The 68,666-nt window shown below is 55.4% G+C and overlaps 4 protein-coding genes and 1 non-coding gene across 5 annotated transcripts in view; 1 reads left to right on the top strand and 4 right to left on the bottom strand.

The window, feature by feature from the left end:
* LOC134562229 (serine/threonine-protein kinase pim-1-like) overlaps nucleotides 1-1,693 on the bottom strand; it is a 5,702-nt gene extending 4,009 nt beyond the window's left edge. The window contains exons 1-2 of the mRNA XM_063419651.1: nucleotides 1,677-1,693; nucleotides 1,078-1,195 (exon numbers count right to left, since the gene is read on the bottom strand). Of these exons, the coding sequence (XP_063275721.1) occupies nucleotides 1,078-1,195; nucleotides 1,677-1,693 (135 nt within the window). The remainder of the gene's footprint in view (nucleotides 1-1,077; nucleotides 1,196-1,676) is intronic.
* A 31,822-nt stretch (nucleotides 1,694-33,515) lies between these two features.
* On the bottom strand, nucleotides 33,516-33,599 carry LOC134562261 (small nucleolar RNA SNORD45). The gene has a single exon (XR_010083130.1). It is a non-coding gene; the product is annotated as a small nucleolar RNA SNORD45 (small nucleolar RNA).
* A 5,568-nt stretch (nucleotides 33,600-39,167) lies between these two features.
* Nucleotides 39,168-43,711, bottom strand: LOC134562096 (zinc finger protein 3 homolog). Its single transcript, XM_063419554.1, has 3 exons — nucleotides 43,592-43,711; nucleotides 42,918-42,999; nucleotides 39,168-42,732 (listed from the first exon to the last, which is right to left on the bottom strand). The coding sequence occupies exons 2-3, from the start codon at nucleotides 42,970-42,972 to the stop codon at nucleotides 42,062-42,064; spliced, it is 726 nt and encodes a 241-aa protein (XP_063275624.1). The 5' UTR covers nucleotides 42,973-42,999; nucleotides 43,592-43,711; the 3' UTR covers nucleotides 39,168-42,061.
* A 517-nt stretch (nucleotides 43,712-44,228) lies between these two features.
* LOC134562228 (zinc finger protein 239-like) lies at nucleotides 44,229-47,150 on the top strand. The gene is made up of 3 exons (XM_063419650.1): nucleotides 44,229-44,438; nucleotides 45,184-45,262; nucleotides 45,448-47,150. The coding sequence occupies exons 1-3, from the start codon at nucleotides 44,229-44,231 to the stop codon at nucleotides 46,278-46,280; spliced, it is 1,122 nt and encodes a 373-aa protein (XP_063275720.1). The 3' UTR covers nucleotides 46,281-47,150.
* A 125-nt stretch (nucleotides 47,151-47,275) lies between these two features.
* LOC134562227 (cytochrome P450 4F3-like) lies at nucleotides 47,276-51,515 on the bottom strand. Its single transcript, XM_063419649.1, has 12 exons — nucleotides 51,450-51,515; nucleotides 51,106-51,250; nucleotides 50,666-50,719; nucleotides 50,108-50,235; nucleotides 49,682-49,816; nucleotides 48,940-49,203; nucleotides 48,537-48,603; nucleotides 48,333-48,462; nucleotides 48,129-48,262; nucleotides 47,983-48,047; nucleotides 47,812-47,898; nucleotides 47,276-47,733 (listed from the first exon to the last, which is right to left on the bottom strand). The coding sequence occupies exons 1-12, from the start codon at nucleotides 51,513-51,515 to the stop codon at nucleotides 47,536-47,538; spliced, it is 1,473 nt and encodes a 490-aa protein (XP_063275719.1). The 3' UTR covers nucleotides 47,276-47,535.
* Between the last annotated feature and the right edge of the window lie 17,151 nt (nucleotides 51,516-68,666).

The following is a 68,666-nucleotide window of genomic DNA, read 5'->3' as shown; positions in this document are numbered from 1 at the left end:
TGGATGGGCAAGGAGATTTCAGAGGAACTTAGGAACAAAAAGAGGATGTATCATTTTTGGAAGGAGGGTCAGGTGTCTCAGGAAGTATTTAAAGGATCATGTGGGAAAAAAATATTAGGGAGGCCAAAGCTCAGTTTGAAGTCATTTTGGCAACTTTTGTAAAGGATAATAAAATATGTTTTTACAAATATATTAATGGCAAAAGGAAGGGAAATACAAATCTTTTTTCTTTATTGGATGTGGGAGGGAACTTAGGAACTGCAGATGAGGAGAAGACAGAAGTGCTTAATGCCTTCTTTGGCTCAGTCTTTAGTGGGAAGACGGCTTGTCCTCAGGACATGTGATGACATCAGCTCCTTTTCCTGTGAGGAGGAATCTAACACAGCCCTGCTTCCAGCGCCGCCCTGAGATCTGCCTCCTTGCTGCATCACTTGCACCCTCCCTGCTCCGCCTTCAGCCCCGCCTGCCTTCTCGTCTATTGCCATGCCCCTTGGGTCTGGCAGCTGAGGCACTTCCTGGTTGCTTTCATTCTGCTTGGGAGCTGGAGAAGGCATTTCCTGCCCTCTGCCCGCACGGCCGGCCAGGGACGAACAAAGGGAAGCTGTGTTCTCACTCTTGGAATGCGCGGAATGCAGACCAAAGAACCACATTATTTTAGACAGCCTTTTTATCTCTTTTGGCTCGGAGAGGGACGATTTTGAAACAGAAAGACAGAGAGATGTCTTTTCTGTGGCTAAAATTGCAGTTTTACAGTTCGCAGTGAATGTTTGCAAGGTATTTATCGCTTTTTTCCAAATTACACCTAATTCTGAACGATTCTTTGCTCTTTTTCCTTGTAAAACTACAGTGTCTCATATTAATCTTCCTTTTTCCTTCCATCCTGCTTCACTAAATAAAAGTGAGGGCTGATGTAATTTCCCTTTCTTCTGAGCCCATTGGGTCGACTGATTTATATCAGAGTCTTTAAGTTTTTCGCCTCTTTTCGAGACAATGGACGCCAAGAGCTGCACGGCAGCTATAAAATCTCGGTCCATTTGTTTGTAAACTTGTGTATCCATCCGCGTCCGCCGCTCTTACCTTCTCTCCGCTGACAGTGGGTGGCACTGTATCCTTTCTGAACAGTCCAATTGGCAGACGCTCCCCGGCCTGCCCCGCGAATTTCAGGATAGGGGCCCGCAAGCGACGCACTCGCCTCCTAAAACCAAAACGGGGGCTTCTCTCATTTAAGCTAGTCGCATTCAAGCTAATCGCATTCAATCTAATCGCATTTAAGCTGATCACATTCAAGATAATAAACCAGGCTCAGTCCCTGTTCGGGCACCATTTATAAGCTGAGGCCTTGTAGACCAGGGGCTAGAGCAACGTGAGTCCGACCACTATGGTTATAAGCACGTACTCCGGTTTATTTCCCGAGATGGCGGGTTACATACAGAGACAGTCGTTTACAGTTAGCAGGTGCATTCTGATAGGCAGTGAGAGTACAGAAGTATGTAAGCTATTGCAGTTTAAGGCAGCCACTGTGTCTTCTCAGTAACTGTTCTATGCTATTAGCACTCCTACCTTAACACATTCCCAATACCAGATAACCTTATCTGGTACTACGTATGTTGGACATACGAGGCCTACTAGGCCCAGGCCTGAGGCCTGGTCTTAGGCCCAGTTGTGGATAGCTCTACCTTATGATATAAGCCATCCTGCTACACTGCTGAGCCACTTGGATGTTCAAAATCCATGGGCCCAGATGGGATCCAGCCCAGGGTGTTGAGGGAGCTGGCAGATGAGCTTGTGAAGCCACTCTCCATCATTTCCCAACAGTCCTGGCTCACTGGTGAGGTTCCAGAGGACTGGAGGTTGGCCAATGTGTTGTGTGACCCCTACACCCTAAGGGTAGAAAAGAGGATCCTGATAATTATAGGCCAGTTTGATATGGGAAACATATCTAAAATTCAGAATTTTAGAAGCATTTAATGTGCTTAATCAGATGGAGGGGAAGCAGAAATATACAGCTTATTTAGCAATCCTGTAAAAGCAGAAAAACAACTTGTAACAGAACACATGAGGTTTTAGTTGCTAGGTAAAGGCCACAGAGATAAGATGTATATTGTGTATATTGTGAAAACTCAGTAAAGCAAGACTTAGGTATAGTGAAAACCCCATAAAGCAGAACCTGTGGCTTAAGAAATCAGAAAGAACAAGACTCGTGGTTTTGGCCAGGACAAAGTGACCTGGGAGTTAGCCAAATCTTCACTGCACCTGCCCAGAGGAAGAGGTCAAACAGTGAACAACTGAGGAAGACCTCTTACTTCATCAGAAGACCCCAGCCTGCAACCACCAGGAGATGTGGCACCAGAGAAGACTAATTATAATAGGAAGTGCAAGGAGGCGGAGAGTGGGCAGAGAATGGGCGGGGAGGGAGGGGTTGTTTTGTGGGATCTGAGTGTATTTAAACCTTAAACCTGTCTCAACCAGGTGCGCAGTATGGTAGAAAATCCCCCTTGTGTCCCAGATGGAAATAAAACATACCTGCTTTACAGTTTGAATTGTCAAATCCTTATCCCACAACTCAAGTCAGCCTGAACTCAGTACCCAGTAGGGCACTGCAGCAGCTTATACTGAGTGTCATCACACAGCACCTACAGGATGGCCAGGCTATCAGACCCGGCCAGCACGGGTTTAAGAACAGAAGGTCGTGTTTGACCAACCTGGTCTCCGTTTATGACCAGGTGACCCGCCGGGTGGGTGCGGGAAAGGCAGTGGATGTTGTGTACCTGGATTTCAGCAAGGCCTTGGACACTGTCTCCCACAGCACCCTCCTGGAAAAGCTGGCAGCCCACAGCTTGGACAGGAGCACTCTGTGCTGGGTTAAGAACTGCCTGCATGGCTGGGCCCAGAGAGTGGTGGTGAAGGTTCTGCATCCAGCTGCTGGCACCAGTGGTTCTTCCTCCAGGGTCTGTGCAGGGGCCAGTTCTGTTCAATATTTTTATTGACGACATGGATGAGGGGATTGAGTCTTTCATTAGTAAATTTGCAGCTGACACTAAGCTTGGACCGTGTGTCCATCTGTTGGAGGGTAGGAGGGCTCTGCAGAGAGACCTGGAATGACTGGATGGATGGGCAGTCCAATAGGATGAAGTTTAATAAGTGCAAGTGCTGAGTCCTGCATTTTGGCCACAAAAACTTCCTGCAGCACTCTAGGCTGGCAAGAGAGTGGCTGGACAGCAGCCAGGGAAGGGGACCTGGGGCACTGCTGGACAGCAGGCTGGACATGAGGCAGCAGTGTGGGCAGGTGGGCAAGAAGGCCAATGGCTCCTGGCCTGGATCAGGAATGGTGTGGCCAGCAGGAGCAGGGCAGTGTTTCTTCTCCTGTATTTGGCACTGGTGAGGCTGCACCTCGAGTGCCGTGTCCAGTTCTGGGCCCCCAATTTAGGAAGGCCATTGAGACGCTTGAGCACGTCCAGGAGAGGGCAACAAGGCTGGTGAGGGGCTTGGAACAAAAACCCTGTTAAGAACAGCTGAGGGAGCTGTGGTTGTTTCGCCTGGAGAAAAGGAGACTCAGAGGTGACCGCTCTCTACAATTCCCTGAAGGGTAGCTGTAGTCAGGTGGGGTTTGGTCTCTTTCTCCAGACAGCAGCTGACACAACAAAAGGACACAGTCTTCAGCTGCCCCAAGGGAAATACAGGATGGATATTAGGAAGAAGTTTTTCACAGAGAGAGTGATAAAGTACTGGAATGGTCTGCCTGGAGAGGTGGTGAAGTCACCTTCCCTGGATGTGTTTAAAAAAAGATTGGATGAGGCACTCAGAGCCATGGTTTAGTTGAGGTGTTGGAGCATGGATTTGATGCTCTTGAAGGTCTCATCCTACCCAGTCATTCTGTGAATTCGGTAAGAAATTTAGGCTCAGCTCTGGTGGCTCATTCCATCCTGGCCCAGGGCACAGCATCAGGAAGGTCTTTGCATTCCAAGGCTTTGCTGCAGCCAAAGAAATCTCCTGGCTCAGGGTCACCTTTCCTGCTCAGCCAGACCCAAGAGCGCCCCAGCAACAGCAGAGAATGGCAGCATTGCCATGGGCTGGCACAGCAGGGGGAGATTTCCCCCTTGAGAGTGGCTCATATTGCAGTTTTTGCATTCAGGCAGCTGCAGATCCCTCAGCTTTGGTTGCACAGCAGCTGGAAATGCAAGTGCAGGAGCTCTGTTCATGCCCAGCCACAGCAGGTGACAGCAAGGACAGGCTCCTGGCAGCGTGACATTGGTAGGCAGCTCCTTCAACAAAAGCTGGGGGCTGGAACTCTGTGCAGAAAATGCCCTGATGGTCTCTGCACCCAGGCAAAAGGAACAAAGTTTCAGTTTTGGCCTTTCTAGAGAGCACCAAAATGATTCCTTTACAGAACAAGGTTGCATTGCCGGCTGTTCCCCAACCCCCAGAGGAGAGCCCAGGGGCCCAAGGAACTGCGAGCAGAGACTCTGCAGGAGCCGGGACAGCAAGAGAGCCCGGGCTGAAGGTCAGCCCCGGGGAGGGCAGGGCCTGGGAGGGGGCACAGCCCGGGGGTCCCGCAGAGCCTCCCTGCTGCAAAGGCCCGGCTGGGACAGCGGGGCAGCTGCCGGGAGCCGTGTGCCAGGGCCGGGCCGCGGGTGGGTGTTCAAAGCGCCTCCAGGGGAGCAGCTTTTTGTCCCGGCCCGCGGTCATTCCCGCGGGGTCGGGGTCCCTGCGAAGGCGCCGGAGGGCAGGGTGGAAGGAGTTAGTTTGTGGGTTTGTTTGTGGATTATTTTTTGTGGGGGTTGATGGCTGGTTGGGATTTTATTGTTTTGGGAGGGGATACGGGCAATGTTTTTTTGTGAGATGCCCCCGGCAGTTTGAACCCCCTTGGGTGCGGGGAGCGCTGGCGCAGCCCCGGCACGGGCGGGGCGGCCCCGGGCGGGCTGTGGGAGCCGGGAGCGGCCGCCCGGGCCCGGAGCCGCCGCCTTGGGCCGGGAGCCCCCCGGGCAGAGCTCTGTGCTCGGGGCCCAGGCCCGGGCGGCCCGGGGAGCTCTCGGTGGCCCGTGGGCCCCGGCGCAGGTGGGTCCGTGTGGCCGGGCTCGCAGGGGAGCGGAGCGGCCCGGCCGTGGCCGTGCGGGGCCTGTTGGGGCTTGGGGGGCCGGGCTGGGCCGGGCAAAGGCTGAGGGAGAGCGGGGGAAGCGTTGGCACAGAGGCCCCGGGCTCCCCGTGCCCCCCTGGCCACGCAGCCGGGCTCGGGGGCCGCCTCGCTCAGACCCGGCCCCGGCTGCGGGGGTCCCCGGGGGCCCTGGGGAGGGGGCGGCCCGGGCTGGCGGAGCTCTGTGCCCGGGGCTGGGCGCGGCTGCCCAGGGAGCGGGGGATGCAGGGTCCCCCCGTGGTGGGGCTTGCTCTACCCGGCTCAGGGGCTGCACTGTGAGCCCAGAGACACGTGGGGATCGCCCGGTACCAGCAGCGCTGGGAGGGAAACCCGGGAATGGGGGGAGCAGAAACGGGCAGTGCGAGAGCTGGGGCTGTTCCAGAAGCCTGGACAGGTTGGGAGCAAGGACAAGGGGGACCCATGGATACCCCAGGACTCTGAAAGAGGGACCCTGGATAGTGCTGAGCCCAGGGACACCTGTGATCCCCAAGTGGTGAGCCCGGAGAAGGGGAACCTCGTGGATTCTCAGGAGCCACAGCAGCCCAGAGAGGGCCAACACCAATAAAAACTTGACCTGGGGCAACACTGACACTGACTGGGGTCTCCAGGACCCCAAAGTGGAGAGATGAGAGAGGGGAAACTCATGGTTGGGTGTTTTTGCTGAATCTTGGTCACTTGGTAATTTTGGAGAAATGAATCTTTGTGTTTTGGAGGTTTATATGGGCACCAGATGGCCGGTGACTTCTAGAGATGGACTTGGGCAGGAGGAACCCCCCAATCCAATGTGCTCATACATTGTATTTTTCCCCAAAGCAGCATTTCCCATTCCCAAACCTTGACCAGATGGAGAAGGCAGCTGCAAGGAAGAGGAAGATGGCCAGGGACAGCCAGGCAGGTGAGGAGGAAGTCAGTGCCCCTTTGCCCCTCTCTCCTGCTCCATCTCCCAGCCCAGCCTGGCCCCGGCTGCAGGACAACCCCGCTGCCGACGCCGTCCTGCCGGGGATGCACTGGGGGGATCTCCTTGCCCTTCCCTCTGGCACGGAGGCAAATCCCATCCACTCCTTGTGCTTCCTCCCCTAGACAAAGAGCTGAGGACAGAGACCAGGGAGGACAAATCCCCACGGCAGAACCTCATGGAAGAGGCTGTTTTCAGCGGCTCCATGGTGCAGGATTCCAATGGGGAAGAAAAGTCACAGAGATCCCGCAGGAGGAGGGGCTCCAAACCCATCTCAGAGTACTCAGAGGAGGAAAGACCCACCCAGTGCCAGGAAGGTGGACAGAGCTTCAGCCAGGGCTCTGAGCTGGTGGTGCATGAGCAGCTTCATGATGGGGAGAAGCCCCACAAGTGCTTGGAGTGTGGGAAGAGCTTCAGCTGGAGCAACACCCTGATCCAGTACCAGATGATCCACACCAGGGAGAGGCCCTGTGAGTGTCCTGAGTGTGGGAAGAGGTTTCAGACCAGCTCACATCTCCTCAAGAACCAGTGGATTCACACAGAGGAGAAGTACTTCTGCTGTCCTGTCTGCAGGAAGGGCTTCAAGAACAACTCCCACCTTGTCACCCACCAGCGCATCCACACCAGGGAGAGGCCCTGTGAGTGTCCCCAGTGCAGGAGGAGCTTCACCCACAGCTCTCCCTTGACCAGGCACCGACAGAGGCACTGGTAAGGGAAGCCCTGTGAGTGACCTGACTGTGGGGAGAGCTTTGTGTGCTGCTCCAACTCTATCCTGCATCAGGGGACCCACGTTGGGCAGAGCCCTGATGACCCACATTCCCTGTGATCTGCACTGGGGAGACACTGGGCTGGTGGTCCTTTTGTTTGGTGGTCCCTAATATTCTTTTGATTCCTCTTCATCCCTTTAAAACAGACAAAATTGGGATAAAAATGAACAAATTCATCAAAGGCATCTAAAGCCTCACTTTTTGCTAGTCTTTCGAGAGGATCTGGGATTCAGGGAGATACTTGAAAGGATTTAGGGATTTGGGGGTATTTGGTGTCATTTTCTCCATTTCTTGGCACTCACAGAGATGAGAAGGTTTGATCTGTTACCTCAAAACCACTCAATGCCACTGAAAACTATTCAATCGTCCTTCTCTTCCAGGGACCCATGGCAAAAAATGGGATTTGGCCTCGAAAATTCTGTTTATCCAAAGAATACTTCCAGCCAAAAGCTTCCAGGAGAGAAAAGTCTGTCTGGCTTGGCCTCCTGGGGGCCACATCTGGCCACCAGCTCACCTCTGGTGATCTACCACCAAACCACTGGGGCTCTGTGCTTTTCTTCCTATGGAAAAGGACTGTCGTTCTTGTCCACGAGCCTATGGTCAAAATCGGGATTTTAGCCCCCAAATTCTATCCAAGGATTGCTCCCAGGGAAGAGCTGCAAGGACAGACAAGTCTTGCTGGCCTTGGCCTCCTGGGGGCCACCTGTGATCTGCCTTCAAAACATTGGGGCTCCACCCTTTCCTTGCCATGGAAAAGAACCGTCATTCCAGGTGTCCATGATCAAAATCCAGAAGATTCCACTTCCAAATTTCAGTATATCCAAGGATTGTTATCAGATCAAACCTTCTGGAAAAGACAGATCTGCCTGGCTTGGCCTCCCAGGGGCCGCCTCTCATCTGCCTTCAAAACACTGGGGCTTTGTGCTTTTCCTCCTATGGAATTAAACATCTTCCATGTCCAAGTTCCCATGGCCAATATTGAGAATCCATCTCCCAAATTCCATATATCCAAGGATTGTTCCAAGACAGAAGTTGCCATGACAGACAGGTGTGGCTGCCCTCACTTACTGTGGCCACCTCTCATCTTCCAAACCTCTTGGACTTTGTGCTTTTCTTTCCTATGGAAAAAACCCATCCTTCTTGACAGGGCACCCATGGCCAAAATTGGGATTCCACCTCCCAAATTCCATCTATCCAGGGATTGCTCTCAGACAAAAGCCACCAGTACTGTCAGGTCTGGCTGGTCTGGCCTCCTGAGGGCCAGTTCTCACCTGCCTTCCAAACACTGGAGCTCCATGCTTTCCTTTTCATGGAAAAGACTCATCCAGCTCGTCCAGGCACAAATGGCTGAAAGTGGGATTCCACATTCCAAATCCCCAATATCCAAGGGCTGCTCCCAGACAAACCTGCCTGGACAGATGGATGTGGCTGGCCTTGGCCTCTGGTGGCTGTGTCTCATCTGTCTCTGAAACACTGGGACTCGGTGCTTTCCTTCCTCTGGAGACCACTGTGACCCTGCGTGGGCTGGTGGAACCCAGGGCCATGGGGACACTGCAGGGCTTGTGTGACCAAGGGGCCACAGTGATCCTGTGGTGTTCCATGGGACCAAGGGGCCACAGTGATCCTGGGGTGTTCCATGGATCCAAGGGGCCACAGTGGTCCTGTGGTGTTCCATGGATCCAAGGGGGTCACAGTGATCCTGTGGTGTTCCGTGGAGCCAAGGGGGCCACAGTGATCCTGTGGTGTTCCATGGGACCAAGGGGTCACAGTGATCCTGTGGTGTTCCATGGAGCCAAGGGGGTCACAGTGATCCTGTGGTGTTCCATGGGACCAAGGGGTCACAGTGATCCTGTGGTGTTCCATGGAGCCAAGGGGGCCACAGTGATCCTGTGGTGTTCCATGGAATCAAGGGGGCCACAGTGATCCTGGGGTATTCCATGGAACCAAGGGGGCCACAGTGATCCTGTGGTGTTCCATGGAGCCAAGGGGGCCACAGTGATCCTGTGGTGTTCAATGGATCCAAGGGGCCACAGTGATCCTGTGGTGTTCCATGGAGCCAAGGGGGCCACTGTGGCACTGAGGAGCCCCAAAGAACCACGGGGCCTTTGTGACACTGCAGGGCCCCATGGAACCAAGGGAACAGGAAACAGCTCTGGCTGGCTTCGGCTCCTGGGGCTGCCTGAGGGGTCCAGCTGATCTTGGAACGGTGAGAGCTGCTTCTCCTCTGCCCTTGGAGCACTGGGGCTCTGTGCTTTCCTTCCTATGGAACAGAACTGTCCTCCTTGTCCAGGCTCTTGGCCTCAACCTCTTGACCACAATACAGGGACAAAGGAGCTCTGTGCTCAGTGGAGTGGAGAATGACGACAGGGGATGAGAGCTCTGGGAGGGACTGAAAAGTGGTTTCAGAGATGATGGATCCTATTAACATAGTAGAAAACAGCCAGAGAAAGAAATTATTGCTGCAAAGGGCAGCAGGGGAGGCACAGAGTAGACATGAGGAGAAAGGAATTTCCCTGCCAGGGCAGGGCTGTGGTGCAACACATCCCCCAGAAGGAGTCTGGAGCAGCCCAAGGCTCTGTGTGCCCAGGCAGAGGCAGGCAGGACGCAGAGCTGTCAGCAAAGGAAGGGGCCAGCCAGGTGGGGCAGCCGGGGGATGAGGACAGCCTGCAGGGACAGAGGCGCAGGGCATGGACACCGTAGGACAGCCTGGGCTGCACAGGGCACAGGCATGGGCAGCAGCTGAAAGGCCCTGACACAGCCAACTCCTGCAGCACTTGGGCCATGGCTGCTGGCCCTGGGCCTGAGGCATCAGAGGAGACAAGTGACCCTTGCAGGCCTGGGGCCTCATTGCCTCCTTGTCCCTGCTCAGCAGCCTGGCAGGGGCCGCCCCATGGTGCTGCCCTTGGCATTGCACATCCCCACATCCCAGTGGCCCGGGAAGAGCCCTGAGCTGTGAGGGAGGGACAGGATCTGCCTTGGCAGGGGCTGGGGCTCAGGCTTTGTCCCTGTGCATTCCTGAAACCCATCCAGGTTTGCTCAGCATCAGAGGCACCTTTGCCTTGTTTGTCCCCACCTTTCATCACTGCCTGCAGTGTTCTGCTCTGACTGGAACCTGGGGACACTTTCTCAGTCGTGTCTCTCAGTGGGATCCATTAAAACTTCAAAAAACTTTGGAACTTAAATTTAACTTTGAGTTCTTCAAAAGTTTCCTGAACATCCTCTCAGGGACTGAGTCTCATGTAATTAACACCAAAGCCCCAAGAGACTCATTAAAGTCCTTGTGCTGTATCTGTACTGCTGAGCTGAGCCGGGCTCCTGGCACAGAGGCAGCTCTTGGCAACCAATAAAAGCTTCAAAAAGCCATTTCTCCTGAGGAGCAGCTTCTCTCCCAGCCCAGCAGGGCTGAGGGTACTGCCTGCAGCTACCTGAGAGCAGTGAAGCAAACAGAGGCTCAAAGCAGCTGGAAGGACAATTCTGAGGCCATTCATGGATAAATCTCCACCACTTCTGACACAGTGAGTCTCTGGCTGCAGGGATCTCCTCAAGCTGACCCAGGACAGCACTGAGGTGACTGTAAGGATGGCTCTGCTGCCCTTGCTGCTTTGGGGGAGGATGTGCTCCAGAGCGGGGCTGCCCTGGGCACCGTCAGAGGGACAGGGCAGGATGGCTCCTGCTGCCAGGGACGGCTGCAGGGGCTGGAGCTGGGGCTGCAGCCAGGGCTGCCCAGGGCTGTGGTGCAGAGCAGCTCCTGCAGCCCTGAGGGCTCTTGGCCAGGTCAGGGGATCTGCCACCTGCCAGGGGCAGCTCTCAGCCTGCCTGGGAGCTTCCATGGACTGTGGGGAGAAGTTGGAGGTGGAAGGAGCCACCCCCATCAGGGCAGATTCCTGCTGCTGTGGAGATGATGCTGCATGGCCAGGGCTGCTCTCAGCTTTCTCATAAAGGAAAGGGACAGGGGCTGTCAGGGTTGTCTGTGCCACTTACACTCCTGCACTGTCACCCTGGGGATCAGCAGATCTGCCTCAGATTTCCCTCAGAAAGTGCCTTCTCACCTTGCTCTAGCTACAGACAGCAATAGCAGCACCTTGGCTTGCAGCATCTCTGTTTGTCTGAGCAGCCCTTAAGGCCCTGGTGCCAGGGAGATGCCCCTGGGCAGTGCCCTGTGCTGGGAGGGGTGTGCAGGGCAGAGCTGAGCCCCCAGGGCAGGGCTGGGCTCTGGGAGCACTGGCAGGGACAAGGCTTGGATAGAGAGGTCTCTCAGTTCCTAGCAGGTGCAATTCCAGGCAGCATAGAGGTGGACCAACCCTGGATAGCCTTTCCTGTGTAGCAACACAAAAACAACAACGACCACAACAACAACAACAACCACAACAACAACCACAAAGAGGAAAAAAAAAGGAAGGAAGAGTTTAGGGAAATTTTTTTTGACTTTGGAGCTTTCAGAAATTCCACTTTTTTTCAAGCACATTTTAAGTATTATCACTCTGAAATAGAGAGAGGTGTAATGAATAAAGGGCACCTGTGTGTGACCAGCAGTTATGGCTGCACTGAGGCACAGGGAGCCCTGTTTTCCCTCTGGGCTCCCCAGTGTTCAGGCTGAATGTGGTGCTGAAGATGAGGCAGGAACTCAGGAGAACAAACCCGAACACAAAAAAAGATAGAAAAATTCCCTTGTGATAAGTAATTTTGAGGGGATTACAAATACAATATATAGGATTGACAGAAGGAATATAATACTGCTTTGTCAGTGTCTTCTTTCAACAGTCCACAATGCCCCGAGTGAAGAAATGTCCAACAGCAGCTCCATCAGCCACTTCCTCCTGCTGCCATTGGCAGACACGCAGCAGCTGCAGCTCCTGCACTTCTGCCTCTTCCTGGCCATCTCCCTGGCTGCCCTCCTGGCCAACGGCCTCATCATCAGCGCCGCAGCCTGCGGCCACCTCCTGCACAGCCCCATGTTCTTCTTCCTGCTCAACCTGGCCCTCAGCGACCTGGGCTCCATCTGCACCACTGTCCCCAAAGCCATGCACAATTCCCTCTGGGACACCAGGACTATCTCCTACTCAGGATGTGCTGCACAGCTATTTCTGTTTGTATTTCTCATTTCAGCAGAATACTCCCTTCTCACCATCATGTGCTATGACCGCTGCGTGTCCATCTGCAAACCCCTGCACTACGGGACCCTCCTGGGCAGCAGAGCTTGTGCCCACATGGCAGCAGCTGCCTGGGCCAGTGCCTTTCTCACGTCTCTTCTGCACATGGCCAATACATTTTCCCTGCCCCTGTGCCAGAGCAATGCCCTGGGCCAGTTCTTCTGTGAAATCCCACAGATCCTCAAGGTCTCCTGCTCACACTCCAACCTCAGGGAATTTGGGCTCACTGTGCCAAGTGCTTTTCCTATATTTTGGTTGTTTAGTGTTCATTGTTTTCTCCTATGTGCAGATCTTCAGGGCCGTGCTGAGGATCCCCTCTAAGCAGGGATGGCACAAAGCCTTTTCCACCTGCCTCCTCACCTGGCCGTGGGCTCCCTGTTTGTCAGCACCTCATTTTTTGCCTACCTGAAGCCCCCCTGCATCTCCTCCCCATCCCTGGATCTGGCCCTGTCAGGTCTGTACTTGGTGGTGCCTCCGGCCCTGAATCCCCTCATCTACAGCCTGAGGAACCAGGAGCTTCAGGCTGCAGTATGGAGACTGATGACTAGACGATTTCAGAAACACTTAACTGCTGGCCAATTTCTTGCAAATCACTTGTAATAGAACTGATATTTCATACTACTTCTTGGTTTCATTTTTGAGGTTCTTTTTATTTGTTTTACTTTTTAAATCTTATCCAGAAATTAAAGTCATTGTTTCTGCCACTTCTCATTTTTTTTCTCTCCACCTCTGTTGCCATGAGATTTTCCTAGTTTGCTGAGCGTTCATATTAAAGTAGAAGGTTTGCACCTTCATGCTCCTTTCATGTAAACACCAGTTGTATTCTATAAACATTGCCACTGTTTTCACATTCCTTGCTGGAACAGACAAGACTGTGTGACTGTCCCTTTGACCAATGTGGTGAGAGGTGGGAATGCCACTCTCCAATCCATGGGCATCTTGCTAGAAGTATATAATAGGAAGTAATAAACAAAGCAGGTGATTCTCCCTGCTGCTCTGATCTCCCCAAATTCGTGGCTCCATGTGTCTTTTCAGGTGAGGCTCACAGCGACATCTGGAGCCCACGTGGTCAACTTGCAAGCTGTGAGACGAGAAAAAAGAAAAAAGAAGAAAAAACCCTGTCTTCCATGGCTGCAATTAGAAACTCACGATGTTCTCGGAAGATCAACTCCTAATAGAACTTCTCTGATCATTTTTGGTGTCCCGTGAAGCCGAGCTACCCAATGGACACGTAAGAGAACTGTACACTTGGGGCAAGACGTGGAATTTTTTATAGTGCTGAAAAGCACTTTCAATCACCCCATGAAAAACCCTAGGGAAAAGCCTTTTTCCATCCGTCCTTGATGGAGATTCCAATGCGGGCATGCTCTTGGGGTCTTGGGGCACAGTCTTTCTGTTTCTAAGACAGACTGTTCGAGATTGGGATTCGGATTCGGGTATTGAGATAGACAGCAGATCGGTTCCCCTGCCAGCAGCTCTGTCCCTTTCGACGATGAATGCTCTGAAGCAGGGTTCGAGCCACCACGGGAGGTTCTGACCCCCATGTCAGGGGTTGAGTGTAGCCAGCGCAAATTTTGGGAGGGGTGCAAAGTTTTTTCAAGTCCTTTTGCTGGGTCAGCCTGTGCTGGGGCGGCCGGTGGGCCGTGGGAGCAAGGAATCTTGGCCCCTGGATCGGTGGTGCCTTCTGCAAGGGTGCTGGGTGCAGAGGCATCCCTCCCCCTCGGCCCTGGAGTGGGGACGGAGGCGCTCCCTGCTCCTGCACCATTGGCGGCCGTGCTGGAGGGGGCCCCTGCGGAGGCAAACCCGCCCCGCCCTGCCCCGTTCGTGAGGCGCTGGGACACCCCCATGGCCCGGCCCTCCCCAGCCTGGCCCGCCCGGGGCCACCCGGTGGCCGAGCGCGGTCCCGGGCTCCCCGCGGCGCTGCCGCCGCCACCCCCCACCTTGGCCCTGGAGTGGGGACAGGGGCGCCGCCTGCGCCATTGGCGGCCGTGCCTGCGAGGAGCGACCCTGCGGAGGCAAATCCCTCACGCCCTGCCCTTCCCGTGCGGTGCCAGCCCGGCCCTGCAGCCCGCCCCCTCCCCACACAACCCACCGAAAGCGGGCTGGGTGCCGCGGTGGCCATGCCACTGCCACCCCCCCAGGCCAGGACCTGCCCTACCGGTCCCAGCCCCCCCCAAACCAGCAGGGGGCTGAGCACTGTGGCAGATCTGCCGCCCCTCCCTGCCCCGTGTGGCGAATTCCTCCCCGCACAGAGCTGGGGGGCTGAGCAACCATGCCACTGCCACCCCGCTCCCCCGGCCAGCACTTGCAGGCTGAGCGGGGAGCAGGGGCGGCAGCCGTGCCGCTGCCATCGCCCCCCAGCCAGGACTTGTCTGCCTGGTCCCGGGCCCCCCCGAACTGGCAGGGGCAGAGCGCTGTGGCAGACCTGCTACACCCCCTGCCCAGTGCAATGTACACGCCCCTGCACTGAGTGGAGGCTGAGTGAGGCGTCTCTGCACCACCCCTGCTCCCCTGGCCGGCCCAAGCCAGCTGTGAGAGGGGCGAGCGAGGCTGAAGCATTGTCAGATGTGCACGCTCGCCCTGCCCTGAACTGGGATGCAATTTTTGGTCCTGCACTGCAGCCGAGCCCGGTTGCTGAGCTGATGGAGCCGCTGTCTGAATGTGCAGCTGTGCTCGAGCCCATCCCGAGAGCTGTGGACGTGGTTTGGTTTCACAGCCTCACAGCCACGCTGTCCTGTCCTGGGCAGATCTGCCTCCCTTCCAAGGGGAGGTAGTCAAGTGTGATCTCAGTTTTTCTGATGTCATACAGCTGATCAGTGTAAAATTTGTGGATTTGACCTTTCCATATGAAATTAGACGCCTGGCTTTGGCGTTATTTGGACCTGTTCAGGTTTCTAGCTTTGAAGACAATTGGGAACGACTGGCCACAGAAGTGGCTGTCCAAAATAGTCAATTGTCTCAAGAAGATCCTTGGTTTGGGGTCAGAGCTGATTTGCTTACCAGGAGAAGCGAATATGCTCACCCTGATGTGCAGTTGGCTTTTCTCAGACTGTTCTGAATCTGTGCAGACACATAGGTATATCTGCACTGGTAAAAACTATGTTATCCTCCTCTCTAAAGCAAGAGTTCTTGGGTATAGTCCAGAAGCCAGACGAGACCTTTGTTCAATTTGTAAGGCGTCTGATGCATTCTTTCGAGAAGCAAGTTGAGGATAGCACTTTGAAAGTAATTTTGCTAGAACAATTTGCAAGGAGCAATGCTACCGCGGCTTGCCAGAGGCTCCTTGGAAGCCTTCCTGAAACTTCTGATGTCCTGGAAATGATCCAGGTCTGTGCGGTTTTGGACACCTCTGACCTTAAGGTGTCTGCCCCGGCTGCTGCCCCACAGCCGTCCCATAAGGGGCTGAAGAGTGAGCAGCAGACCCAGGTAAATGTTCAGGCCAGTGGAAAACAGGGAAAGGAGGCACAGAAAGTGACTCCCTTGTTTTTCTGTGCACGGTGTGGCAGGCCAGACCATACTGCAGACATATGTAAAGCAGTGGTTCATGTTGACGGCCAGCCCTTGCCAAGCCTGAAAAGTCGGAAGCGGAGAAAGCACCAAAGACGTCTGGGGAACAAAACAGTTTCCTAAGCCCTGGAGCAAGAGCAAATTTGTTTGGCTGGCTTGCACCCAACACCTGCAGTTCAGGATGTGTTGATGTCACCACAGTAGCAATGGTCATTTTTGGACTCTTGAGAAGTGCACACTTGTGCAGTGGTTCCCACACCCACCTCCCATGTCGCATTCTTTGAGAAAATTCAATTGCTCAATTTGTGTTTTTTAAGTTTTCTGTCCTCAGGTTCGGGGATCGGTGTCATGAAGGCGGCCGCTCAAGTCTGCTGAGCTGCCTCAGGTGCACTGGACTGATCCTGTCTGATCCTGAAACCTTGTGTACTCTGTGCCACCCTGATGCCACCCATCAGAGATGGCTCTTCGAGATCTGATTGACATGGACACGGATTTGGCCATCCTCTCCTTTCCCGTATGGCCTCCATAGTGGTTTTGGATCCTGTGGAGCTGCCTGTTGCAGGATGGGGTGGAACAGCGTGATGCTGTGGGAGCCAGCAGGCTGTGTTAATCGAGGACTCAGAGGAACTGTTTGCAATGGTTCAGTTTTATGTACTGTAGCCATCGTGCCCTTTGTGGGGAATGTGCACGAGGTTTGGGGGTGCGGTTTGGGCACAACCCCTGGGCACAACCTGCTGCCCTCTGTGCCCCAAAGCCTGCGCGCTCCAGAGGCTGCTCTGGGTGCCCCTGAGCCCTGCCAGCTGTGGGGGGACATTCCAGGCTGTCCCAACCTGCCCTGCCCAGGGCACCAGGCAGGGGGGAAGGGACAGAGAGCCCTGGCAGCCCCCAGAGTCGCTCTGCTCATGGTGGGGGAGGAAGCGGAGCCGGGCAGGGCTGAGAGAGGGACAAGGAACACACAGGGACAGGGAACGTGGAACACACACAGGGACATGAGAACAAGGCCACACGGAGAGCCAGAGCTGCTTTGCTGAAGCCATTTATTGATTCTTGCAGGGACATTCCCAGGGCTCCCAGGGGATCAGGGCCTTCTCCAGGGATGATCATCTGTTCATGCTGCTGCAGGGGGACAGGACACGAGTGTCACCACCAATTCCAGACCTGAAAGGCAGAACCCAAATTAGGACCCTTCTGTCCACTGGGACATGAGAGGGCCCTTGTCCCCAGCCCTCTCTGCAGGGCCCTGCAGCAGGAGAAGGGATTTGGAGCCCTGCATACACCTGGCACTGCACTTGGCTCTTGAGCTCCATGTGGCTCCCAGAGCCCCTCAGCCTGGAATATGCCAAAAGCTCCCACAGCCCTCCCTGCTCCCACAGGGACACTGGGTGTCCCCAGAGCCCCCCAGTGCAAGGAAAGCCTTGGGGACAGCTCTGTCCACCTCAGCCCAGCACATGGATCAGGGACAGTCCCCTGCATGTCCCTCTGCCAGCGCCAAGGTCTGCACAGCCCAGAGGGCTCAGGGATGTGCCCTGGCCCCTGAGGATCTTTGGTGGGGCTGGAGAGCCCTGAGGATTTCTCACCAGGGCATCCAGAGGGGCAGCTGGGCATCACTCCTGCAGAAGCTTCACCTGTTCAGCCACAGGGGACTGAGGGAGAAAGCAAGGGTTAGAACCACACTGGAGGATACTGGGGCATGTTGGGAGATAGTGGGGTATGCTGGGGTATACTGGGGTGTACTGGGGTACCCTGGAGGGTCATGACCAGGACAGGGGAAGCTCTGGGCCCAGCAGAACTCCAGGTACCCACCTGAAAGCTCTTAACTTATGGGAAGCCAATCGTTTTTTTCAGAGACATGGGCAGATGTCACTGGTCGCTGGGGTGTCCCCAGTCCCAGCAAGGCACAGGGGGACCCAAATGGCTCCAGTTCCCACACTGGTGCCCCAGTTCCAGGACTTACCTTAACGCATATACCCCAACCTGCTACTGCACCTCCCTGTGGAAGCAGAGGAAAGGATTAGTATGGAATGGCCCTTGTGGGGCTCAGAGGATCACAGGCGTCCCCAAGCCCCGTGGCTGGCGCCAGTCTGAGAGAGAAAATCCCTTCTCCCCCCAGTCTCACTCCAGACAGTTTCCCCTGATCCCTGTTCCTGCAGGGACCATGGTGGGGATGGAGACAAGGAGAGCGAGGGGAATTTGGGGCCTCCAAGGAGGAGGGGAAGGAGTGAGGTGTGGGGACCCCAAAGACAGTGAATTCGGGGGAGCTGGGGGTCCCAAGGGATGGGGCTGGTGGTGTTGAAGGGATGGGAATTGGGGAATGTGGGTGGGGAGGCAGGAATTCCAGTGGGGGGCCATGGGGGCTGAAGTGGGGGGGTAGGTGGGGGCAGGGGAAATCCTGAGCAGAGGAGCAAAATTGCTGGGTTTGGGAGGGGCTTTGGGAGTTGCAGTCAAGGAGGGGGATTGGGGGACACCACTGCCATGGGCAATGAGAAAGGGAAAGGACTGGAGGGCAAGAGGAGAGGGAATGGAGTGGCCTTAATGCTCTTTGGGGGTGACTGGGGTGCACTGGGCTGGGTGGGAATGCAATGGGGAGCCTGGGGAAGGGGCAGCCTTGGGAAGCTCTGGGGTACACTGGCATGCACTGGGGTGCACTAGGATGCCCTGGAGGGTGATGGCCACGAGAGGGGAGGGTCTGGGCGCAGCAGAAGAACTCGGGGTACCCACCTTATCATTCCCAATGCCACCAGCTTCCTGTGGAGAGAGCATGAGGTGTCAGTGTTCACTGGGGTGTCCCCAGTCCTGGGAAAGGTTGGGGGTGACCAAAGTGCCCCCCAGTTCCCACACTGGTGCCCCCAGCTCCACGACTTACCCCAGCACACACAGTTTCACCACTGCCATCCATGTCGGCCTGGGGAAGGAGAGCAAAAGGTTGGTGAGGATTGGCCCTTGTGGGGCTGGGGGCACACAGGTGTCCTCAGCCCCCCGGCCCAGGGCTGTTCCCTGCTCTGGGCAGGGCTGCCGGGCAGAGCCCAGCAGAGCCCCTGCCTTGGGAAGAGCCCCCAGTGCCGAGCCCAGCCCGTGGCCCTGCAGCCTCACCTGGCTCTGTGCTGGGAGGCACAGCAGCATGGAGAAGAGCAGGGCCACGCCGAGCACAGCCACCTTCATCTTCCTCTGGCACTGGGCAGCGCTGCCTGAGGCTGCAGCAGGGCACCGGCACCTTTATCCCTGCCGGGACTCCTCCCTGCCCCCTCCCCGACAGCCCCCAGGCCAAAGCCCGGCTTGGCACAGCCCCCAGCCCTGGCCACAAGCCCAGCCCTGCCCAGAGTCCATCCCAGCTGCGGCAGGGATCCAGTCCCCCTGCCCGCATCCCTGCAGCTTCCCGCACGGGGCAGCTGCCCCTGCAACGGCTCGGGCACCCGGGGGGGCCAAGGGGGGCAGGCGGGGATCCAAAGGCAGCTGGGGACCCTGTGGGGACAAGCCCCGCTCCAACACCATCCATCCTCCACCAGCCCCCAGTGCCACAGCCCCCATCTCCCGCCGGCCCTGCCCTGCCAGAGCGTTCCTGGCAGGACAGCCTGGAGCTGAGGCCAGCCCCAGACTTGGTGTGTCACAGCAGAATTGTCCCTGTTGCCACTGCAGCCTCTGGCCTGAACGGGGAGCTGCCCTGAGCCCTCTTCTCGGGGCCCCAGGAGCCCGGGATCAGGGAGAACGGGGAGCTGGGAGCACAGCGGGGTCCTGGGCCATGGCAACAGCTGGGAGACTGGGATCTGCAGGCTCTGCAGGCACTGGGGAGCGCTGGGCAATGCTGGCACTGGCACACAGCTCCCGCAGCGCCCCTGGCCCCAGGGATGGCCCTGCGCTGCCCTGCTGCCAGCGCTGGCCCTGAGCAGGGCTCACCTCCCCAGCCGAGGCTCCCGTGCTCCTGGCCCAGCTCAGAGCCCCTGGCAGGGGGAGCCCCGAGGGCACAGATCAATGACAGCCCCTGCCCAGGGCTCCCACCAGCTGCCAGCGCCTCCATTCTCCACTGACAGGCCCTGACATTTCCAGCAGATGTTCCCTCCTCACGGCACACTGACCACACAGAAGGCACCTCTTGTGGCACAGGTGGCAAAACCCTGCAGACACCTGACTTGACTGTTTGCCTTGGATTTTCCCCAGGAGCCAGCAGGGAGATTTTCCTTTGGCCTCTTGGTGCTTTGTGCCTCCTTTGTTGGAGGATTGAGGAGCGCTGACCCAGGAGGGGCCCAGGGACATTTCCAGCCCCTGCACACCTGAGGGGCCATTGCGGGTGAGCCCAGCTGGGGCTTCATGGGCTCTGCACAGACGTGCTCCTGTTTGCACATCAGCAGCTCAGTGGAACATGGAACTGTTCCCACTTTGGTGCCTGATGCAGAGAGGGATTAGAGAATTGACCAGGGGGATCTGAGGTGCAGCTGATCTGTCCTGGGCTGTGTCCCTTCCTCTCCCTGAGCAGGACTCTGAGCAACTTGGGACATTTCTGATTTTCCCATCATACTCTCTGTGGGATGTTTTCCACACTCGGGTTCCAAATCAATTCCCCATTTTCCTTCTTGCCTTTTGTCCTCCCAGGTGCTTTCAGCAGAGGTCACACAGAATGGCACCTGCCGCACCTGGGCCAACATCGTGGCTCTGTTCTCTCTGATTCCAGCCCCTCTCTAGCAGAGCAATCCCTCAGCTGGGTACTCCAGTGCCAGATACCAGGGCCAAGGGTAAAGGAATTTGAGGATACAGAACTGTCGTGGCTGCGGGGGGTGGTCAATTTTTCCAGGGGGATGTGGGCAGGCTAATCAGTGATCAGCTTTTCTGCTGGCACCTGGATTGGTCACTCAGAAGTTTGGACACGCCTCTGAGGACACAAAGAGTTAAAAGCAGGACTCCAAGGGGGTACAGCCTCTTTTGGGTTCCGGTTTCAGCAGAGACACATCTCAGGCCTCTTTCCCCTGCCCAGCCACGAGGCTGGGTTGGGGAGGGGAAACACGTGGTCTGGCTCAGGTAAGCCGGAGCCCCGGGGCGGGAGAAGAGAGTGGACAGGACTCTGGAACTGAGCTACCCCGTCCAGGATGGAGGGGTGGAAAACTGTGGAAGTGCCTTCTGTGTGTGCTCACCCCCCTTCCCCCCCCCAAACTCCGGGAGAAGGTGCCCAGCCACGTGGGAGTTGCTGAGCCTGGGAGTGCCTGAGCCTGCAGCCCTGCCGAGAGCTAGAAACTGTTAACCCTTGCTTAGCAGAAAGAAACTTTTCTTAGACATTGATTCTCATGACTGGTGGTTTCGGAGGAGAGAGGGAAGCGGCCTGGGACCGAGATGATAAAGCACGATTGGAAGGAACCCGATGGGCAGAGATTGAAGAGGACTGGCTTTTGAGCTGGACTTTTCTTGCATAGTGTCAGCCATGGACTGAACTTAAGTCTCTTTTGAACATAAACTGCATTTTGGGTGGATACAGCTGCCCCTGCTTTTGCTACAGTGACTGGCACTTGAAGAGTGGAGCGAGCAGAGAAGAGAGGGGGAGGGTGTGGTGGCGCCCTCTGCCCTCGGGGCAGACCTGCTCTCGGAACCCCGGCCCCTGGGGAAAAAGGGGAGAGCTCAGCATGCAAGTATCCTTAAAAGAGCCCTGTATGCAGTTTCAGCCTATGGACAGCGGTGAGAGCGCTGGACATAGGAAAAAGAGAGTGTCACCCTGGCAGACTTCTCCGGGCAGTGCCACGGGTGACATGGAAACACATAAGGGGTGGACCCGTGTTTTCTGAGGAACAGTCTGTGGTGCGAGAGAGACTCCTCTCTCCCTTGCTGAATTGAAGATTGTTTTTTTTGAGTGGTGATTGTTTGATCTAAAACCCAAAGGTTTGGTCTGTGAAGAGTAATGTGTGGGGGGTGGAAACTGGGAGAAGAGAAGACATGTTCTGAGAAGTTTTTATTTCTGTCTCTATGTGTGTTTAAGAGGTTTTTTTCTGTCTCTGTTCTTATGTAATGTAATAAAGTTTTGGTGGTTTTTTTTGTTTTCAAGATTTAAGCCTGCTCTGCTCTGTTCCTGATCACATCCCACAGTAGTTGTTAGGGAAAAAACATATATTCATGGATGCATTAACATCTGGCCAGTGCCAACCCATGACAAGAACCCAGCTGGGCATTCCCTGATGGAGATATGGGCGCTGCCAGTGGCATTGGGAATAGGGCTGCAGTCCTCAGCCTGTGGAAGCTGCTCCTGCTCACTGGGAAGGACAGGAATCCCTTGGAGCAAGATCTTGGGAGCTCTTGCTTAGGGATCTACCCAGGATCTGAGGGAATCACCTCTGGGGGAGGCAGTTCACAGCACCCTGGAGAACAAGCAGCCATCCCAATCCCTGGATGGAATCCAGAACACGTTGTCCATGCAGAGAGAGTTTGTGCAAAGTGCACTGATGTTCACCAAGAGCGGGGGGATAATGAGCTGGACAGGCCACCGAGCTCCAGGAACTGGGAATGTCCCTGCCTCCCTCGGGAATGTGTCTCAGCTGTGCAGAAACTGGCCCCACACTTACCCCAGCTTTCAAGGAAGGATGTTTTTCCTGCTCCTACTGACCACAGTCTCAGCCATGCAGAATTTCTGCTCTAGGGAGGGGCACTGGTGCCACAGCCCATGTGTCACCCCATGGTTCTGTCTGTGGGACAGGGGCTTGCACAGGAGGAAGTGGGATGGGGAACCTCCCTGGAGACTAGAAGCTCGAGTCCAGAACTTGGAAGGGTGAAAAAAAGACAAAAAGTACTTCTCCAGGACAATCCCAGAATCCTGGGATCACTGAGGTTGGGAAAGCCCTCCAGGACCATCAAGGCCACCCTGTGACCGATCCCCACCTTGTCACCAGAGCAGAGCCCTGAGTGCCACATCCAGGCGTTCCTTGGACACCTCTGGGATGGGGACTCCATCATCTGACTGAGCAGCCACTTCCAAGGCCTGACAACCCTTTCCAGGAAAGGGAAAAAAATCATCCAGATGTCCAAGCTAAAACTCCCCTGGCACAGCCTGAAGCTGTTCCCTCTCATCCTGTCCTTGTTCCCTGGCAGCAGAGCCCAACCCCACCGGGCTGCCCCTCCTGTCAGGGAGTTGTGCAGAGTGAGAAGGTTCCCAGCCTCCTTTTCTCCAGGCTGAGCCCCCCTGGCTCCATCAGACACTCCTGGTGCTCCAGCACCTTGCACAGCTCTGTTCCCTTCCCTGGACATGCTCCAGCCTCTCAGGGTCTCTCTGGCCATGCGGAGCCAGAACTGGACACAGCCCTCCAGGGGCCTCAACAGCCCCAGCACAGGGACTGTCACTGCCCTGCTCCTGCTGCCACCCCATGGCTGGCACAGCGCAGCAGCCCTTGGCCTCTGACACACCTGGGCACACCTGTGCTCATCTTCAGACACTGGCACCAGCACCCCCAGGACCTTTCCCAGTTCTCCAGACAGTCTCCTCCAGCCTGGACCATTCCATGGAGATCTTGTGAGTCCAGGCTGGGACCCAGCTCTTGGCCTTATTGACCCCCACACCTTTGGCCTCAGCCCATCGATCCAGCCTGCCCAGATCCCTCTGCAGAGCCTTGATGCCCAGCAGCAGATCCACAGGCCCACCAAGCTTGGTGTTTTCCCTGAATTTGGTGCTGGTAGACTCAATCAGCCCTGAGCCCTGTTCAGTGAAGTGCTGATCTGCAAAAGGAGCCCATCAACTGCCAGCTGGGGGCACCTGGAATGGCCCCTCAGGTGTGCAGGGGCTGGAAATTCCTCTGCTGAGCAGCTTCACCTCCCCTGGGCCCCTCCTGGGTCAGCGCTCCTCAATCCTCCAACAAAGGAGGCACAAAGCACCAAGAGGCCAAAGGAAAATCTTCCTGCTGGCTCCTGGGGAAAATCCAAGGCCAACAGTCAAGTCAGGTGTCTGCAGGGTTTTGCCACCTGTGCCACAAGAGGTGCCTTCTGTGTGGTCAGTGTGCTGTGAGGAGGGAAGATCTGCTGGAAATGTCAGGGCCTGTCAGTGGAGAATGGAGGCGCTGGCAGCTGGTGGGAGCCCTGGGCAGGGGCTGTCATTGATCTGTGCCCTCGGGGCTCCCCGGGCCAGTGGCTCTGAGCTGGGCCAGGAGCACGGGAGCCTCGGCTGGGGAGGTGAGCCCTGCTCAGGGCCAGCGCTGGCAGCAGGGCAGCGCAGGGCCATCCCTGGGGCCAGGGGCGCTGCGGGAGCTGTGTGCCAGTGCCAGCATTGCCCAGCGCTCCCCAGTGCCTGCAGAGCCTGCAGATCCCAGTCTCCCAGCTGTTGCCATGGCCCAGGACCCCGCTGTGCTCCCAGCTCCCCGTTCTCCCTGATCCCGGGCTCCTGGGGCCCCGAGAAGAGGGCTCAGGGCAGCTCCCCGTTCAGGCCAGAGGCTGCAGTGGCAACAGGGACAATTCTGCTGTGACACACCAGGGTTGGGGCTGGCCTCAGCTCCAGGCTGTCCTGCCAGGAACGCTCTGGCAGGGCAGGGCCGGCGGGAGATGGGGGCTGTGGCACTGGGGGCTGGTGGAGGATGGATGGTGTTGGAGCGGGGCTTGTCCCCACAGGGTCCCACGCTGCCCTTGGATCCCCGCCTGCCCCCCTTGGCCCCCCCGGGTGCCCGAGCCGTTGCAGGGGCAGCTGCCCCGTGCGGGAAGCTGCAGGGATGCGGGCAGGGGGACTGGATCCCTGCCGCAGCTGGGATGGACTCTGGGCAGGGCTGGGCTTGTGGCCAGGGCTGGGGGCTGTGCCAAGCCGGGCTTTGGCCTGGGGGCTGTCGGGGAGGGGGCAGGGAGGAGTCCCGGCAGGGATAAAGGTGCCGGTGCCCTGCTGCAGCCTCAGGCAGTGCTGCCCAGTGCCAGAGGAAGATGAAGGTGGCTGTGCTCGGCGTGGCCCTGCTCTTCTCCATGCTGCTGTGCCTCCCAGCACAGAGCCAGGTGAGGCTGCAGGGCCACGGGCTGGGCTCGGCACTGGGGGCTCTTCCCAAGGCAGGGGCTCTGCTGGGCTCTGCCCGGCAGCCCTGCCCAGAGCAGGGAACAGCCCTGGGCCGGGGGGCTGAGGACACCTGTGTGCCCCCAGCCCCACAAGGGCCAATCCTCACCAACCTTTTGCTCTCCTTCCCCAGGCCGACATGGATGGCAGTGGTGAAACTGTGTGTGCTGGGGTAAGTCGTGGAGCTGGGGGCACCAGTGTGGGAACTGGGGGGCACTTTGGTCACCCCCAACCTTTCCCAGGACTGGGGACACCCCAGTGAACACTGACACCTCATGCTCTCTCCACAGGAAGCTGGTGGCATTGGGAATGATAAGGTGGGTACCCCGAGTTCTTCTGCTGCGCCCAGACCCTCCCCTCTCGTGGCCATCACCCTCCAGGGCATCCTAGTGCACCCCAGTGCATGCCAGTGTACCCCAGAGCTTCCCAAGGCTGCCCCTTCCCCAGGCTCCCCATTGCATTCCCACCCAGCCCAGTGCACCCCAGTCACCCCCAAAGAGCATTAAGGCCACTCCATTCCCTCTCCTCTTGCCCTCCAGTCCTTTCCCTTTCTCATTGCCCATGGCAGTGGTGTCCCCCAATCCCCCTCCTTGACTGCTACTCCCAAGGCCCCTCCCAAACCCAGCAATTTTGCTCCTCTGCTCAGGATTTCCCCTGCCCCCACCTACCCCCCCACTTCAGCCCCCATGGCCCCCCACTGGAATTCCTGCCTCCCCACCCACATTCCCCAATTCCCATCCCTTCAACACCACCAGCCCCATCCCTTGGGACCCCCAGCTCCCCCCAGTTCACTGTCTTTGGGTTCCCCACGTCCTACTCTTTCCTATCCACCTTGGAGGCCCCAAAGTCCCCTCGCTCTCCTTGTCTCCATCCCCACCATGGTCCCTGCAGGAACAGGGATCAGGGGAAACTGCCTGGAGTGGGACTGGGGGCAGCAGAAGGGATTTTCCCTCTCAGACCGGGGCCAGCCACGGGGCTTGGGGACGCCTGTGATCCTCTGAGCCCCACAAGGGCCATTCCAGACTAATCCTTTTCTCTGCTTCCACAGGGAGGTGCAGTAGCAGGTTGGGGTGTATGCGTTAAGGTAAGTCCTGGAATTGGGGCACCAGTGTGGGAACTGGAGCCGTTTGGGTCCTCCTGTGCCTTGCTGGGACTGGGGACACCCCAGTGACCAGAGACATCTGCCCATGTCTCTACAGAAACCGGAACACCTCCGGCAAGGGAAGAGGTCTAGGGTGAGTACCTGGAGTTCTGCTGGGCCCAGAGCTTCCCCTGTCCTGGTCATGACCCTCCAGGGTACCCCAGTACACCCCAGTATACCCTAGCATACCCCAGTATCGCCCAGTGTTCCCCAGTACCCTCCAGTGTGGTTCTAACCCTGCTTTTCTCCCCAGCCCTGCTATGGCTGAGCAGGTGAAGCTTCTGCAGGAGTGATGCCCGGCTGCCCCTCTGGATGCCCTGGTGAGAAATCCTCAGGGCTCTCCAGCCCCACCAAACATCCTCAGGGGCCAGGGCACATCCCTGAGCCCTCTGGGCTGTGCAGACCTTGGCGCTGGCAGAGGGACATGCAGGGGACTGTCCCTGATCCATGTGCTGGGCTGAGGTGGACAGAGCTGTCCCCAAGGCTTTCCTTGCACTGGGGGGCTCTGGGGACACCCAGTGTCCCTGTGGGAGCAGGGAGGGCTGTGGGAGCTTTTGGCATATTCCAGGCTGAGGGGCTCTGGGAGCCACATGGAGCTCAAGAGCCAAGTGCAGTGCCAGGTGTATGCAGGGCTCCAAATCCCTTCTCCTGCTGCAGGGCCCTGCAGAGAGGGCTGGGGACAAGGGCCCTCTCATGTCCCAGTGGACAGAAGGGTCCTAATTTGGGTTCTGCCTTTCAGGTCTGGAATTGGTGGTGACACTCGTGTCCTGTCCCCCTGCAGCAGCATGAGGAGATGATCATCCCTGGAGAAGGCCCTGATCCCCTGGGAGCCCTGGGAATGTCCCTGCAAGAATCAATAAATGGCTTCAGCAAAGCAGCTCTGGCTCTCCGTGTGGCCTTGTTCTCATGTCCCTGTGTGTGTTCCACATTCCCTGTCCCTGTGTGTTCCTTGTCCCTCTCTCAGCCCTGCCCGGCTCCGCTTCCTCCCCCACCATGAGCAGAGCGACTCTGGGGGCTGCCAGGGCTCTCTGTCCCTTCCCCCCTGCCTGGTGCCCTGGGCAGGGCAGGTTGGGACAGCCTGGAATGTCCTCCCACAGCTGGCAGGGCCCAGGGGCACCCAGAGCAGCCTCTGGAGCACGCAGGCTTTGGGGCACAGAGGGCAGCAGGTTGTGCCCAGGGCTCTGGGAGCCCCATGCCCAGGGAGCACAGCTTGGGCTGGCGGCAGCAGTGGAGCATGGCCAGGAGCCTGGAGCCCTGGCTCCTCTGCTGCCGCCTGGAGCCACAGCGCTTCCCTGCCCAGGGATCAGCACTGCTGGGCTCATGCCTGTGGGCAGGGAGGGCCTTAAGGGCACTGAAAGGACCCCCGGCTGTTCAGATGCCATCCTTGAGGTGCCTCTGCCCAAACTCAGGGGCAAACGGGACCAGGAGCCAAAGTCAATAGCACGGAATTCAGTGAACAATCCAATGTGAGGGGGAGAAAGGAGCAAGGGCAGGAAGAGAGGGAGAAGGGAGGGAGGGAGATCAGTCAGAAGGGCAGCATCACCCATGGATCCAGCAGTGTCCTGTTGGTCCTTCTTCCCTTGAGCTTCTCAGTGGTGGGGGGTCCTGAGGTCATTCCGAACTTTTCCCTGTTTACCCCTTTGAGCAAACCAAGGAATTAGTGCTCATGGGCTACCCAGCTCTCTCATGCCACTGCTTCAACAATTCCCTGGCCTTGGGTGCTGATCAGGCCCAGCTCAGGCTGTCTCTTCTTGTCAGCCGGAGCTTTCTGGGGTCAGTGGCCGTGAGTTGGTGGTCGCCATCTGCCCCTCTGCAGTGTCCTTTGACCCAGTCAGAGCTAATTCCAGCTCGGGGGATGGGTTGGATTTCCCTGTCCAGCACCAGGGATCCATTCTGCTCCCCCAGCTTTGTTTACCTCCCCCAGGGTCTGGGATAAGACCCGGACAATTGTCCCACCTTGATCTTATCTTCGGGTGCTCCATTCTGTGCTTGTCTCATGGCAAAGTCCTCCTGTGGTGACAGTGTTTGGGACGGACAACTGCTGCTCCTCAATCCCAACCCTAGTGGAGCCTCCCCAGCCCCCAAGAGTCCTCCCTGGGTGTCCCCAAGGTGTCCCCTAAGTGTTCCAGCCCGGTGATCCCCTGGTGACCCCCCAGCCCCTCTCCATGCAGGTCCCAGAGCACAACGAGCTCTTTGAGGCTCTGCACTGTGACATCTTTGGGGCCCCAGTGCCGACGGCGCTGTCAGTGCTGGTGCCCATGGAGATGTGAAATGCCCTCAACAAGTAGTGGGGGTGGCCTTCATTGTCACCATCATCTTCATCACCACAACCACCCACACCATCAACCTCACCCCACCATCATCATGGTCATCACCCACACCTCCATCATCATCACTCAATACCATCAACCTCCATCATCATCACCACCACCAACAGCACCATCACCACTCATCTTCTTCATCACCTTCATCTTCATCACCCACACCATTGACATCATCACCATTACACTACTGACACTATCGTCACCATCATCATCATCTTTATCACCACGTACCTCATCTTCCTCACTCCTGCCATCATCCACACTGTGCTGAACTCCATCACCAATATCCTCATCATCCAACACCGCTGACACCGTTGCCATGGCACCAATAACACCACCATCACCCTTAGCATCTTCATCACCCACACCATCATCTTCATCAGTGACACCTCTGTCTTCATCACCCACACCTTCCTTTTCATCCTCAATACCATCATCGGCATCATCTTTGTCATCACCATCTTCATCACCCACACCATCATCTTCACCACCAACCCCAATCAACACCAACAAACACCATCACCATTACACACCACCATGGACACCGTTACCACCACACCACCCGCATCTTCATCCTCATCACCCACAGATTCATCTTCATCACTACCAGCATCATCACCAGTCAACTCCAACACAACCAACACCGTCACTGTGACACTGATAGCATCATCATCATCATCGATGGGTTTGATATCTCCTTTTCTTCAATTGTTAGAGCCGGGATTAATTGCTTGAGGGACGCAGTTCGTGTTTGGACTCAGATGTTTATTAATTCTTATCTTTAGTACAGTCTCACAAGTTGTGAGTTCTAGCTGACAACTGAAAAGCGGCTCTGTCTCTAACTCTTTCCAAGGTCTTTTAAGCTCAAATTCTCCAATTATGAAATGAGACCTAGATTATTTTTACTTTTCACCCAATAACCAAACACCCGTAGTCCACAATGTGGATTTTCTTACCCAATTACAATATACCACCCAAAACCATGAAGATGAAAGAACTTAGCCTACGCCCTAAATCCTCCATCTTGCTCTCTATATATTACTATATACTTTAACTTTATAATCCAAGTTTTCCACCCTGTGACATCACACACTTCTATTCAAACTGCACACCCATAATCCCAGTGCTATCACTCGATTTTGGAAGCCTTTTCCATGGCCTCAGGTCAAATGTAGTGCTTGCCTGAGGGTCAGGGCCTGTTAGCACAGAAAGCCTAAAATTCTCAGTTTCCAGGCTTCCAACAATCATCACCACCATCACTGTCCCCATCATCGTCACTCTCATCCACACCTTGGTCTTCATCAGCAACACCACAGTGAACTCCATCACCTCCATTACCATCACCCAACACCACTGACACCATCACCATCTTCAGCAACAGCATCACCAATTCATCACTGAACACCATCATCTTCATCACCCAACTCCATCATCATCATCACCACCATCACCACCCAATGCCATCATCATCACACGACCATCACCACCACCATCATCACCATCACCACCATGCCCTTCATGATGTCCCCGTGTCACTTTTATGCATCCCCCCATGTCCTCATCCAAGGCAACCCATCCCCTTCCCTACCTTCCATCCCCTGTCCATGTCCCGCCGTGTGCCCCACCCCCATGGTGACCCCCAGATGTTCCTGATGGACCCCTCAGGCTCTTGAAGAACCAATCCCTGGCCCAAATGTCTCCCACCACCATGTCCCCCTGTGTCTTTGTGGTGTCCCTCATCCCCCTGTCCCCCCAGGGTAACCCCTTCATGCCCCCAGTGTCCCTCCCAGCCTGTTGGAGAACCAGATGCTGCCCTGGGTAAACATCTGCCTGATGGGCTCCATCCATCCTCTGTTCCCACCATGTCCCCCCCCATGCCCCTCCCTATGATGATCTCCCAATCTCTCCCCCCATGGTGATCCCCCAATGTCCCCATGTCCCCCACAGCCTGTCAGAGAACCAGCTGCTGGCCTGGATGCCACCCTGGGTGAACATCTGCCTGATGGGAAGGAGCCAAACCCCTGGATTGTGGGGTGCTAGGTGAGGATCCCCAAGATGGGGTTGGCAGGAACCCCAGTTTGGCAGGAGATGGGTGCAGGGACCCTTGAACTGGTGGGTTCAGGGTCATGGATGTGACAACTCCAATTTTGGGGGTGTTGCATGGGGGAACATGAGGTTTGGAGGAAATGGGGGCGGGTATTGGTGCAAGGGGGCTCCATTTTGAGGAGAGGGATGGTTTGGGGTACCCTGAATTTCAAGGGTGGTGGAGAAACACCAATATTTGAGGGGAGTACAAATTTTGGGACAGACTCCTGGATTGGGGCATTCTGGGTGTGGACTGATGTGGGAGGACCCCTGGACTGGGGAGACAGTGAGGTCCCAGTTTGGGGGGTAATCCCAGAATTGTGGGGGATTGTAGGTGGGGGTACACCAACTTTGGGGTCAGTGGGCACTGTTGAATTGGGGGAATCTGGGGAGAGGACCCCAATTTGTGGGGATCAGTGCTGGGGGTGATGTGAAACCCTAATTTTAATCAATGACTGGGGGCACCTCCCCATTTTCCCCACCCCATCTTGGGCCTGAGGGATTGGGTATCGCTCTGAGGTCCCCCTGACCCCCCTCTCTTCCCCAGATGATTTTGGGGGTGCGCCGGGCCGGAGGCTTCACCCGCTGGTTGGGGGTCGAGTGCTCGAGTGCAGATGAGGCTCTGGCAGCTGCAGGGGCAGGGGCTGACATCGTCCTGCTGGACAACCTGGCCCCCCAGGTGAGCCCCAAAATCCGAGGGGGGCCAACAACGGTGGGGCCCCAACTGTGGGCTGGACCCCAAAAACAAAGGCTGAATTGTGAAAACGGGAGATAGACCTGAAAAATAGAGAGAAAAGCTCCAGAATGTGGGGGGTCACCACATAGATCCAGGATCTGCCCAGCCCCCCAGGAGACCCTAAAATCAAGGGTGTGGCAAAAATGGGGCTCTCAGGTGTGAAGCTGCACCACTAAACTGGAGGGAATCTGCTGTAAATGTGGAGCAGCCTTAAAGGTAAGGCGGAGAACCCAATCTATGGGGGGTCAAAGTGTTGGAAAACCCCAATTTGGGGGGTATTTTTGGTGGGGGGACAGCAATTTTGGGCAACGGTGCATGGGAAATGCCTGGATTAGAGCGATTGGATGGGGGAACTGAAGCTTTGAGGAGTTTGGGTTGAAAGGATTCTGATTTGGGCCATTTATGGAGGATTTGCACCCTGGATTAGAGGGTGCAAGGTGGAAAGAAACTAATTTTGATGGTCAGTGGGTTGGAGAACTGAAATTTGGAGCTGTTCCTGGTGCTCAGAACGTATTTCTGTAGGTCTGTTGATGACAAGAAGCCCCCATTGGGCAGATTTTGGGAGGTTTCTGGTTTAGGGGACTCCCAGTTTTGTAGAGACAACTGTTACCAGGCAGCACCAATGCCTAAGAGGCCAAAACACCCCAAACACCCCAAAACTCCACCTGGGCTCCCTCCAACCCCCTCCCCACCTAAGGGAGAGCCTAAACCCACCCTGGGGTCCCTCTGCACCCCTTTTCTCTCTGTATCCCCAAATAAACCCCTCCTCTACACATTCCCCCAGTTTGATTGGGGTGTCACCCCCAAAATCCACCAGCCAGTGCAAAACCAGCCACTTCAGAACCAACTAAACAGGGGGTCATGGTCACTGACCCACTGACCCCCGACTCCAAACCAGCGTCAGTGCTGCTGCTCAGCACTGGGATCGGCCTTTTGCAGACACCCCCAGCTCCTCCCTGAGAAACTGCAATGAAAAATAGGAAATGCCTCGGGTTGGGGTGGAAAGTGGCAGGCGGGGAATGAGCCCTCAGGTGCAACAAGAGTTCAAGGGTGCCAGCCCTGGTCTGAGGATCCCAAAGTCCAGTCTGAGAGGCCCAAACCTCAGCTGGGGGGGCCAAGATCTGAGCTGGAGCACCTCAAACCCTGGGATGGCATCAGAGTGTCTAGGACAGGCCAGGGCACATTTTGGGTTTGCAAGCCCATCCCTGGGAAAGGCAGAGCTGAAACTGCAGGGCCACGGGCTGAAAGGCAAAGAGGAGCAGCTGGCAAGGGCCAGGGAGGAGGCGTGGCAGGAGCTGGAGCTGCAGGAGAAGGAGCCACGCGGCTCATGGGGCAGCAGGAGGAGGAGATGCCAAGGGTGCCCAAGGGCACTGGAGCAGCTGCACTGCAATTCCCAGCTGCAGCAGGCAGGCAGCACAGCTAGGGCTCCTCATCCCTTCCAAATCCCAATCCTGGCCCAAGAGGGGGACAAGGGGAGCCCAAAGGAGCAGTGCTGGCCCTGACCCCCCTTCCCAATGGCTCTTGCACAGCGCTGATCCCATGGCATGGCCATTGGCAGATCCCACGGAGCAGGATCCAGGAAAGAGCAGCTCCACCTGCTTCCCTCAGCCCCTGCACCTGATGCTCAGGTGCCAGGGCCCAGCTTCCCCATGGAATGGCAAAGCTGCTTCCCCCCTGGAAGGCTCCTGCTGCTCTCCTGCACCATCAGTCCTTTGCCAAGAGCCCTCCCAGCTTTCTAGCACAGCCATACAAGCTCCTGCTCCCCATTTCTCACTGGGGGCTCCTTCCCCAAGCCCCCTCTGCTTTCCTGCTGTCCCCAGCACAAGCCAGGGCACCCCAGAGCCCCTGAGGGTGGAGGTGGATCCCAGAGCACCCGAAGGTGCAGGTGGAGCGCACATGAAGCACAAACTCCTTAAATTAAGTGGGGCTGACTGCAAGGGAAAGCTTCCCAGGGGTGCAGGGTGGATTCAAGGGGTGCCAGGATCAGAGGGATTTGAGCCATGGCACAGCTTGTGATAGGAGCAAGAGCAATACCCAGTTCTGCCCTGGGGACTCATCTGGCAGCTCCCCAGCAGTGGGTGACACCCTGTGCTGTGCATTCCCAGCTCCCCAGCAGGGGGTGACACCCTGTGCTGTGCATTCCCAGCTCCCCAGGAAGCTGCAGACAAGGTTTATGGGGAAGCCACTTCTGTTGGGTCATGGGGTGCAGGAGGGATGCCCCAGCTTTCCAGATGCCTGAGAGGAGCCTGGCAGCAGCTGGATCCAAGGGCAGCCCCAGGCAGGATCAGGCGCTGTGTCTGGATCCCAGCTCTGGGCTGCTGGAATGTCTTGGGTTGAAGTGCAGACCTGTGAGAAGCACAAAACATTGCAGGCTCAGGGCCAGGCTGAGCAGAGGTGCAGTTCCCTCCTGCACACTCACTGCCACCTGCAGCTGCAGCAGCCCCGCTGCACACGGGGAACCTGCCCAGCTCTGCAGCACACGGGGCTCAGGGACAGCCCTGAGCCAACATTCCCACATGCACCTGGCCACCAACTCCCAAAGCAGGCAACTGGGGCCACCTGAGAGCCCCTCATGGCCACAAACCCCACGCCTCAGCCACAGCTGCACCTGCCCCACCTGGCAATGGGGCACAGCCCAGCCGGGGCCCCCTCTCCTCCAGCCGCCTCAAACTCGGCCATGGGGACTCGATCCCACCCTTGGGAAAAGCTCCACTGCCGCAGGGATCGGCGGCTTGCCGGGCCTCAGAGGAATTCTAGAGCTAAAGCGGTGAGAGACATCAGCTGGGCTCAGATAATACATGCCAGCGCTCATCCCGGGCCCGGCAAGCGCCTCCTCCTCCTCCTCGTGCCCGTCCCCGTCTGGCGCGGCGCTCCCAGCCCCGAGCCGCTGTTCCCAGCGCGGTTCGCTCCCTCCGGCTGCAGCTGGGCCCCGGGGCGCAGCCCTTGGCACGGCGCTGGAGCCAGCGGGACAAAACCCCCCCGGGGCCGCCCCGGCACGGCCCTTCCCGCGGCCCCGGCTCGGCGGCACCGCCATCGGCCTGAGCGGCCTCCCTGGGCCGCCCGGCCCGGCCCGGCCGCTCCGCCCTGGGCCGCGCCGTTCCGGCCTGGCCGCGCTCGGGGCAGCGCCTGCGGCACCGCGCCCTTGGAGCGGCCCCTGCCACAGCCCCGGCACCGCCACCCTCGGGGGGTCTGCCCGGGGGCTCCGTGCCTGGGGGGCTCCGTGCCCGGGGGGCTCCGTGCCCGCGACTCTCGCCGCTCCCCGCCCGGGGCCCCTGCCGGCAACGAGACGCCCCGCGACCCTCCCGGGATCCCGTCCTGTCCCCGGGATCCCCTCCCTTCCTTGGGATCCCCTCCTGTCCCCGGGATCCCCTCCTGGCCCCGGGATCCCCACCTGGCCCCGGGCCCGTCCCGCACCACGCGGCCGCTCCCGCCGCCGGTTCCGCTCCCAGGGCCATCCTCCCGCAGGAGGAGCTGCCGCCGGGATCCGCCCGCCTCCGCCTCTCTCCTCCCCAGCCGGCCCCATCGCTCCTCCCTCGCCCTCCATCCCTGCAGGGTGGCCCTTTACACAGCCCCGCCATCGGCACCTGCGGGGGCCGTGCCCCCTGGGGCCGTGCCCGAGCGCTCCGGGAAATGTTTCCTTCTCAGCTTTTTCTCCTCCCTGCAGCTCTCTGGGCCCGGGGGAAGGATCCCCTTGGGGCAGCACCATGGCTTTTCCACCTGCCTCCCTGTCATGGGTTAGCACTGGCCAGATGTTAATGCACCCATGAATATATGTTTTTTTCCCTAACAACTACTGTGGGATGTGATCAAGAACAGAGCAGAGCAGGCCTAAATCTTGAAAACAAAAAAAACCACCAAAACTTTATTACATTACATAAGAACAGAGACAGAAAACTCTTAAACACACACAGAGACAGAAATAAAAACTTCTCAGAACATGTCTTCTCCCAGTTTCCACCCCACACACATTACTCTCCATAGACCACACCTTTGGGTTTTAAATCAAACAATCACCATTCAAAAAAACCAATCTTCAATTAAGCAAGGGAGAGAGGAGTCTCTCTCGCACCACAGACTGTTCTTCAGAAAACATAGGTCCACCCCTTATGTGTTTCCATGTCACCCGTGGCACTGCCCGGAGAAGTCTGCCAGGGTGACACTCTCTTTTTCCTATGTCCAGCGCTCTCACTGCTGTCCATAGGCTGAAACTGCATACAGGGCTCTTTTAAGGATACTTGCATGCTGAGCTCTCCCCTTTTTCCCCAGGGGCCGGGTTCCGAGAGCAGGTCTCCCCTGAGGGCAGAGGGCGCCACCACACCCTCCCCCTCTCTTCTCTCCTCGCTCCACTCTTCAAGTGCCAGTCACTGTAGCAAAAGCAGGGGCAGCTGTATCCACCCAAAATGCAGTTTATGTTCAAAAGAGACTTAAGTTCAGTCCATGGCTAACATTATGCAAGAAAAGTCCAGCTCAAAAGCCACTCCTCTTCAATCTCTGCCTATCTGGGTTTTTTTCATCTCCTTTTATCATCTCGGTCCCAGGCCGCTTCCCTCTCTCCTCCGAAACCACCAGTCATGAGAATCAATGTCTAAGAAAAGTTTCTTTCTGCCAAGCAAGGGTTAACAGTTTCTAGCTCTCGGCAGGGTGCAGGCTGAGGCACTCCCAGGCTCAGCAACTCCCACGTGGCTGGGCACCTTCTCCCAGAGTTTGGGGGGGCGGGGAGTAAGCCCACACCGAAGGCACTTCCACAGTTTTCCACCCCTCCATCCTAGATAGGGCAGCTCAGTTCCAGAGTCCTGTCCACTCTCTTCTCCCCCCAGGGCCCCAGCTTACTTCAGTTCCGCGTGGTTTTCCTGAGCCCAGCCACATGGCGTCCCCCTCCCCCACTCAGCCCAGAGCTGAGCAGGGGAGAGGAGATGTTTCCACTGCTGAAACCAGAACCTTAAAGAGGCCGACCCCCCCTGGAGTCCTGCTTTTAACTCTTTGTGTCCTCAGAGGCGTGTCCAAACCTCCGAGTGACCAATCCAGGTGCCAGCAGAAACCTGGTCACTGATTGGCCTGCCCACATCCCCCTGGAAAAATTGACCTCCCCCCCGCAACCACGACACTCCCTCACCTTGCCCTGGTCTCCCTGCTGTCCCCAAACCATTGGGAAAAGCTTTCCAACCCTCTCATTCCGATATTAAGGGCAGGCCTAGCTTTATTTTGGCACTGGGATCACACAGCCCCAGCAATTTCACACACCAGCTCCTCTCTGTGTCACTAATACAAATCCATCCCTTTTCCAAAACTCATATGGATTTGCTGAACGTTCCCACAACTTCATGCACGTATTTAATGACTTCTGAGAACTCATTTACATCAGAGGAAGGGATCTCCCAAGGGTCTCTGGGGGTTGTTTGGGGAACATCCCATTCCTCAAATGATCCTGTTATGGTCATGAGCCTCCTAAATCCAGTTTGTCCCCTTTGAAGGCGTCCCAGCTCCGGGATGTTGCCAAGACACACCTTTGCCCCAGCACTGCTCAGAGCCCAGGCTGTATTTTCATGGCTCAGACACCACTTGCACAAGGAGATGGCTGAAGGCAGGAGTGAGCACTGGCTGGGAATGTTCAGGGTATTCACAGCTCTAAACACTGTTTGTCAGCGTTCCAGATGTTCCCAGCGTTTGTTGGAGATTGCCCCAGCTCTGTGCTGGTTTTCTCCCTGGAGCCCCAGCGCCGGTGGCCAACATGCCTGGATGTGGGTCAGCTCCGTGCCTGGCGGTGCCTCCAGCACTGAGCGCCCTCAGGGGCAGCCTGAGGAGCTGGGAATGCCAGGCCAGGTGGGAGAAGCTGATGCTGCCCGGTGTGTGCACAGGAATGAGGCCGTGTCTCCTTGCAGGGCATTTGCAGGGCAAGGCCCAGCTCAGCCCACACTGCCATGCCCAAACCCAGCCCATTTCCTGCACGCTTTTCCACAGGATCAGTTCATTCCCGTTCCCATTGCCCCATCCCTCTCCTTTCCTCCCAGCACATACGTAGCCTCCCTCACACACCGTCATTACCATGGACCCGTAACAAGGAATTCTGGCTCGAGGCATGGGAAATAAGGATTCACTTTAGTCTTTCTTGCGATCTGGCTGTTGAAAGGCTCCAAACCTACAGTGTTTCCTGTGGATCTTGGGAACTGGGGCCCTGGAGCCTAAGTGCCACAGCCAGCTGGGCCCTTCCACAGGAGGAAAAGTCAGGGGTTTTTTAAGTTCCCTGAGGCTGATTCAGTTGCCATCACCCAAGCCCCAGGAATAATCAAAGCGAGTGGATCAGTGCCATTAAAAACACGGAAACAGCCCAAATCCGACCATCAGGTTTGCTCATCCAGGTTTGCTGGGGAAGGGTTTTGTCTCCTTTGCTGCTGAAAGCCAAAGGGAGATTTGGAAGGAGCGCTAAGATCCCTGTGGGGTTTAGGGATGTTTGGGATGATCAGTCAGTGGGATGAGCTCAGGGCATGGATGGGGTCCCAGAGCCTGTGCTGGGTCAGGCACAAGAACAGGAGTTGGATGGAAAAGGGGTTTTCCCATGTTCTTCTGATGGAGAAATGCAGCACAATCCCTTTCCCTGGAATAGCAGGCCTGGAGCTGGTGCATCCCTCAGGCCTTGTACCTGCCCAGGTGCTCACGGGCAATGATCACTCGCTGGATCTGTGCTGTGCCCTCCTAGATCTGCAGGGAAAACCAGAGACAGGTGAGCCAGCAGCTGGGAAAGGTGTTTGACCAGAGTCTGCACACCTGTGACCCCTCCCTGCACCAAGCCAGGGGGCAGGAAGAGGCAAAACTTGGAAAAATTAGTGTGACAATGACCCATAAGAGGCAATAAGCACATCCAGGTGTGTGTTCAGTGCAGGAGGGATCCAGGGATCCCCCAGGCAGAGCCCAGGTTGCCTCCAGGACAGCAGAATTTGGGGATTTTAGTATTTCAGCTCCCACTCCTGCCTGAAGCTGCTTTGGCAAATCACTCCCATACCTGCAAATCCACTTTCTCTGAAGTCACAAAATCAGGATAATATTCCCTGTGGTCAATATGGTGCGTTAATTCATGTTCTTATCACAGAATCACAGAATCACAGAATAATGAGGTTGGAAGAGACCTCTAAGATCATCAAGTCCAACCTATGCCTTAACTCCTAAACTAGACTATAGCACTAAGTGCCATGTCCAGTCTTTTTTTAAACACATCCAGAGATGGTGACACCACCACCTCCCTGGGAAGAAAATTCCAGTGCTTTATTACTCTTTCAGTGAAAAACTTTTTCCTAATATCTAACCTGTACCTTCCCTGACGTAGCTTGAGACTGTGTCCCCTTGTTCTGTCAGTTGCTGCCCGGTGGAATGGATATTATGGATTATAGTATGTTAAATAATAAACACAAACTGTAAATATGTCACGTGAAATGTAACCTTAGTTCCAGCCAGCCACGGAATTGACAAATTCCGAGGCAGGCAACACCCAGAAACCACCATTTAGGAGGAGACAATGAAATGTTGGAACCTGGGGCACCGTCATTGGCATCAGAAAAGAGGAACATTAAAATAAGCAATCAGTTCTTCCTCCCAAAGGCAGCAGAGTCATCAGCGCTCCACCATCTCACTGATCACTGGAGGAGAACATCTGTCCATTCAAAATTTCGGCTCCCATTCCCTCACGGGAAGACCCAAATTGACACTTCTCCCTCCCACAGGAGACCCCATTAGCAGACCAGTGACTCCGATAAATTCGAATAACTATTCCAGGGAAACAAAGAACTGTGGGGAAATCTTATGCCAGGGCAAAATAAAGTCTATAAAACCTTGACCCCAGGCGGGGCCAATTCGTGAACACTGGGAGACTGCAGTGCGACAGAGGCTGCTTTCCGTTCACCCTTTGATGATCCCGGGTTATCGTCACCGTAACTCCGCTTGTTGGTTTTACTGAAATTCTGTAATTTGACTTTTTTAATAAATCAAATTATATTCCAATTGGCACAGTTAATTGGCATTTATATGATACGATAGGATATGATGATATGATATATGTTATATTACATTACATTGTGTTACGTTATATATTACATTATGTTATATATCATATATCATTATCATATCGTATCTTATATAAACAAGGGAATAAAAATAGGTATAATTTGCACCACATTTAAAACATATGATAATAATCACATGCTAATACATAAATGCAGAACCCAATGTTATTTTTATAAAATAATGTCATTTTTAACAGGTGGAAGTGGGGAGCGCTGGGCGCAGCAGCTGTGGAGCCCGAGCCAGAGGAATTTCCTGTTTCTTTTCCTCTCTGACACCTCTTTCTTAATTCTCTACCTCACATGTCTTGTTCAGTGTGAGAAATGAAGCACACTCCGCTGAAAATTTTTAAGAGATTTAATAAAGGATAATAAGGGATAAAACAGAAAGCAAAAGACACAGGGGCCTGGCAAAGCCACTACACACCCACTGCTTCAGTCTGCAGTCTTTTATACCGTTGCAGATGTACCACAATCTTAATTCAGATTTTCTGCAACCTTGCACACTTCAAGAGTTGAACACGTCGGAGGTCTAGGGTGGTCCTCTGATGCCACTTTAAGGAGTTTTGCTATTTCTCCTTTTATGCTCTTCTGCTCTCCGTTTATGCTATCTTGGACATATACATTGCAATAATAATCATATCTTAAAATTCATCTTTTCAAGCCCAATTACATCTTGTGAAAGCCTCTCTTCCCCTTTTACACTGCTCAAAGCGTTTACAAATTTTATCCTACGTCAAAGCAGTTTAAAACTTACCATAACTATTTACAAGCAATTACAATTTTATAATTAAAGCAAATAAATTCTAGTGAAAGTCAACTACTACACAATTGTTTAGAACCTTCAATAAAATAAATCTTAAATAAAATCCATAGGTGCTGGTGCTGTGGTCTCATGTGCACCTCACTGGGGTAGAGGCGTCTCTCCCTCCTGCCACTGCAGCCCACGGCCAGGGGCCCTTCCCACTGCAATGGTTCTGGGATTCTGTCAGGGACTCACTTTCCTTTTCTTCTTCCCTCTGCTTGGAGCTAGCAATGGGCTGGAAAATGTCCAGCAAACCAACCTTTGCTGTCTGCTTTGTCAGCCTACACAGCTTCAGGACCTTGTCACCTGCCCCTTGGGCACAGCTCCCCTGGGCAGCAGGGCAGAACCGGCACCCTGGGAGCCTTGGGAATTCCCCTCTGGGATCCACGGCACACGCTGGGATGATCTGGAATTTCAGTTTCATGGCACAGCACCCCACAACCCTCCCAAGAGCCCTGAGTTCACTCAAACCCATCATCCCCCACATTCCCTGGAAGTTCACCCTATGTCCCCACCCATGTCCATGTGCCCTGATGACCCCACCCATGCCCGTATCCCCACCATGCCCCCATTCTTGGCCCTCCATGTCCCCACCCGTGTCCATGTCACTCCCATGTCTCCAGCCATGTCCATGTCACCATCCATGGCCACATCCCCTTGGGGTCCTGTTGCATCCAGGTGCCCACAGGGGGCCAGGAAGATGTGCAGACCACCAGCCAGCTCTCTTCCTGTCTTGGTTTGACAGACAGGAATCTGCTAGGGAAGGGCAGGACCTCCCTAGGGGTGGAGAATTCAAATCCTCTCCCTCCAAATGATGATGATGTAGAAAATGAAGGGGGGCTTTCAGGCAGAAGGATGGGGCCAGGAAGAACAGTTCTTCACTGGTATGTTGTGGATGCATGGCTGGAAAAGCAGGGACATGTGCACAATCGTGCTCTTAGCTTAAGGGATGAGTAGAAGATGAAACGTCCTTGAACCATTCCTTAGATGGGATAAGGAGGAAGTAAAGCTTGGAACAGTAGCTGTAACAGGATGCTAGACAGGATGCATTGACCATAAGTTAGGGAAGATTTGCAGCATTTAGCCTTGTGGAAAGAGCTTCTGAACCAATTATGTCTACTGCAAGGACGTGTGAACACTATGGTTTAACCAATGATGTTCAGAGTTAGGTGCATGATATGCTTAGCATAGTATAAATGTAAGCCAAATAGCTGAATAAACGAGCAAGATTTTTAACTCATATTGAGTGCTGTCTTGACTCTGGCTGATTCCCCGGCTAACTGTAGGTATGACAAAGCAAACAAACAACAACTACAGCATTAATAATAAACAGAACCAGGAACCTCGAGGGCTTTCTTTAACAAAGCCCGGGGAAGTTTGATCCCGGTGGCCCTGCAGGACTCCAAGAGACCAGGCTGGAAGGGTGGAAAGCCCCGGGCTGGTGGATGAGCTCAGAAGCTCTGCGCTGGTAGCTGGAGCGGCAGGGATGTCCCGGCAGGGCAGGGCAGGGCAGGGCTACCAGAGTAGCGGAAAGCCTCAAAGCAGCCCCGAATAGGCTGTGATGGTGAGACGGCGGGCCCAGCAGGGCAGGGGGAGGCGAGCTCAGAATCCCTGGGCACACGAGCACATGAGCAGATGATGGCAATTTCCCAGGGCAAGACGCAGTGATGACCGTGAGCTCTTCCCGCAGAGAGCACCAGCCCAACCATCCTCTCTCCCATGCCCAGAGCAAGAGCGAGCAGCTGCCCCCAGCTCTGTCCTTTACCTCCCCCAAAACTCCACTTATCTCCTCCCTCTGAGGGAAACTCTCAGAGGCCCAAAAACAACAGGTGTAGCCCGGTGCTGCCATCTCCTTTAGACACTTCTTTCTTTAAATCAAGCACACAGTCGTTAGTCTTCTAGCAATTTATGGGAAAAAAATTCTGTAAGTGAAAAAGAAACAAATGTAATCCCCAACACTTGCACACATGGATCACCAGGACTGTGGATCCCCAAGGCTCTGCCCAACCCGGCTCACTGAGGATCATCCAATGGGCTCCTCCAACGGGGGATGGAGTTGGAGCAGTGCACAAAGCTCTTCCCGCACGCGGGGCACTTGTAGGGCTTCCCTTCCTGCTGCCTCCATTGCTCTTGGGTCACGGCACAGCTCTGGGAGAAGCTCTTCCCACACTCAGGACACTGTTAAGGCCTCTCTCCGCTGTGCATCTGCCGGTGCAGCTTGGAGTGCTGGATGAAGCTCTTCCCACATTCTGAGCACGTGTAGAGGCATTCCCCAGTGTGCACTGTCTGCTGCATGATCAGGCCAGAGCTGTCACAGAAGCTCTTCCCGTTCTCCCCATACACACAGGGGGTCACATCCCAGTGTGGATCATCTGGTGGCGTTTGAGGTGGGAACTCTTCCTGAAGCCTTTCCCACATTCTCCACATTTCTAGGGCCGTTCAACAGTGTGGATCCTCCTGTGCCTGTATAAACTGGAGTTCTCAATGAAGCTCTTCCCACACTCCCCACACTCATAGGGCCGTTCCCCAGTGTGGATCCTCTGGTGGATGATCAGGCTGCAGCTGACACTAAAGCTCTTCCCACACTCCCCACACTCATAGGGCCGTTCCCCAGTGTGGATCCTCTTGTGGACGATCAGGCTGGAGCTGGCACTGAAGCTCTTCCCACACTCCCCACACTCATAGGGCCGTTCCCCAGTGTGGACTCTCTGGTGGATCATCAGGTTAGAAGTGTCTCTGAAGCGCTTCCCACATTTCCCACACTCGTAGCGCCGTTCCTCAGCGTGGATCTTCTGGTGCTGGAGCAGGCTGCGGTTTGCACAGAAACTCTTCCCACATTCTGTGCACTGGTGCAGCTTCTTGCCGTTGTGAAGCTGTTCATGCACCACCAGCTCAGAGCTCTGGCCACATCTCTGGCTGCCTTCCTGGCACAGGGTGGGTCCTTCCTCCTTGGAGCACCCTGGCATGGGTTTGGAGCCCCTCCTCGGGCGGGATCTCCGCGCCTTTTCCTCCCCGTTGCATTCCTGTGCAATGGAGCCGCTCAAAACAGCCTCTTCCACGAGGTTCTGCTGAGGGGATTTGTCCTCCCTGGCCTCCTTGTCTGGGGGAGGAAGGACAAGGACAGGATGGAATTTGCCTCCGTGCCAGAGGCAAGGCCAAGGAGATCCCCCCAGTGCATCCCTGTCAGGACGGTGTCGGCAGCGGGGTTGTCCTGCAGCCGGGGCCAGGCTGGGCTGGGAGATGGAGCAGGAGAGAGGGGCAAAGGGGCACTGACTTCCTCCTCACCTGCCTGGGGTTCCCGGGACAACTTCCTCCTCCTCACAGCCTTCTCTTCCTCCATCCAGCCAAAGTCTGGCACTGGGAATTCCTGGTTTGTGGGAAAGACATTCTGTGAATGCATTAGCTTTGAAGGTCCTGCTGTCCAAATCATCTCTAGAAGTCACCGCATGTCTGGTGTCCATAAAATCCTCCAAAAAAATCAAGGAGTCCAAAAACACTCTCCCAGGGCTTCCCTGTTCCCAGTGTCCTTACTCTGGGGTTATGGGGGTCCCTCTTCTCAGAGCTGCTGGGGGGCCCGTGGGTCCTGGGGATCCCCCCTCTCCCGGACCCTGCTTCGGCTCGCTCATCGGGGGTTTTGGGGGTCCCAGGGCTCATCCTGCCCTGATTCTGACTCGGCTCCCAGCTGTCCCAGGGTCCCCTTCCTCAGCATTCCCCCACTCCAGACACTCAGCGCTTCTTCCCCCACTCCCCGACAACACTTTCACGCTCGGGGGCCCCGACCCCCCTCATCTCCAGCCTCCATCACCCCTCCACAAACACTCGACTCTGCAATCTGTGTGCTCCAAACGTCACATTCCTTCCACTCCCACATTCCCCGCCCCCCAAATAAAAAGCCAAAACCCCCCAACAGTACCGGGGATCCCGGGATAGATTTGGGGCGGGCTTCCCCTCCCCGTCACCTGCGGGCTGCCGGGCAATGCGATGCGGTCGCGCCCAGCGGAGCTGCGGCCTCAGCGGGCTCGCCGTGGAACACCGACCCTCTCCCGCTGCCCCTCCTCTCGGTGCTCCTCGTGTTGCTGCTCCTCCCCTTCGTCTCTCCCTCCTCTTCCTCCCGCCCCTCCTCCGCCCCCAGCCCGGGCCCCCCTTTCCCGCCCGCTCTGCCCCGCGGCCGCCGCAGCGCCGCTGTTGGGTAGGGGGGAGCCCCCGGGAGCCCCCGGGGATGGGCGGGGGGCTCGGGGCTCCCCCCAGGGCAGACCCGGCCGTGCCGTCCCCCTGCCCCCCGAGCCCAAACTCCGCTCCCGGGGGTGCCTGGCTGCCAGGGGTGGCACAGGGGGGTGGAAGTGGGGAGTGCTGGGCGCTGCGGGGGCAGCTGCAAGCCAGAGGTGTTTCCCATTGCTTTTTCTCTTTGACACCGCTTTCCTATTTGTCTACCACACACTTCTGGTTCAATGAGAGAAACGAAGCACGCTCCCCTTAAATTGTTAAGCGTTTTAATAAATGATAATAAGGGTGCACACTGTCCCCAAGCCCCCTACCCATCCCGGGCGGGGTCTCCCCACCCAAACGCCGGTGGTGCAGCGGCCGCGGTCCGGGGAAATGGGGGGAAAGGGGGTCGTGCTGGTGGAGGAGGAGGAGGAGGAGGAGGAGGAAGAGGAGGGAGAAAGGAGGAGGAGGAGCCGGAACAGGAAAAGAGCGACGGAGTTCGACCAGCGGCCCGCAGAGCCCACCGCAGCTCCGGCCCCCGCAGCATTGCCGGTGACCAGGGAGAGGGAGCTCACCCCAAGTCTGTCCGGGGGTCCCCGAGAGGTTTGGGGTTTTTTTTTTGGAATGGAGTTGGGAGCTAAGAGATTCCAGAATCGCGCCGCAAATATCTTTGCATGTGCCTAGGAGTTTTTTTTTGGGGAGGAGATGGGGATATTTTCAGATCTTGCAGGAGTGCAAAGCTGAGCCGTAGTTGCCCCTGGGTGGATTTTGGGGTCCCACGAAGCGATCGCGGGGTGCCGGCGGGGCGGGACGTTGGTTTTGGGGATCCCGGGAGAGGCGGGGATGAAGGGCGGGAGGCCCAGAGGGGGGAGCGGGGCGATGGCAGAGCTGGGGCACCTCCGGCAGCCTGGAGGGGTGGTGGAGGCTGGAGATGAGGGGGGTCCGGGCCCCCCGAGCGTGAAAATGTTGTCGGGGAGTGGGGGAGGAAGCGCTGAGTGGCTGGAGTGGGGGAATGCTGAGGAAGGGGACCCTGGGACAGCTGGGAGCCGAGTCAGAATCAGGGCAGGATGAGCCCTGGCAGCCCCAAAACCCCCTGAGCGAGCCGAAGCAGGAGGCGGGAGAGGGGGGATGCCCAGGACCCACGGGCCCCCAGCAGCTCTGAGAAGAGGGACCCCCATAACCCCAAAGGAAGGACACTGGGAACAGGGAAGCCCTGGGACAGTGTTTTTGGACTCCTCGATTTTTGGAGGATTTTATGGACACCAGACATGCGGTGACTTTTAGAGATGGACTTGGACAGCAGGAACTTCAAAGTCAGTGCACTCACAGAATGTCTTTCCCACACCAGGAATTCCCAGTGCCAGACTTTGGCTGGGTAGAGGAGAAGGCTGTGAGGAAGAGGAGGATGCCCCAGGACCCCCAGGCAGGTGAGGAGGAAGTCAGTGCCCCTTTGCCCCTCTCTCCTGCTCCATCTCCCAGCCCAGCCTGGCCCCGGCTGCAGGACAACCCTGCTGCCGACGCCGTCCTGCCGCGGATGCACTGGGGGGATCTCCTTGGCCTTGCCTCTGGCACGGAGGCAAATCCCATCCTGTCCTTGTCCTTCCTCCCCCAGACAAGGAGGCCAGGGAGGACAAATCCCCTCAGCAGAACCTCGTGGAAGAGGCTGTTTTGAGCGGCTCCATTGCACAGGAATGCAACGGGGAGGAAAAGGCGCGGAGATCCCGCCCGAGGAGGGGCTCCAAACCCATGCCAGGGTGCTCCAAGGAGGAAGGACCCACCTTGTGCCAGGAAGGCAGCCAGAGATGTGGCCAGAGCTCTGAGCTGGTGGTGCATGAACAGCTTCACAATGGCAAGAAGCTGCACCAGTGCTCGGAATGTGGGAAGAGTTTCTGTGCAAAGTCCAGCCTGGTCCGGCACCAGAAGATCCACACTGGGGAACGGCGCTGTGAGTGTGGGGAGTGTGGGAAGCGCTTCAGAGACACCTCTCACCTGATGATCCACCTGAGAGTCCACACTGGGGAACGGCCCTATGAGTGTGGGGAGTGTGGGAAGAGCTTTGCTGACAGGTCCAGCCTGATCTCCCACAAGAGGATCCACACTGGGGAACGGCCCTATGAGTGTGGGGAGTGTGGGAAGAACTTCACTACCAGCGCTAGCCTGATCATACACCAGAAGATCCACACTGGAGAACGGCGCTGTGAGTGTGGGGAGTGTGGGAAGCGCTTCAGAGACACCTCTGGCCTGTTGATCCACCTGAGAGTCCACACTGGGGAACGGCCCTATGAGTGTGGGGAGTGTGGGAAGAGCTTCACTGTCAGCTCCAGCCTGATTATCCACCAAAGGATCCACACTGGGGAACGGCCCTATAAATGTGGAGAATGTGGGAAAGGCTTCAGAAAGAGCTTTCACCTGAAACGCCACCAGATGCTCTGCACTGGAATCTGACCCTGTGTGTGTGGGCAGTGCAGGAAGAGCTTCTGTGACAGCTCTGGCCTGATCATGCAGCAGACAGTGCACACTGGGGAATGCCCCTACACATGCTCAGAATGTGGGAAGAGCTTCATCCAGCACTCCAAGCTGCTTGTCCACCGGCAGATGCACAGCGGAGAGAGGCCCTAACAGTGTCCTGAGTGTGGGAATACCTTGTCCCAGAGGTGTGGCATGACCCAAGCGCATTGGAGGCAGCAGGAAGGGAAGCCCTGCAAGTGCCCTGCGTGCGGGAAGAGCTTTGTGCGCTGCTCCAACTCCATCCCCCGTTGGAGGAGCCCATTGGATGATCCCCAGTGAGCCGTGTTGGGCAGAGCCTTGGGGATCCACGGTCCTGGTGATCCATGGTGGGAAGACAGCTGGCTGGTGGTCTCCACATCTTCCTGGGCCCCTGGGGGCACCTGGGCGCAGCAGGACAAAATTCTCTTGGGATGCAGACCTGCGTCAGGAATTCATTAGGGATAGTGAATTTTTTTTACTTTTGACCTGAAGAAATCCCACCTTTTGCATCCTATTTTTTCTTCTCTAAGCATCAAAGAAAACTGGGATGTCTTAAGAGTCTTTTCCAACCTAAATCATTCCATGATTCTAATTCTTTCTGACCCTTCCACAGGCATGGTTACAGACTGGGGCAAAAACCCAAGATTTTGGAGACAATGGAGTGGAAACTCCTCTAAAAAGGGTTCTTTCCCGCCACCCAAGCACATGGATACTCAGCCAGCATGGACACATAAATCCTTTTATTTTGGCCTTGATTTTCTTTCGTTGTTTATTGTTCTTCATCCTTTCACCCAACACTGGGGTAAAAATAAAAGCTTTTATCTAAGACATTGATGGAGACATTGTGGGTCATGGCTGGGGACATTGTAGGACATGGATGGGGACATCGTGGGCAGGGTGCCTGGGACATGGACATGGGTGGGGACATGGCTGTGGATGGGGATATTGGGCATGGGGGGGTCACAGACACAGAAGGTGACATGGGCATGTATGACCATGCATGAGGACATGAGGGACGTGGCCATGGATGGTGTCAAGTGGCCTAGGGGACAAGTCCGTGGGTGTCCATGTCCATGCCATGAGGTTTGCCATGACCAAGGACAACACATCCCCACCACCACCACGATACTGTCCCCTTCATGCTACCGTTAATTCCCTGCTCTTCCTCCAGACACCTTGCAGAGTGTCCCCATGTCGTGGTGGCCCGTGTCCCTCAGGCCAGTCCCACCAGTGGCTCCAGCAGCAGCCAGATCCCGTCCTCGGCACGCAGGATCAGCTCGGGCTTGCGGCGCGGGGGTGGCCTCGCTGCATCCCTCCGCAGCACAAACCGGGCCAGGGTCAGTGCCACTACCACCTTCATCTCAGCCATGGTAAAGCTCTGCCTGATGCAGTTCCTGCCACCACGGCCCCACTGTCACTGTCACCCCACTGTGAACCCAGCCAGAGACAGGGGTGGCACTTGGGGACACTCATGTCCCCTCTGCAGCACGTTCCTGGGCTCAGCAGAGAAGAGGATGAAGGATGATGGGGACCGTCCCTTGCTGTTCTCTGGGCTGAACCTCAGGGGGTTGAACACCTGGGGGGACGCCGACATCGTCATGCCGAGGGGATACAGCTGTCACCACCATTGTGACAGGGACACCTCGTAGCCTGGCCCTACCTTGGGCTTGGGCCAGAGGTCTGGGTTGTGGTGGGTCCCATAGATGCTCATCAGGCAGATGACCCCTGGTGGGATGGGAATGGCCACTTTAGGGACAGCAGATGAGGGTGGGTGGTGACACTGGGGACACCCTGGCCATGCCATACCCTTGGGGATGACACGGCCATCACGCAGGGGGATGTCCTCGGTGCAGCGCCGGGACACAGCAGTGACAGGAGGGTGCAGCCGAAGGCTCTCCCTGATGCACATGGTGGTGAAGGGCAGCTGGGACAGGTCCTCCCTGGGGACAAGTAGGGGTGGCATCATGTCCCAGAGCCACATGGCCAGGGGTGGCCCTGGGGACATCTCACCATTCAATGTCTGCAGTGTCCTTGCCAGCCAGGAGCTGCTGGACCTCCTGGCGGCACCTCTCCTGGTGCTCAGGGTGGCTGGCCAGGTTGTAGAAGAGCCATGCCAGGCCACTGGCCGTGGTGTCGTGGCCTGTGGGGACACTGGGTGAGTGAGGGGACACTGGAGTGGCTCCCCTGCAGTGGCACCTGGGAGCTCGTGCTCACCCTCAAACATGAAGGTGTCAGCCTCAGCTGCTATGTCCTCATCTGACAGGGTGTGGCCGTTCTCATCCTGTGGGGATGAGATGAGCCCCGGGCCACCTGGGGCCACCAGTCTATGGCCAAACCCACACATGGCCACCACTCTACCCCCATGGCCACCACCCTACAGGCACCACCATCCCACTGGCCACCAGCTCTATGGTCAATGCTGCCCACGGCCACCACTGTTCTCCTGTGGCCACCAGTCTATGCCCAACCTCCCTGTGGTCACCAGCACCCCACTGGCCACTGGTCTATGACCAACCCTTCCATGGCCACCACCACCCTCTTGACCACCATCCCCCCATGGCCACCACCACCCTCTTGGACCTCCCTCAGGCCTCCATGGCAACCATCCCAGCTCCACTTTGGTGAGCAGCAGGAGGTTGATGAAGTCCATGCTGTGTCCCTGGTGGCCATCCAGCCAGGCCTGGTGGCCCAGGGAGGCGAGTGCGTGGCGCTGGCGCTGCACCACGTTGGCGGTGAAGGCTTGGACGGTGGTGCAGGCAGTGGCGAAGCACCGGCTGTCAGAGGAGAGGCTGTAGAGCCACCACGGGTGGAGGAGTGGCCAGAGCTGGTGCCGGACCACCAACGAGCTCAGCTCCAGGATGGCCTGGAGGTACTCGCTGGGCTGCCTGCAGGAAATGGGGACAGCGGGGGACACCGTGGCCACCAGCATGGCCAACACTGGGGCCATTTGGGCCACTAGAATGACCAATGGGGACAATAGCAGGGCCAAGATGTCCCAATGGGGGCAATGCTGAGACCAGGAAGGCCAACAGGGATGATGGCAGGGCCATTGGGGCCAGCAGAATGACCAATGGGGACACTTGCAGGGTGGCCAGGGGGCAATGGTGAGACCAGGATGGCCAACAGGGACGATGGCAGGGACACTGGGGCCATCAGAATGACCAGTGGGGACAATTGCAGGGTGGCCAGGGGGCAATGGTAGGACCAGGATGGCCAACAGGGATGACGGTGGGGCCACCATGGCCCACAGGATGGCCAGTGGGGGCCATGGTGGGGCCTATACGGTCACCGTGATGGTCAGCAGGGACCATGGTGTGGCCACCACAGCCACCAGGATGGTCAGTGGGGACAGGTGACACTCGCTCCTGGCAGTGGCTCTCGTGGCTCAAGATGCACTTCTGGAGCGTGTCCAGGGTGAGGAGGCTCAGGGGCTGCAGCACCTCCAACTCCACCGGCCCCCCGCCAGCTGCTGCTGCTGCTGCCTCCCACTTGGCCTGTGGGGACAGACTGGGTCAGGGAGGGAACAGGGAGGGGGTCAGGGACAAAGGATGGGGGCAGGGGGTGAATTTGGGGTTGGGACAGGGGTGGGAGAGGGGGCAGAGTTGGGTTTGGGGTGTGGGACAGTATAGGATTTGGGATACAGGACAGGACTTGGGGTGCAGCAGTGGGTGCAGGACAGAATTGTGGGTGCAGGACTCAGGATTTGGGGTGCAGGTCATGATTTGGGGTGGAGGTCAGGATTTGGGGTTGAGGTGGGGGACTCGTGCCCATCTCGGATCTCTCACGAGCAGCACGCGGGTGCTCTGGTTGAAGATTCCCAGGTAATTCCGGAGCACGTCCCCGTGGAAGGCGGGCGTCAGGAGCCGCCGGTGCCGCGCCCAGTGCTGCCCGCCGCTCAGCAGCAGCCCCTCCCCTGGCAAGGGGACACCGGGGTCTGCCGAGGGGACCCAGGGGGGCTGACCCTGTCCCTGTGACACGTCCAGATCCACCGGGGGTGCCCGAGGGTTCTGTTCCCATAACCTGCTGTCTCCTCCCCTGTGACACCTGGATCCACTGAGGGCACCCAGGGGAGCTGACCCTGTCCCCCACCTCTTCTGTCCTCTGTGACACACCCAAATCCATCCTGGGGGCACCCAGGGGGGCTGACCCTGTCCTCCCTGCCCCTGTCCCATGTGACACACCCAAATCCATCCTAGGGGCATCCAGGGGTGATGTCCCCATCCTCCACTGCCCCTGTGACACAGCCAGATCCATCTGTGGGGCCACCCAGGGGTGCTGTGACACCCAGCTCCATTTGCAGGCCACCCAGGGGTGCTGTCCCCACCCTAGCCCCCTGCACTCACCCAGCCAGGCCTTGAGGAAGCCGTAGAAAATTTTGTCCTTGGGGACCACGAAAGCTGCAGGGTACAAGGACGTGGTGGGCAGGGATTCACTGGGGTGGCATCGGGTCCCCTGGGTGGGGACACTGGGGATGAGGCCACCCTGTTTGCACCCATTAACCCTCAGGTGGGGACCCTGGGGTGGGGACCCTCTCCCAGCACCCATGGCCACTAAGGATGGAGGTTGGGGGAAAACCAGAGCTGGACATGGTGACACCTTTGGGTGGCCTTGGGGAACCCCATGGACAGGTTGGTGGCCACTATAGGGTGGCATTTGGCCTTGCTGTGGTGACACCGCTGGGATTGGGTTGGTGGCCACTGCCTGGGCCCTGCCAGGTCTCTGTGCCAGCTGTGGTGACACTCATGGGTGGCCCTGGGGACCCATCTGGTGTCCCATGTCCTACCTGAGGCACTGAGGAGTGGCTGGAGGGTGCTGGGGTGGAAGAGGAGCAGGACGGGCAGCCAGGGAAGCCCCCACCAAAGGCAGCCATGACGGTACTGGGCCACCAAGGCGTCCACCTGCTGGAGGCCTTGCTCCGTGCTCTGGCCCTGGGGACAACAGGGGACAGCTGTGTCACTGGGGGCACAGGTAGGCTTGGGGAGATGTGTGTGTCCTCAGAACACTGCCAGCCTTGTGGACATGTGTGTTTGTCCCCACTGTCCCCTGGCAGGTGCCACCACCTTCTCCTTGCTGTCCCCCCCAATTGCCACCACCCCATTCCTTCTGTCCCCTTGTAGGTGCCACTACCCTGTTCCTGCGGTCCCCTTGCAGGTGCTGCCACCCCGTCCTCACTGTCCCCCCTGCAGGGGCCATCCTGTTGCCTTCGATATGAGGCAATGGCGACCTGGTTTCAAAGAGTCAGCACGGCAACTCGACTCCTTGAGTCACTCGGTCCATTGACACGCTTACACCAATTTGGTGGTCGGCAAATGGCGGTTTATTGTATTACACATGGGGTTAAATAGTCTAAAGGGTCTTCTACTATGTCAGTGGGAGGGCAAAGGATCTAAAGGTCAGTGGTTGGTGGGAAGCTAATGGGGCTAGGAGGGGCCACCACCGAAGGGACGGGGGGAGGGTCCTTATCTTCCCGTGACATCATGTGATCTTCCGAGCGCCTGTCCCTAGCTATCACCCACACATCTCCCCCCCCCTTTTCACAAAAAAAATGAGGTAGTTAGAGGCATTGGAGAAAAGGGGTACAAGGTAGTAACTTGATAAAAAAAAAGAAGGGGTTTGGAAAACTTGAGTAAATTCTGTGAAGCTGACTAGGCAGAACTTTGCAACTGGCAGTGTTCACAGTTTGGTTTACAACAATTGTTGCTGTCCTACAAATAGAATGTTGGCCCGTTCTAGGCGTGTTTGAATAAATGTGACCAGCTTGTTTAACAGGCATGGTCCAATGGCGAGAGCTAAGAGTAACATTGCCAGTGGACCTATCAATGTGGAAATTAGGGTGGTGAGCCATGGCGATTGATTGAACCAGGACTCGAACCAGCCCTGTTGGGCTTCCCTGTCTTTCTTTCTCTGAGCCAGTCTATCTCGGAGTTCTGCCATGGAGTCTCTAATGACTCCTGTATGATCAGCATAAAAGCAACATTCTTCTTTCAAGGCGGCACACAGGCCTCCTTGTTGCATGAACAGGAGGTCCAGTCCCCACCTGTTCTGCAGGATGACTTCTGAAAGTGAGGAAACCGATTTCTCCAGGAAGGAGATGGATTTCTCGATCCTCTGCAAGTCCTCGTCGATAGTCACTTGTAATTGAGAAAGTCCTTGGTGTTGGGTCACGAGGGCTGAGACACCTGTGGCTGTACCGGCCGCTCCCAGGCCGAGCAGCATCGCGATGGTTACTCCTGTTATTATCTCTCGCTTGTGGAGCCGGCCCGGTTCCTCGGAAAGTTGACACACCTCCTCGTCTGAGCGGTACAAGACCCTAGGAACAATCAGAACTTGGATACAAAAATCATCAGAGTCATTGAATTTGGCCAGGGACACACAAGGACTCACCCCAGACCGTTGACAAACCCACATTCCGGATGCAGCTGGGATCACCCACTTATTGATCTTCTTGTCAGGTTTGACAACTTCGGTGCAAACATTTCCCTTCTGCTTGGCTAAAGTTGCACTGCCAAAGCATTTTCCCTGACCCGTGACTTGACTCAAGGTGATTCCTCTGCGGGGAGTGTCCCACCTGCACTGGTGGGGGACATCAGCTGTGGAATAACTGAATGGGATGTTTAGAGCAACTCCTTCATAGAAAGGAGGTTTAACATCGTAACAGAGCCAGCATGGATTGGTTAGGTTTGGGTTGGATTCATTCAGAGATGAAAAGGTAGCTTCTAGCATGCGGAAAATGGGATTCGGGTCAGACATGGCTAAGCTATCTGAATCAGACATGGCTATCTGAAAGGCATCTGCATAGCTGGTCGGGGTATTGGTGACCTTTGTGGGCAAAGATTTGGGGTGGATTGTGCTTTTCCTTTTCTGTGAGTCTCTAATAACTTCCTTGGGTCCGACCGCTCGGGGCACTGGCGGCTGGAGCCTGATAATTTGTACATTCACCCATTCTTTTGGTAACTGGAGGACTACTGTCCACGTCCTGCCTGTGGCCCAGCTAGGGTGATCTGGTTGTAAAACAGTCATGTTATAATCAGTGCATGTCCGGCGTGTAGGGTCCTGATAATAGTTTCGATAGAACCCTGACCTGAAGAAGGGTTTGTTACAGCCGGTGGGTGCCCAGGTGAACTGTAAGAATTTATCGGGTTCCTGTGGGTCCCACCCATATCCTGATGGTCTGCTATCTGTAACAATGGTTTCACATCCCCAGTAGCCACAGTGGCCCCACCCCGGGTAGTTGCAGTACCTTTTCCCTGGGTTGGAGGCTGGGCACCAGTAGGCCATGTACATGTGCATGAGATATGGGGCGTGGCGGTCTATCTTTGGTTGCCCCGGGAACAGATAGGTGATTTGGAACACAAAGGATGGGGTGCCCGGTGTGGTGATTTCTTTGAGCACCTTGTCATTTGAAAGGTGTTTCATGACCCACCTGAATGGTTGATGAGGATAATAGTCTGGGCTGGCTTGCATTCTGGCAACCAGCCCCAATAGCAAAATCATACAAAAGCACTGTTGTTGTCTGGGTCTCACCGGCGTGGGACACTTGGGTGCTCTCGGTTCGTTCCTTTTCTCTGGAGCTGGAATGCACACTTTACGGGGGTGCCTCGCAAGCATGTCCTGTAAACAGAAACTCACAGTTTTCATTAGTCTCATCCTGAAGATCAGGCTTGATTGACTTAAGTGGACACCACCTGATTCTTCCCTCTCTTTTGACAGCCGCGTACCCTCTCCCCGTGAGTACCAACTTCCAGCCCCGTTCCCATTCACCTAGCTCATTTCTGATCACAACCTGTGGGCCCTCCTCTAATGCTTGGGTGGCCCAGTGTTTTTGAGCAGGACTGTTTGCTTCATCTCCCCTGGGGAATTGATTCAGCGCTAGCAGGGCAGTTGCTAGCAGCCGTGCCTGGTCCCCTGGGGGAATGGCATTGGTGAAACCCTCTGACTTCGCCAGCACCTCTATTCTGGTTTTGAGGGTTTGGTTTGCTCGCTCCACTATGGCCTGACCTGTAGAATTGTATGGGATGCCCTGCACTAGAGTGATGCCCCACTTTGAGGCGAATTCTTGCGCAGGTTTGGAGGTAAAATTTGAACCATTGTCGGTTTTAATTTGCTTGGGGATACCAAGCCATGCCATGGCGGTCAGCCAGTGCTGAATTGTGGCCTTAGAGTTTGTTTTGGGGTGTTGTGTGGCTACAATCATTCCGCTGTAAGTGTCCACTGTCACTGCCAGCCATGCTCGAGGCTTCAGCAGTTGACATAAGGTGAAGTCCGACTGCCAGATTTCTGAGGCCTTGAGACCTCTTGGGTTGACCCCACTGGTCCACAGGGGTGACTTCTGACAATGAGGGCAGGTGGCCACTACATGTTTTGCGTCCGCTGTCGAGATCCTGCATCTCTTTGCCAACACTTTGGCTCCGATGTGGAGCGACTCGTGCAGTTGGCGAGCTTCCTGCAGTGTCCACACTCCCTTTGCTGCGGCGTCTGCTTTGTCGTTGCCGGTCTGGAAGAGGCCCTTGACTGGGTTGTGGCTGTTGACATGAATGACAGACACGGTGCCCTGTCGCGAGGAGAGTGCTTCTTCAAGCATTGAGGCTGCTGCAGATGTTGACACACCTGGTCCTGACATGGCCAGGCAGAGCCTTGCCACAAATATAGAGTCTGTCACGATGTTAAGGTGTTCGTCTTGGAAGAGTCCGCACGCCAAGACCACAGCTGCTGCTTCCAGTTGTTGCACTGACAGTGTGGGGTCGCATGCTTTGACACAATGCCATTGTTCTCCTGTCTGCCACACTGCCGCTGCCGTGGAAGTCGTGGAAGAGGCGTCTGTGAAGACCGTCGGTCCTGGCAGCGGTCGGTCCATGACCTTTGGTGGCATGTCGATGTCAACAATGGTCAATAGTTGAGTCCAAGGTGGTCTGGAGGCATAGCAGATTTCTCCTCCGAAGCCAGTGAGGGCAAGGGCCAGGTGCTCCGACGTGGTGGTTGATTCTGTGGCTAGTTGCTTGCAGAAGGGAAGGTGGATTCTTGTCGGTTCGGTTCCCAGGTGCTTCAGGGCGAGTTTCCTGCCTTTCATGATGATGTTGGCAACACATTCGACTCCCGGGGAAAATGCACGAGCTGGTCTTCCGAGGACCACCCACTGGATCGGCTGGGCCTTCTCAGAGGGTCCTTGGGCTAGTGCTCCCACTCCTCCCTTCTGTGTAAAGTGGACGTATAGATCAAGGGGCACGCCTGGGGTCCACCTGGCGAGTGTGCCAGTAGACATCTGATGTTCGATGAAGTCGAGGGAGCTCGCTGCTTGTGGCGTCAGCTCCTTTGGTTCCCAGGGGTGCTTTCCTTTCAGGAGGTCATACAGGGGGTCCATGACCTCGGGAGGGATTAGGATGATGTTGCGAAGCCACTGAAGAGATCCTACGAGTCGCTGCATGTCATGGAGGGTCTTGATGTCTCGGCAGACCTTCACCTTGGGAGGGGTCACATAGGAGTTTGTAATCCCCACTCCCAGGAAGGTCACGCCGGGTCCTCTCTTGATCTTTGCGCTCGCAATCTCAAAGCCGTTTGCCTGGAGAGTCTCTGTGATTGTGGACACTAACTGATCCACCTGGCTGGCTGATGGTGCGGCGATAAGGACGTCGTCCATGTACTGAATGATGGTTGCAGCAGGGTGGGAATGTCGGACTGGCATCAGTGCTCTGTCCACGGTGATTTGGCATACCGTGGGGCTGTCCACAAAACCCTGTGGTAGCATGCGCCATTGGAAACGGAGGCTGGGTCGCTCGCCATTCGGGAACACAACAGAAAAGGCAAACCGTTCCTTGTCCTCAGGGTGCAGAGGTATTGAAAAGAAACAGTCTTTGATGTCCAGCACTGCACATGGCTGCCCTTGGGGAATGGCTGAGTTCATGGGCAGCAGTGTCTGAACAGGACCCATAGGTTTTGTTGTCTTGTTTACTTCCCTAAGGTCGTGGACGAGGCGATAGCCTTCTCCAGACCTTTTGGGGATTACGAACACGGGGGTATTCCATGGACTGGTCGAGGGTTCTATGTGACCCTTTTGCAGCTCACGGTCAACCAGTTCTAGCAAGGCTGCCATTCGAGGCTTTGACAAGGGCCACTGCTCAATCCATACAGGTTCTGACGATTTCCAGGTCAGTTTGATTGGCAGCGGTGGGTGCACGGCAGTGGCCCTTAGGATAAATTTGTGATCCTGACTCCTAGCATAGAGAGGATGTCCCTTCCTATCAAGGGTGGTGAATTTTGCAGGATGTAGGGGTAGATTGCCACTGTCTGTTCTGGTCCTTGTTCCGTGTGGAGTGTTATAGCCACCAACTGAGTGCTTCTCCATGCCCGGGTCTGCCCTCCCACTCCGTTCACGGGGGGTACTTCTTTAAATTGCCAATGTCGGGGCCAATATGCTTGAGGAAGTATAGAACAGTCCGACCCTGTGTCTCCCCAAAACTGAAGCCCTATGACGTGGGGGTCCCGACTGCCATAGAGGCGGCATGTCCCCCAAATCATTAGAGGCTCCTTCCCTATTTTCATGGCCAGGGCCACCCAGGGGTTCCGCTCTGGGGCGTCCCCTGCTGGCCCTGTTGCACAGGCGTGGCTTGCTGTGGTGGTGGGCACGAGGGCACCGCTGGCGGTGTTGTGAAGCTTTGCCATTGTCTTGCTGTGGGGGGTGCAAAACCGGCTGTCCCCTGTGGGGGCATGGGGTATGAGGGTTCCCCACCCCACTGGGGGTTGGCATAGATGGGCCGCCTTGCATTCACAGCGGGAGGAGGCTGGGTGCGGCCCGCACGCCCCCTCCCTCTCCCGTTTCCCTGAGGCCGGGACCTGCAGTCTTTGGCAAGGTGCCCTCTCTTCCCACAGCCCCAGCAGGGCCCTCTCGCACGGGCTTGGTGCGGGGGCATCGCCGGGGATGGCTGTGCTGGCTGGGGACAGCTCATTGCAATGTGGCCTGCTTGGCCACATTTGAAACATGCCATGGCACTGGTTAGGGTGCGGACGGCTGCTTGGATAGGTGTCAATTGCTCCTCCTTTACTACATGTTTAATCATGTCGGCCAGGCTGGCTCCGGCCGGCAAGGAGCGCAGAATGTCTTTAGTAACAGAGTTACATTGTTGCCGCAGGCAATCGGCTACTACCCGACCCTTCGCCTCTGAGGGCAGGGCAGATTGCTCTATGGCTGCTTGGAGGTGGTCCACAAACTGTGTGAAGCTCTCACTCTCGCCCTGTTTTATGGTGGCCCATGGGGGGGGCTTGGACACTACTCGAGAGGCAGCACGAATGGCCTCTCTGGCTGCCTGAGTGGTGGCTCTGACCTCCTCAGCCCGCATGCCTGTGGCTTGCTGCTGAGGGGTTATCAGGTCATCATGTTTACCTAATAACCTCGATAAACTGGAATTGTGCAGTGGCTGCCCTTCTCCAGAGGACTGAGCTAGGAAGTTTGCACAATTGTCCTTCCATTCTTGTTTGAAGACTATCAATCCCGCCCCATCAAATATCATGCGTCCTATCTGCTTGATATCGAAAGGCAGTAAATCATAATTACCAAAAAGGCCATCCAGCAGAGTGGAGACCATGGCAGAGTGCATCCCTTTCTCTGAAATCGCTTTTACAATTGTTTGTATGTCTTTGGGATTTACTGGCGTGTGTATTTTTTGTTGGTTGTCCCCTATTCCAGTAACCCTTACTGGGAAGGCTTTCACTGTGGAAGCCGGTGTCCACTCAGCACAGGCTATTTTTATTTTTCCCCAGTCAGTGACTTGGGCTGGCTCATGTTGTAAACTCTTTTTGGAGTGGCTGAAAGCTTTATTAGGTTTCATTTTAAATCGTGTTGGTTCTGCTCTCTTTGTTTCTGAATCCCAATCACTGTCTGTCTGCTCTCCGGAGCTGCTGCCGCCAGTACTGTCTGACAAGGAGTCAGAGGCACACTGCCAGCTCACTTCTGGGTTTGAGTGTCGTTCAGTGCAGCTCCGGCCCCGCCCCTCCTCTCGGGGGTGGCTCCACTCCCGCCCCCCCTCTCGGGGGTGGCTCTGCTCCCGCCCCCTGGGCTTGCCCTGCCTCCTGCGGGGCGAGGTCTCTCCCCTAAATGCTGGCAGTGCTGAACGCAGCTCCCGACGGGACACGTGCTCCTCGCGCCCCTCCCGCACGTGCGTGCCTGCGGGAAACCGCGGCCCCGAGGCGCGCATGCGCTCCTCGCCGCTGTCCCGTGCATGCGGGTCCGCGGAAAACCACGGCTCCGAACCACGAGGGCGCTCTCCGCGGCTTTCCCGCGTGTGCACGTCCGCGGGGAACGGCGGCGCCTCCCCGAACGCGCCCTCCCCACCGCCTCCCGGCGCGCACGCGCCCGCGGAAGCCCACGGCGCCGGGCCGGGCGCGCTTTCCCCGCCGCTCTCCCGTGTGCACGCGCCCGCGGGGACTCGCGGCGCCGCTCCGAACATGCACCCCCTCCCCTCCTGCTGCGCGCACGCGCCAGCAGAAGCCCGCGGCTCTTGTCTGAGCACGCATTCCTCTCCCTCTTCCCCGGCTTTCCCCTGCGCATGGGCACTGGCGCACACCCATGGCTCCGGGCTCTCCCCACCACAAACGTTCAGACCCCGCCCCTCCCCGCTGCCGCCGGCGCCATTTTCAAACCCGTACGGTGGCGGTGCCGGCCGCGTGCTCTCCTGAGCCACGTGCTCGGCGTCTCTGGCCTCCTCGGCCAGTCCTTGCCAGAAAAATCGCACGCGCCGCCGCGCCTCGGGTACCGAACCACCGATCGACGGCAAGGGGACTGAGGAGGGACCTCCGGATGCCCGGGAAGGCTCCGCGGGCGGGGGGGAAGCCGACGGGCTCGGGGTGGGGGTCGGGGGGTTCCCTGAGGGCACCGGGGGCTTTGGGCTTGGGCTCCGGGAGGGGGGAAGCGTGCTTGGCTCCCGCGGCTTCTCGCACTCGGATAAATCATTTTCAGACGCCGTTTGCGTGGTGGCCCCCACTCCCAGCTTAGGAGTGGCCAGCAAACACACACGGGCGGCACTCCAGGTCTCTTGTTCTTCCAGCGCTTTCCGTAAACTTTGCTTGACCCTCCCCCATGCTTTAAGGTGTTTCCCGCTCCCTGTGGATTCCGTATCTTCGGCCAGCGCGAGTGTACACCTCCCCCATACCTCCGAATGGAGGATTTCTACTGGGCGCTCTATCACCCCAAGCTCCAGTAATCTTGCCAAAGCAAGTTGTAAATCTCTGGGCTTGCACTCAATCCCCCACTGTCTGTGAATTACACTTACGACCTTCGCAATTGCCTCCATGAGTCTCGCTGGTCCGGGGACGTCTCCCCCGCCGAGGGTCAGTTCCTTTGGCCTGCCCCGGCCGCTGCTCCTGTCCAGGCGAAAAATCCCGACTCCCGAGCGTTTTTCTTGTTCCCGGGCTTTCGGCACCAGAATGTTGCCTTCGATATGAGGCAATGGCGACCTGGTTTCAAAGAGTCAGCACGGCAGCTCGACGTCCTCGAGCTACTCGGGCCATCTGACACGCTGACACCAATGTGGTGGACGGCAAATGGCGGTTTATTGTATTACACATGGGGTTAAATAGTCTAAAGGGTCTTCTACTATGTCAGTGGGAGGGCAAAGGATCTAAAGGTCAGTGGTTGGTGGGAAGCTAATGGGGCTAGGAGGGGCCACCACCGAAGGGATGGGGGGAGGGTCCTTATCTTCCCGTGACATCACGTGATCTTCCGAGCGCCTGTCCCTAGCTATCACCCACACCATCCCCTCTGTCCCTTGACAGGTGCCACCACCCTGTCCCCTCATCCCTCTGCTGGCACCTCCACCTTGTCCTCACTGTCCTCCCAAGTGCCACCATCCCATTCCTTCTGTCCCCTCGCAGGTGCCACCACCCTGTCCCTGCTGTCCCTTTGCTGGTGCCATATAGATATATGATCAAGGGCGAGGGCTGTTCTGTTGGAAACTTTTTCAAGTACTGCTTGGAGTCTGATGATCTGATTCAACATATAAATTGGGGTATGGTGTCCCCAGGACCCATCTTGAGCCCAGGTGACTGGGCCATAAGTTTCAATTTTTTCTTCTGGGGTCCATACTTTACTTTTCCACTTTTGGGTCCCCCCTATCTCAACTATGCTTCTCTTTTTCCGGTTAGTCTTTCTCAGGTCGTCATATACTGGAACTCCCCAATTTGATCCTGATTTCTTTATGAGTAAGAAGAAGGCAGGTTTAATAATTCCTATGGTGCAACTCCCAGCCCAGTCCCCTGGCAGTTTGGTGTAAGCTGTATTTCTGCAGATCCAAAAGAATTGTTCAGGAGCCTCCCCAAAGGTACCGCTTGTTTCTGGTGGACATTCCCAATATTTGGACACTTCTCTTTACTCCCCAAAAGGGATTTATCTCTTTATCAGCACGTTCATGCAGTCCATACCCCTCATGACAGATGCACCCTTTCTCTTTCTTCTCAAAGGACCAGTAACGACTGGGTTCTTGGGAAATGTACTTAGGGCCTAAAGTTTTTGTTATTAAATATCTTTCACAAGCTGTTTTTCCTACTGAGGTCTTACACTCTTCCTCTACCCTCATGAGGCATTCTTCTCCAATTATTTTTGACTTCAGGTCCCACTGTTCTTTCCTTCTTGCCCGATCCCTGGCCCCCCACCCCTGTGCTCTGGGCAGGTTTACGGCCCCCTCCCAGGACTGCACCAACACAACACTTACGGCACATCTGGTGTGACCCAGGGGACCGGGCTCCTCGTGGACCCTGGTGCCAGCAGCGCCTGGGGACACCCTGTAAGCTTACACCACCCCCTCTACACCTAGGCTCTTTGCACTCTGCAAGGGCCTGGGCCGCTAAGCCCTGAGAGAGGAGCCTCCCCCTTTTTCTGTGTGTCACTCACTCTCTAGTTACCTCCACACAACCGGCGGGCGCCCCTCTTTATCCCCCTTGGAGGCACCTCAAGTACTCCTTATTTCCTCTCACTTGCCCCCATTCCCAGCCAGCCCCCTCAGGAGCCCAGAACCGCGGTAGTAAGGGGTCCACAGTCGCTTTGGGGTCTGAGCTGCCGGCCCCCGTCTCACTCACACCTCACTCGCCTCCTACTCCCACCACCGGTCTCACTCACCAGTCCGGTCTCAGGTTTAACCCCCTGAGGTCAGGGTGGTAAAATGTCTCTGCCCTTTCAGGAGTCACGAGCAGGATGCAAAGAAAAACACGGAGTCTTCAGGTTTTTAGTTTTTCAAGGTCTTGCTCTTTGTTTATTAGGTCTTATCTCTCAAGCTCTTCTCGTGCCCTGCGGAGCTCCGTGCAGCAGCAGGATCACACATGGACTCCTCCTGGCTGGGAGGGTCTTGACCTCTTATACTACATATTGCGTTTCCATTATTTACAATCAATCACCAATACCCAACACCTATGCTTAGACAGGTCATATCTGCTTTGACCCTATCCAAACGTGCCACCTTCACAGCAGAAATGTCGGACAAGAAGAAGAAGAAGAAGGACAGGACCACATCCCAAATCCTCCATTTTTTCTTCTCAAGCCCACACATCCAAAATACATTCACCCCCAGGGATAAACTAACTGCTATCTACTTCACACCCTGGTGACTTTTAATTCTTCCTGCAATGTAGGTAGTCTCTCCCATGGACTGAAGTCAAAGATCATGTCTCTCTGGGCTCTGTGCCAAGGTCTACAACCCCCCTGTACAGATCCCAGAACCCCTGTACATGTTCCAACCCCCCCTGCCTGGGTCTCAGACCCCTTTGACAGGGTCCCTGACCCTCCAGTGCGACCAGAGGGATGCCCTGGACTCCCAACAGTCCGGTGCTCCTGCGTGTCGCCGCTCTCCAGCCGTCCCTTGGTCCAGGTGTATCCAGCTGTGCCTGGAGGCCCGGTAGGGTGGGTGCCTGTCCCATTGTCATGGGTTGGCACTGGCCAGATGTTAATGCACCCATGAATATATGTTTTTTCTCTAACAACTCCTGTGGGATGTGATCAGGAACAGAGCAGAGCAGGCTTAAATCTTGAAAACAAAAAAAAACCCCACTAAAACTTTATTAATTACATAAGAACAGGGACAGAAATACTCTTAAACACACACACAGAAACAGAAATAAAAACTTCTTAGAACATTTCTTCTCCCAGTCTCTACCTCCCTACCCATCACTTTTCACAGACCAACCTTTGGGTTTTAGATCAAACAATCACTACTTAAAAAAAACCTAATCTTCAATTCAGCAAGGGAGAGAGGAGTCTCTCTCGCACTACAGACTGTTCCTCAGAAAACACGGGTCTATCCCTTATGTGTTCCCATGACACTCATGGCACCGCCCGGAGAGGTCTGCCAGGGTGACTCTCTCTTTTTCTTATGTCTAGCGCTCTCACCGCTGTCTCATAAGCCAAAACTACATACAGGGCTTTTTAAGGATGCTGCATGCCAAGCTCTCCCCCTTTTTACCCAGGGGCCGGAGTTCTAGGAGCAGGTCTGCCCTGAGGGCAGAGGGTGCCACCTCACCCTCCCCCTCTTTTCTCTGCTTGCTCCACTCTTCAAGTGCAAGTCACTGTAGCAAAAGCAAGGGCAGCTGTATCTACCCAAAAATGCAGTTTATGTTCAAAAGAGACTTAAGTTCAGTCTATGGCTGACATTATGCAAGAGAAGTCTAGCTCAGAAGGCTACTCCTCTCATTCTTCCATCGGGTTCTTTCCAATCATGCTTTATCATCTCAGTCCCAGGCCGCTTCTCTCTCTCCGAAACCACCAGTCATGAGAATCAATGTCTAAGAAAAGTTTCTTTCTGCTAAGCAAGGGTTAACAGTTTTTTTCTCGGCAGAGTGCAGGCTGAGGCACTCCCAGGCTCGGCAACTCCCACGTGGCTGGGCACCTTCTCCAGGAGTTTGGGGGGGGGGGGGGGGGGGAGGGGGGTGAGCACACACAGAAGGCACTTCCACAGTTTTCCACCCCTCCATCCTAGACGGGGCAGCTCAGTTCCAGTCCTGTCCCCTCTCTTCTCCCCCCGGGCCCCAGCTTACTTTAGTTCCACCGCGTGGTTGTCCTGAGCCTGGCCACGTGGCTTCCCCCTCCCCCACTCAGCCCAGAGCTGAGCAGGGAAGAGGAGATGTTTCCACTGCTGAAACCGGAACCCAAAAGAGGCCAAACTCCCTAGACTCCTGCTTTTAACTCTTTGTGTCCTCAGAGGCGTGTCCAAACCTCTGAGTGACCAATCCAGGTGCCAGCAGAAAAGCTGATCACTGATTGGACTGCCTACATCCCCCTGGAAAAAATTCACCTCCCCCGCAACCACGACACCCATCCTCAGTCCTCTTTGGGTGTGGCTGATCCCGGATGAGGCCCCAGCTGAAATGAACGAGGGCAGGAGAGCAGCTCCTCTGAACCCCTTCATTAAGGGTCAGCTCGAGCGGGGGCCCCAGGGGTCGCGTGCACTGCCGCCCTCCCGGTGGTGACACGGAGGAGGAGGAGGGGTTCAGCTTTGTCTGCCGGCAGAGCTGGGACTTCTGTCCTCACGGGAGTGCACAGGAAGGCACTTTGCCTGCTCCAGGTCCAGGGTCTTTCCTCTAGTGTTGCTCTTTTGAACATAAGGTGGGGCTATAAAGATTACAAACTGGAACTGAGGGATAGTCCTATTCCTTCCTCAGCAAAAACTGTGATCTAATTTCTCTAAATACATGTTGGCTCATCTTCCTAGGGCTTTCTTCCTTTTAATGGTGCTAAATGTCTCTTAATTTGCATGAAGGCTTGGATGTCACTTCCCTCTTCATGGTCACAGGTGCCATCTTTGGGAACAGCAGAGGCAATACAAGGAGTTGAACAAACAGGAGGGAACACGAGAACAAGATGACCAGCAATTAACTGGTCACCAACCCCATCACCCTGGAAATGTAGGAACTTATACTTGGAACTCGTTTTCTACATCCCACACTGGCCAAGTCTGGTCACAGGAAGCAGGTCTGCTCTCTCTCTGCTGGGATGGGAGGCCACCTCACCCCACTGGAGCAGGGGACCAGGTGTACCCCGTGTCCCCAGCATGCCAAGCCTGGTCACAGAAGGCCAGGTCTACCCACTGGGGTCTCAGACATGGTCTGGCTGCTGCTGGCATGGGAGGCCTTCCCTCCTCTACCCTGGAGGCCGGGTCTGCTCACCAAAATGATCAGAGTAGTGGTATTTTACCAACAGCTGGGACACCAGCAGGGGGTCATCCCACACTGTGTAGAGTGCACCAGGCTTGACAGGGTCTTCTTTCCCTGCTGGTTCTGCCAAGGCCCTTCTCTTGTGTGTGGTTTCACTGGATAGTGGGTAGGGACTGTGGGAATCTCATTCAGTCATTGATTCATTCATTCACACCACTAATTAGATGATGAGGCATTTGGCAATTTATTGAACATATATTTTCATCTATGTTCCTTTTCTGGGCTAAGTATAGGTGGCCCATCCACCTTGGTCCAAATCAGTAGAATTTAGTCTCAAATGCGGGTGAAATGCAACACTACATGCTTGGAAGAAATCTGTCGTTTCCACTGTCCTTATGTACCATCCAGCTTTTAACTTTCCTTCTTTGTTTATAATTTGCATAAACAATAATGACTCTACGCATCTGAGCCAGCCTTGCTTGATATTAACAGTATCAACTGAGGTAAAGAGCGCTCTGGAGGCCAGGGCTGGGGCAGTTTTCCCCTTCCTTGTTTTGGAGAGACCTATGAGCTCATTGTTTCTGTAGAACTACTTTGCCAGCACTCCAATGGGAAAGCCCACAAACTTGATACCTCCTGCATTGGTGAGGTCCTGAATTTGTTTGTGAAAATGTTGATATTATCCTTGCTGTAGTGGGTTGACCTTGTCTGGGTGCCCAGTGCTCACTCAGTCACTCCATCACTCCCTTTCCCAATGGGACAGGGCAGAGAATAAGATGGAGCACAACCAGCAGGACGAGATAAGGCAGTTTTATTGCAGAAGAAGAAAGAAAGAAGTGAAGATTTGTGTGCCCAACTGCTAAAGAGAAAAAAAAAAGTCAGTCTCTACTTCCCATCAGCAGTGATGTTCAGACACTTCCTGGGAAGCAGGCCTTCAGCACGTTGTAAGAGTTCCTCCAGACGGCAAACACTGAAAACTCATAAGTATCTCCTTTCCTCCTCTGTCCCTTAGCTTATATATCTGAGTTGATGTCATGTGGTATGGAATATTCTTTTTGGCTATTTTGGGTCAGCTGGCCTGGTTGTGTCCCCTCCTAGGATTTTGCCCAGTCCCATCCCCTTTGATGTGGAAAGGAATGTCAGAGGAACAGTGCTGCTTGGCAGTAGCCAAGCCACTGGTCTGTTATCCACACCCATCCAGCTACCAATACAAAGCACAGCACTGTAAAGAGTATGAACTTTACCTTGGTCAGACCCAGTACAATCTCCACCCCTTATTCCATACCATTTGTGTCATGCTGGGATCCCATATAGTCTATATACTCTCATTACTAGAATCCTTAAGCCTTCTCTAGACCAATCATACTTTTTATTAACTACTATCGCCTGTCCTTTCACATCCCTCTGGGTGATCTCCATTCCAGCAGGAGGTGGGGTCAGGACAGGAGAAATAGTACACTTGATGGTTGGGCAGTGGCGTCATCCCTGTTCATCATTGCCTTTTTCTTGCTCCTTGCCAAAATTCGTTCTTTGTCAGTTCATGTCCCTCCTGCTACTTTACCTCCTGTAACATACAACTTACACTATAAGTTATTCTTACCTCAAGGTTAAATCTCCTTGAAGTACACACCGGGTCTCCCTATCCTCCGGAATCACACACCAAGTACACCCAAGTCCTTGAGCAAAGACAATACTATGAATGGGTTTGCCTTTTCCCATGGGGGAAGAAATCCACACTGACTTCCCCACCCACTTCCCTATGTGTAATGCAGAAACCCTGTTTCCTTCCACAGTGTCTAAGGGCTTAGTTTGGGTGGGACCAGGGCAGTTAGCAGATCCCCTAGTATTGACTAGCCAAGCGGCTTCTGCCAAGTTTGCATCCCAGTGCTTCCATGTCCCATTACCTAATGCCCTGGACATAGTTTTTAGCAGCCCATTATATCTTTTATTCTTCCCTTGTGGATGGTAGGGAATGGGGTATATCTATAGCCAGGGTGCTATTAATGGGGGCTGGACAGAGCAATGCACAGTACAACCAATATGGCCAGATCATACATTCTCCTCTTTATTCTCGAAAATGGCTGGTTTTATACAGTGTGAAATAATTTACAATTGCAGGTGCATTCTACTTGGCATTCAGCGTGAACAAAAATGTAAACAATCTTAGTTTAAAGCAGCTACCGTGATTCTACTCTTAAGTGTCCCATCTAGTCCATACACACACCTTTAACCTAAATTCTAACTGTGCCACAAGCTTATCTACTTCTACACAGGCCCAAATCTGAGGCCTAGTTTGGGATAGCTCAAATTTCTTCCCACAGCACATCATGCCCGTGATCTCGAAGAAATCCAGTTACAATTCCCTCTTTTTTTTTTTTTGAGCTATCCAAACTGCCCTTAAGGAACGGCTGACTAATTTTTGCATACATCATAACAAGCAAGGCACGATAATTAAGATGACTATAATAGCAATGAGAATCACTATAGCAAAACTGATCAAATCTTTGATCCACCTGGTAAAACCCCATGATGCGAGCCATTTGTCAAATGGAGTGTCTACCACTACAAGTTTTCTCATATTATCTTTCAGTTGTGACAGCTGATTGTAAATCGATTGAGAATGGTCTGATAAATTCATGCAGCACATGCCCTCAAATTCTTCACTTCCATGCCCTTGTGCTACAAGGAGGAAGTCGATTCCTGCTCTGTTTTGGAGGACTGCATGACAAATGTCATGAACATCTTTGGCAAGCTCACTTAGTAGATTAGATGTTATATTAATTTGTTTTCCTGTCCAGCAGGCTAAGTTTTTCAATTGCGTGAGAGCTTGCGCTGAAGCAACTCCTGGGGCAAAGAATGATGCCGATATTACAGCTGCAGGTTGCCATAAGTCAACTCGATCTTTACAGTTGGAGCTTAATTAAGACATACTGCGTTTGACTCGTCGGGTCTTTCTAGACAACCCTAAAACTTGATGAATGCTAGGAGCAAACAATGTTAATTTACCAAAATAACATGGACCTCCTATAGCTTCTTGAGGCACTGCAGACCAGGCTCTATCTCCACAAATGAGAAAAATCCCTGGCAGTCATTTTCTTGCAACACCTTTCAGTGGCATCACAGACTCAGTCCAATTATTGCAGTACTCGGTATAATTATAGTACAATGGGGACTGGGGAGACAACCAAGTGTTGCCATTTTTCAGTTGCCATTTGTCTACAATTAACAAACTTGAATTCATGATAAAATGCCCAAAGATCAAACAGTAATTCCCTGGCACAGAACCCAAAAGATGATTGAGTTCTTGGGGCTCAGTACTAGCAACTTTAAGATTCTGTGCAATGGCAACAGCTTGCATTCCCAAAACACTCTTTGGATTAATTTTGATTTGAGACCAGGTTCTGAACTCTGTCATGGAGTCTACTGGGACTCCAGTCAAGCAAGTCTGAAAAGGATTTGATGGTGTAAAATGCAAAATGAATCTTGTTTACTCCGATTGGCCCAAGTGACCCACATATTTTGTCTTGGGTCAATCTCAAGCATTCCTGATCCTCTTTCTATTAAGGCACTAACTAAAACAAACATTTCAATACTTAACATTCTATTCATCGTTTTGGTTGTCTCTCATAGAAAAGCAAAACAAACAGCACCTGCCTATTACTTAATCTTAAATACTAAAAATGACTTATCACTAAACTTAATCTTATAACTGTAACTGTATAACTATCTTTTCTAATTCAAAAGTCAATTTTCAGCAGTCTCAGGGTCTTCACAAGGTTCTCCAGGTAAGTCACTGCTGTCACTGTGGTTATCACTGTTAGCTGATATCTCTGACTGTGGACATGCATGGGTAAATCAGCTCGGCACCCAAACAGGTCCTGCTTCTCCTGTGGAAACACACAGATAACCACGGGCATTAAACAACACAGCACTCCGTCCCTGCCATTCGCCCGTTGGCATATTTTTGTGATATACATAAAGCCCTGGAATCGCTTGTGGTCTTCCTTCTTTCACTGCATGGTCATGTGTGACAACTGCAGGCTCTTCTGCTAGGCACAAATAGTTTAAAGTGAACAGTAGCTTGGATAATCAACTAGTTACGTCAGTTTCATCATTCTGTTTTTTCTTTGCTAGATATTCTTTCAGCGTCCGATTAGCTCTTTCTACGATGGCTTGACCAGTGGGAGAGTGAGGGATTCTGGTGGTACGCTTGACTCCCCA

The sequence above is a fragment of the Prinia subflava genome, chromosome 26 (genome assembly GCF_021018805.1).
Source record: "Prinia subflava isolate CZ2003 ecotype Zambia chromosome 26, Cam_Psub_1.2, whole genome shotgun sequence".
In the NCBI taxonomy this organism is placed as follows: domain Eukaryota; kingdom Metazoa; phylum Chordata; class Aves; order Passeriformes; family Cisticolidae; genus Prinia; species Prinia subflava.
Note: the sequence above shows the minus strand (reverse complement) of the source record. Positions and strands in the feature narration are given on the sequence as shown.

Bases quoted from the DNA above. Each gene is read 5' to 3' on its own strand.
- LOC134562096 (XM_063419554.1), bottom strand. From the start codon at position 42,972: ATGGAGGAAGAGAAGGCTGTGAGGAGGAGGAAGTTGTCCCGGGAACCC. The intron at 42,733-42,917 runs GTGAGGAGGAAG...TTCCTCCCCCAG, and splicing joins GTCCCGGGAACCCCAGGCAG to ACAAGGAGGCCAGGGAGGAC.
- LOC134562228 (XM_063419650.1), top strand. From the start codon at position 44,229: ATGGGGGGAAAGGGGGTCGTGCTGGTGGAGGAGGAGGAGGAGGAGGAG. The intron at 44,439-45,183 runs GTTTGGGGTTTT...TTCCCACACCAG, and splicing joins TGTCCGGGGGTCCCCGAGAG to GAATTCCCAGTGCCAGACTT. The intron at 45,263-45,447 runs GTGAGGAGGAAG...TTCCTCCCCCAG, and splicing joins GCCCCAGGACCCCCAGGCAG to ACAAGGAGGCCAGGGAGGAC.
- LOC134562227 (XM_063419649.1), bottom strand. From the start codon at position 51,515: ATGGCCCCTGCAGGGGGGACAGTGAGGACGGGGTGGCAGCACCTGCAA. The intron at 50,720-51,105 runs GTAGGACATGGG...TGTACCCTGCAG, and splicing joins GCCACTCCTCAGTGCCTCAG to CTTTCGTGGTCCCCAAGGAC. The intron at 49,204-49,681 runs GTGTCACCTGTC...TCCTGCAGGCAG, and splicing joins AGAGCCACTGCCAGGAGCGA to CCCAGCGAGTACCTCCAGGC.